This window comes from Somniosus microcephalus, chromosome 30 (genome assembly GCF_052327205.1).
Source record: "Somniosus microcephalus isolate GS21.2 chromosome 30, FLI_Smic_1.0, whole genome shotgun sequence".
Lineage (NCBI taxonomy): Eukaryota > Metazoa > Chordata > Chondrichthyes > Squaliformes > Somniosidae > Somniosus > Somniosus microcephalus.
Window position 1 is genome coordinate 26,805,208 of NC_141016.1, and position 62,122 is coordinate 26,867,329.

The 62,122-nt window shown below is 50.0% G+C and overlaps 1 protein-coding gene across 6 annotated transcripts; it reads right to left on the minus strand.

The window, feature by feature from the left end:
- Nucleotides 1-2,237: 2,237 nt before the first annotated feature.
- On the minus strand, nucleotides 2,238-39,964 carry LOC147098039 (LIM domain-binding protein 1-like). 6 transcript variants are annotated; one of them, XM_085971253.1, is made up of 11 exons: nucleotides 39,861-39,964; nucleotides 33,379-33,478; nucleotides 30,401-30,445; nucleotides 29,762-29,837; nucleotides 25,264-25,366; nucleotides 24,353-24,525; nucleotides 22,881-23,003; nucleotides 21,364-21,447; nucleotides 18,694-18,817; nucleotides 14,730-14,875; nucleotides 2,238-7,614 (listed from the first exon to the last, which is right to left on the minus strand). In XM_085971253.1, the coding sequence occupies exons 2-11, from the start codon at nucleotides 33,396-33,398 to the stop codon at nucleotides 7,393-7,395; spliced, it is 1,116 nt and encodes a 371-aa protein (XP_085827379.1). In that variant the 5' UTR covers nucleotides 33,399-33,478; nucleotides 39,861-39,964; the 3' UTR covers nucleotides 2,238-7,392. The 6 variants fall into 6 exon arrangements, with proteins under 6 accessions (XP_085827379.1, XP_085827378.1, XP_085827380.1 ...); XM_085971252.1 differs by having other exon boundaries at nucleotides 14,724-14,875; XM_085971258.1 differs by lacking the exon at nucleotides 2,238-7,614 and adding an exon at nucleotides 9,986-10,999.
- Between the last annotated feature and the right edge of the window lie 22,158 nt (nucleotides 39,965-62,122).

Consider the following 62,122-nt stretch of genomic DNA (forward strand, 5'->3'; position numbering starts at 1 on the left):
GAATACAAAGTTGGTTGATCGAAAGGAAAAAGGATTGCAGTCAATGGCATTGTTCAGATAAACATACATATGATATGCATGCACACACACGCCCAAACATAAACAGCAGCTCCCAAACCCACAACCTCTACCACCTGAGACAAGGGCAGCAGGCGAATGGGAACACCACAACCTCCAAGTTCCCCTCCAAGTCACACACCATCCTGACTTGGAAGTATATCGCCGTTCCTTCATTGTCGCTGGGTCAAAATCCTGGAGCTCCATCCCAAACAGCGCTGCGGGAGTACCTTCACCACACGGACTGCAGCGGTTCAAGAAGACGGCTCACCACCACCTTCTCAAGGGCAATTCGGGATGGGCAATAAATGCTGGCATTGCCAGCGACGCCCACATCCCGTGAATGAATAAAAACACACGCACAAACGTGCACACACATGCAAACACACGTGCGTCTCTCGTGGCCTTCCTCAGTCAGAGACAGAGACCCCTGCATCTTTTAAAAAGAAAAGTGGATAAACATCTGAAGAGGAGGAAGATACAGACCCGTGGGCACCAAAACAGTTTAGTCGGACTAGTCTTTGAGCTAGTTCTGTTTCAACAGGCAGAAAGAGGTTGCAGTGCCACCTGTGGAGCAAGCATGACTAACATTTTGTTTTATTAGATTTGTGAGGTTACAGTGACATTCTGTGGTGAAGACAAGAATAGCCAACAGTACGATTACTGTTAGTGTGTCCAATTCAAGGATTTTATATATACACCAACATACATACAGATGCGCAGACTGGTCGCTCTTCCATAGCACTGTACACAGGAAACAAAGCCCAATGAGTCTTCATGTTTAGCAGGGTTAGAGGGCAGGGTATAAATGGACCAGGGCAAAAGGAAGCCTGTAATGCTGGACACCAATAGAAAACAGAGGGGGAAGGTAGAGAGGGGTTAAAGGAAGGAAGGGTGGAGGTAGACAAGGTTAGAGGCTGGGAAGGAAAGATAGAAAGTGGAGCGCTGTGCCTGGTTAGGGCAAAAGGAAGAGCAGGGTTGGAAGCCAGGAGAAGGGGTGCAAAAGTTAGAGGTCATGAGGGAGAGGGCAGGGCAAGGGGTGCAAGAGTTAGAGGTCATGAGGGGGGGGGGAGAAGGCAGGACAAGGGGTGCAAGAGTTAGAGGTCATGAGGGAGAGGGCAGGACAAGGGGTGCAAGAGTGAGAGGTCATGAGGGGGAGGGCAGGACAAGGGGTGCAAGAGTTAGAGGTCATGAGGGGGGGAGAAGGCAGGACAAGGGATGCAAGGGTTAGAGGTCATGAGGGAGGGAGAAGGCAGGGCAAGGGGTGCAAAGGTTAGAGGTCATGAGGGAGGGAGAGGGCAGGGCAAGGGGTGCAAGAGTTAGAGGTCATGAGGGGGGGAGAAGGCAGGACAAGGGGTGCAAGAGTTAGAAGTCATGAGGGGGGAGAAGGCAGGACAAGGGGTGCAAGGGTTAGAGGTCATGATGGAGGGAGAAGGCAGGGCAAGGGGTGCAAGAGTTAGAGGTCATGAGGGTGAGGGCAGGACAAGGGGTGCAAGGGTTAGAGGTCATGATGGAGGGAGAAGGCAGGACAAGGGTTGCAAGAGTTAGAGGTCATGAGGGGGGGGGGGGGACAAGGCAGGATAAGCCACAATGAGAAAAGTGTAGCGGACAAAGGTGCAACGATGAACAGGGTGGCTGGGAGGGGCTGCTGGGAGAGGTTGTGAAGACTAACTGTGCAGCCAGTCGAGGCTGAGGATCAGGCAAAGGCTGACGGAGGCCAGCATGAAGGAGGACTGGGCAGCAATCATGGATGAGCTACGAGAGAGTGGAGCACTGCAACCGAAACACTGAGCCGGGAAGAGGGGAGGAAACGGGAACCAGGGAGTTTAAAAGAAATGGTGGATAAACATCTGAAGCAGACGTAGATACAGAACTAGGGGCACAGAACAGTTTAGTAGCACTAGCCTTGCATTGCTCCAGTAAAGAGCTGGTACAGACATGATGGGCTGAATGGCCTCCTTCTGTGCTGTAAACATCTGTGGGGCTATGTCCCTTTCACCAGTCTCCTGTTTAAAGACAGCAACATGGCAATAGAGGTCCACACTAGAATACCACCACAGCTGTCCTTCTGCCACAGGTCTGAACGTACATGTAGTACACGCTGAAGGAGGCAGTAGCAAAGACCCGAAGGGGTTAAATAGAGGAAAACGGAGATAAACAAAAAATTGTCAAGACACATATAGCTGAGAAAAGTTTTTATTCAAATAGCTTAACAATTTGTAATGGGTCAAACCAACAAGAACCCGAGGTTTTAGTCTGTAGTGATCTGGTACAAAAGGATGTAACATTTCTTTACAAGTTCAGAAAAGTGTAAGTAGGCCAATATCATCACCGTCATCTCTTGCCCAGCAGAAAAACAACTTTACAAACTCCTGCCACTTATGCAAGTGCTTACAGGTAAAAAGTCACCCAGGATTTCACAGCTTATTAAAAAATGATGAAAAATGTACACATTACCAATCACAATTGAAACAAACAAGAGACAGTAAAGCTAGAACCAAGGGGCTTTCTTTAATCCTGGACTTCATTTTCATGACAGCTATTACCTCATCAGCACTCTATCTAACGTGTGATCAGAATTATGACTGAGGGCAGCCCTGTCCATGGTACAGCACTCTGGGTTCAAAATGCAAGACCTGGTAAAGTATCGACACTTTGACTGTGTGATAGGAGAACATGCCTTCCACCCCTTCTAACCCCCGTCGCTAAGGGAAATGTTAAACCCAAGGGCAAGGCTGAAAAATAACCTAAACCTGCGCACCTATCACCCTCAATGAGGCCTGAAACACTGCCACACCTGGGCACCCGCCTCTCTGCAGGATATTTGCAAATATAGCTACACCCAGACACTCACCACCTTTCAGTGAGGGCAACATCAAGGGTCAAAGGGTTAAAAATGACCCTTTAATCAGCGAACAGTTTAGTAGACAGCACTGTACTACCGTGGCAGTAATCATGTGCAGAGTTAGCAGAAAGCACTGTACTCGTGTAAACCATAATGTAGCTTGCTGGTTTAGAGGCATAATTCTTGCTGAGCAATATTAAGTAGGGGCTTACCAGACAATACACTGTGCTGACAGTAACGATGGTTGCAGGTGTAGGGGGTAGTCATGTTAAGTGTGAATGTGAGATGGTTACAGGCTTCCTGCCAATACGTAAACACGCGTGCTCCTATCACTAACGCAGATGCAACTGAACTGAAATTTTAGACTGAAGTCCCTAGCACTGGACACAATGCACATGAATTGCTGCGAGTGTACTATATTTTAACCTGCTATGCTGCCAGCCAATCTTATTGAAGCTCACTAAACTGACGGTATCAATCCTGGTAGATATTTGGCAATACGATTACACCCAGCATAAATAAAATGATCAACTCTGACAAGTGCAAAAATGCAGTGCGACTTCAGAGGGAAAAGGTAGCTCGGCAGTTTAAGTTATTCAGCTGTCTTGCAATGGTAGGGCCAACTGTTAATATTGCTCCAAGTTCTCTCACTCCTTGCTCTGGACGTTGTATAAGCTAGACTCATCTAATTCAATACTCTGCTTCCTACAGGTAATAAAAGGGGAAATGTGGGTCCTGCAGCACTAGAACGCTTTCACCTGTATGTTTCACTAACAAAAGGCTGTGAAATAAGGAATAAATCTCAGACTGCAAGACACAGAAGCAGACAAACAACACAACATACTTAATCTGCTTTCTAATGGTTCTCTTCCAACACCTAAAAGCTATACACCTTAAGTTGTTTAAAAAGAGAAAGATGCAGCACTATTATTCTTCACACTGAGACTCACTCTCAAAGTTTCCTAACACGACACAAAGATGTCATCCCAGGGGTAGCAAGTCAAACCAACACATCATGACAACTTGCTGAAGAGACTGTGGGTACAGCGACTAGCGTGCTGAAGATAATTCGGTACGCTGAGTGTCCTGAACAGACACGAGGTGCTACTGCCCACTATGGCCCTAGATAAATCAGTCTGACTGGCAACGTGCTGGACAGAGGCTGGGGGTACCCGTCCAGCTGCTGCAGAAAATGGGACGTGTCTTGTCAAACATCTGGGTACATTTATTGGACAACAGCAATTACACTCGTGACAGTGCCCACATCAAACGATACAATGATCTTGAGAGTTCATTCGAAGCTGCACAATAACGTGTTTACACGTGGGCGTCACATCTGATCCCAAACTATAAAGACTAGCGTAAATTAAGCTACTGACAATTAGTCAAAAAAAAAAGCCACAAGAAACGGTGTAGAGAGAATTTCATCGCTGCTGCCACGTGCAGAGAGAAGCTGCTCCAGACCTTTTCCCATTTCCCGCTACACGTGAAAAGCTCCAGTAATAACACAGCTCAGGTGTGGGATGTGCAGAAGGTTTGAAAATTCCAACCTGGTTTCACGCTGGCCGACTGATTGATGTGGCACTGCCGCTGTCGGGACGTTTGAAATCCTCGTACAGGTATTTTCTCTTCGGTTTTTTTTTTCCGCGGGGGGAAAACTTGCCTTCCTTCAAGCAAACTCAGAGGAAACAGCGCAACAGAGCTTCAGCATAGAAAAAGAATTCTGAAGGATGTTAATTTGTCTGTTCTCGCCACAGCTGCCGGTTGACTCTGTGTTTCCAGCATTCTCTGGTTTTGTTTTACAGAAAGAACGGTGTCCAATTTCAGCAAAATTAACAGAAGCAGGCGCACCATTGGCTCCAAGCTTTGTCCCTCAGCATGGCAGCAGGAACCTTCTGCACAGCTCAACAACACAACACTCTACAGTCAGCACTGTATAACCCTACACACCATGCCAGTATCCATTCCGTCACTTAGTGTACCTGGTTCAGTTAGTGACATATTAATAACTGGACTGACACTCCCTCTGTTCATTTCCCTTCTCCACTTGCAATCATTTACTTTTCCGATTTCTCTCTTGTAATCAGATATAACTGTATTTCAATTATTCTTTTAATGAATTCATTTTTTTTTGGCCATGATCTCCAATCACAACCTGCATGACAGGAAACAGGACAATGGTTGTTAGAATTGTGCAGTGTGCTAAGCACTCCAAGACACCATGCTGCGGACTGACCGGATACAGTTCAGCATCCACAATCCTCCATGTAGCGAGTTCCGGATCTCAGCCTAGCAGTGCCAGGGAGACAGTGAGCGGCAGCCATTTGGATTACCCTGAACCGTTCTCACACACCCTGGAGCTGCTGGTCAACAGCGACATTGACGGAGGCCTGGGATCAGGGATCTGTCCTCTCAGCCTAAGAATGGTGCATGGCATGGAGGATCTAAACAGACAGGAGAAATAAAAATTACAAAAGAAAAACTGACCATGAACTAATCACGCCTTTCAATTCATATCTCAGCATTTCAGTAAGTTCTGGGATTCCTGAAAATCCCATCAAATCCCAGAACTTCCATACCTGCCGGGGTGCTGGGTGGGAAAGGAGAAGCACGGGTCCCACTAGAAGGATGTGAGCCTTCTACTGCAACAAATCTATAGTCCAAATTTGTTTTTCCGAGCAGGACAAAGTGACTGCTGGAAATATCTGCTCGGCAGATAATGTTCCGCTGCACAGTTTATTTCCAGCTATTTAAAAACTTGGCGGAATTTGAGAAGCAATTATTCATTCCAGGTTTTTCAATGTTTGACAATGGGGAAAAAAACAATTTCAATTCAAATAAACTGCACAACGCAAAAAAAATCAACCTGTGCAATGCAATAAAATCAATTCATCACCACTTCACATTTACAGTGTCGCACATCACAGACCACCACAGAACAGAAATATCAGTTGATAGCAGGGCAAAAATAAGTGCATTAAATCAGAACTGCAGGCAGACTAAAGCCATACCCCACTACAACTGTTAGAAACTTGGCCAGGTCCTACTGGAAGCCCAGCGCTTTCAATAGAGCATTCCCTAATATCAGACCTACTCGAACTGGGTTGAATGTAGTAAGGGAAGCACAGAGCGCCTTTTAACGTTAAACTCTCTGGGGGAGAAAAATCTTTGTATTTCAGATCTTCATGAGGGAAGGAGCGCTGGATCTGAATGGCCTGATAGCCCCTTTGGATGATGCATTTTAAACATAGGCTCCTTATTAGCTGTTACAAAGAGGTGGGGATGTAAGCTTGCTGCTTTCACATCTTGAAAAAAAATTAGAAATTTCATCCATCGTTAATATAGCAATATTTTGTTTTCTCGTGATCATTGATGATCATCCGATAAAAACTGGAGTCTTGTACATACAAAAAATATTAATTCTGCCAGTTTTTATAACTTCGCACAACCAAAAGAAAAAAAAAAAGGTTTTGCATTTGTGGAAGTGCCAAGTGCACAGTCAGTACCGCTGCCAGCCTGTACAAGCTGTATGTGGCAGGGAGGAAAGCGGAAGGATTGATGAAAGCCAAAACCAAAGCAAAATACTGTGGATGCTGGAAATCTGAAATATAAACAGAAAATGCTGGGAATACTCGGCAGGTCAGGCAGCACCTGTGGAGAGAGAAACAAGAGTTAACGTTTCAGGTCGGTGACCCTTCGTCAGAGCGCTTCTCTCTCCACAGATGCTGCCTGACCTGCCGAGTATTCCCAGCATTTTCGATTGATAAAAGACCATTTATTCAGTCCACTGAGCTCAGCCCAATTCGGGACTGGACTTCAACAGTTAAGATAAGCTTCCCTTTTAAACAGCTCGCAGAAATCCCTGAATGAGCTCTAGTGAAACCATCAATTTGAATGCGAAGCGCCTGCTAAAGAGGCCAACCATGCTAGCGTCAGAGCTACTGGGCTGACCATTTCCCTTCTAACTTTCTCCCCTTCCTCTCATCTTTCAATAGCGCTGACTTTTGCAGAGGTATAGTTCCATGGACATTGGGCCACTGTCTGATTCTTCACCCAAGTGGGATTCTTCATGTGCGAGCCTGGATAGTGACTTCCAGCTCACTGTTCAACCAGGAGCCTAGCCTGATCCTGTCCTCATGCAATGTTCACGCACATGCACTTTCAGCAGGAGTCACTAGATAGCAATCAGGAGCAGGAACCCTGCCTGCTTTCCGCGTCCTTAGCCCACAGAAGCAGAGGCGAACTCAGAATAGATTGGGGACTGAACCTCGTCCTGGTGATCCTGGTCCGTATCGTTCAGTGCCACATTTACCCTCTAATATGCTGCAGTTTCATCTAAAAAAAGTTAATACACTTACTCTTTGCCCTGGATCACTGTTCAAGAAGCATTTTGTTCACGACTGAATACCTGTTTGTGCCACGAGAGGATTAAACCTCCGAGTGCGTCAGTCCCTGCAATTCTTAAATTGTTATTAAAGCTCCCAGTACCGTTACTGAGACGTGGGGTTATCAGACTTGCTCTCCTGGCTCGATGGCGGTTTACTGCTCCAAGGACTGCTATTCCCCAAGGCTGGCAAGTTACGGAAGTCGTCCTCCTCATCGATACCATTGGCTGCATCATACTGGCCGTTCTCTAACCGCGTGATTAGGCGCTCATCCTCGTCACCGAACTCCCCACCCATTAGTGCTGGCTCACCCACAACCATAACGTCCTACAATAAGTAGGTCGCATCGATTAAACCACAGCAAAGACAGTAGAAAAGAATTTTTTTCCGTTTCCTCACACTTCAACTCAGCACCGGTTAATGCATTTTCCTTGAATATAACCCAGTGATTCTGTACATCTGGCTGGAATGGGAGCAGCAGGGCCAGAATTTCTGCCCCAGTTCAGTTCTATCGCTACAGGGACCAATTGAAGTCCCCCGAAATATTTGTGTAGCTGGACTGGTTTTAGTTCAGCTGAATGCCTAAATTAGTAGCATGCAGTATTTAAATATACCAATCAGCTATTCCATAGTGTTTTCAGTGCCTGAGTTAACTAACCCTAAAAAGGGCTTAATTTGTACCAGTTTCAATTCAGATTTACCTCTACGCTCGTGTGATTCAGAGGGAAAGTACTGCGAGGAGTTATCATACGGTAGGCCGAGCAGATGATCATCAGTCCCCTGGCAGAGGGCCATGGTTCGCATCACAGGTGTGAGCGGTGATCACACTCGCCTCTCCAGAGTCAGGCTTACAACTGGGCTGCTAATGGAGCACTTCACGCTGGCAACAGCTCTGATAGGGAGGAAAGACATCCCAATCACATCCCCAGTGTGCGGTGCAGATGTTGCCCTTGCTTTGCTGATGGAGGCAGCATGGCACTAAGCTTGAGCAATGGGGAAACCCTACAGAGAAGAAATTCAAAGAATATGTGGTCAAATGTAAAAAGAATCTGTCAATGGCAAAATAAACTGCTAACATTTCCATTTCCTTGTCAATGTCCCTAACTTTGTACTCATATTGGTGACGTGACAATGTTATACCATAGGAGACACCCGGACATTTAGGAACTGGTGTACGGAGATGAGAACCTGATGTTTTGAAATTAAAACCCAGTTTACAAAAATGAATGAATATTCACAACAGGTAAGAGTGGGAGGCAGACACAGTTGCCGTCCACACTGCCTTCAATATGCAAAAGCATACGGTGGGCAAGATTACAGTCCATGCCATCTACGGGCAGCAAGACCGTGAATTGGACACAGTCCTTCTCTACGCTGTCCACAGCTGTAAAAGTGGCCATGATTCTTGTCCACGCAGCCTACTGTAGGCAAGAGTATGCAGTGGGTATCATTCCTGTCTATCCCGTCTATGGCAAGAGGGGGTAGTGGGGCAAGGTCCCTCTTTCTACTGCCTATAGCAGACCAGAGCTCAGAGTGGGCACAACTGCTGTCCGCATCACCTACAGCAGACAAGAGCATGCAATGGGCATGATTCTGGTCCATTCCCTCTACACCAGCTGCATTGCCCCTCATCGTTCCAGTGGCAGGTCTGCAATGCTCACAAATGGTGATTTTCACCCTTAGAGACCAAGAAGTGGCCCCACCGTCCTCTTTTGTTCCTTTGGTAACTGAATCTTAGTGCATATAATGGGCGTTACCACCATAAGGTGGAATGGAAAACAATGCTCTACACCCATTTTTCATTTCCAATCCACTTGTGACTTCCAAGCTATGGCAGACACTGAGCAGAATAGTATTTTGCCAAGGTATAAAGTGGCTCAGGCACATCACTCCCCAAACTTAAAAACTATTTGCAGACAGTGGCAATATATTGGCTTTAACAGCTGGGATCCCAAGTTTCTCACAGCTTGTAGTCCTTGGTTAAACCAAAATATCCTCCTCCCCCATTCAATTGTACATTTAAAAAAGGATATGGCCCAAAAGATGATGCTGTCATTGTCATTTGCTCGGCAGAGTTAGTATTCTCAATCTTCTGTTTGCAAATTCTCCCCATTCAATTACACAGGTTAATTTCAGGCAGTCAGACCCAGATTACTCTTGTTTATAAGGACCTGTAGCTCTTCAACATAGAGGATTGATGTTATTGAAATGCCTTTTCTAATAATGACCCGCTCAGATCCGTAAATGGGTCCGAACTGCAGCCAAGCTTTCTTTCCTATTATTAGTGCCCCACATTTACTGCAGTCGCTGATCTGTATCACTTTGTGTTGATATAACCGTTTTGGTCCATTAATGTTTCGGATTGTCCCTCCCTTGGAGGACAGAACAAGTTTCAAATCTCTCAGCAAACCACCCATCAGGTATTACGACTCAACTTGGGATGTTCGTGTACACAAAGTGGCCCAGATCAACAGGCAAAACTTGAATAAACTTGCCAAATGATGGACAACCCCTCTCCCCGACTCTGCAGCAACTTTTCTGGATGTCTGTTTAGGGTGTGCTGGGAGGGGGGGGGGACAGACTTGTGAGGTTAGCAGCTTACACCCATCACAGCAACATGCTGGTAATTCCTCTCCTCAACTTGGCCATCTTCTTTACACTCATACTGTTCAAAGTACATTTGTTACATTCATTTGTGTGTGTGTGGGGGGGGGGGGGGGGGGGGAGCGCTGTGATCTGACCATTATCCCTATCTGACAGGGCCCTTCTATAAACCTCAAACTCTGTTTCCTTTGGGTAAGGTTGTGCGAGGGGCTGGTTTGTACTCCTGTACCTGGTTTTTCTCTGGGGGGGTGTTGTGCGGCTACTTATGCTCACAGGGGTGGGGGAAGTTTCTCCTGATTATACTATTTAAAGTCGACAGGTATAAATCTCAACAGTTGTAAAAAGCCACATTGTACATAATGTCTGATGATTGTCCATTGTGAAGTAAAAAGTTTTTTTAAAAAAAACAAAGCTTTACTGTTTAAAGACTGCGCTAATTACTAGTCCAAATATGACTTGAAAACTATATAGCCTCAATCTTGTACAAAATTTATAGAGTACAGATATTTGGTTTCTTTCCTTGCCCTAATTACTAACATCTTTTGAAACACTACATAACCTGAGCTAGTACAGTTTATTGTTGAAATCCGACAAGACAAAATCTGATGTTAGAATAACCCAGGCCTCAAAATTACTACTGAACAACCAATTATAACATTTCGCAATTTTAAAGGGGTTTATTACAAAAGAAAAGAACATTAAGCATTAAAAGTCTGATCTTCAAAGTGCAGAGTTAAAAGTTGGTGGGTTTTTTTTCAGGCCGTTTACATTGTTCTTCACAATCTTTCTGTTCCCATTACCAAACCAGGCAGGGATAGAATCAAAGGCTGGTTTGATTCAAGGAATTGGACTCATCAGATTAGATTCTGGGAAATCCTAATAGTATTAATATGTTGTTTCTTTTAACCACGTTTAAGCCTCTCGATATCTAAGACACGGAGGATTAGACGAAAACCAATCTTCTGAGTTTTCAAAGCAGTCCGCCTCCTCCCCAGCTGCCGAGACCCACTTATTGTCTAATAACGTTCTACTTTGGCCTAGACAGGGTGTGGGGGCAGGGTTACAATCCCAAACCCTTTTAGCCCAGCAAGTTACTCTCAGGTTGAACCTGCAAGAGAAGAGGGCACTCTTAATCAAAAGTTCGTCTTGCCAAACTCATTCTCCACTTACTCGCCACATGCAAATCTTCAGCAGAGATTTTTTTTTTGGAATTTAAAAAAAATCAGATCTAACAAAAAAAAAATGCAGAAACCTGCTGTGTTCTTTAGCAGAGCCTCGGTGTAATCAGCTACCTTTCCGCACGCTCGGCAGTAAAAACCTAAACATGACCACACCTCGATCAATCCAAAAGCATTGCGGCCAACATTCCATAGGATGCAGAACCAATATAGAGAGGCCTTATTCAATACAACTTGGGACTCCAACGCACGGTACACTGAACAGTTATTCATTACTACCATATCAACCTCAGCACCAAAGAGTAAGTATTAATTATTCAAGACTAAGCTGCAGTGTACTACTGATCCCGTGGAGGCAGTGACATTATCATTACTTGAAGAACTAATTCTTTCTCAGTAAAGGCCAACACTGATTAAATCTGTGGTAAATTTATTGGCAGTCAAATTTATTGAAGCCTTCAGTAAAAAGAAAAAAGACTTGCATTTATATAGTGCCTTTCATGACCACCGGACGTCTCAAATCGCTTCACAGCCAATGAAGTACTTTTTGAAGTGCAGTCACTGTTATAATGTAGGAAACGTGGCAGCCAATTTGCACACAGCAAGCTCCCACAAACAGCAATGTGATAATGACCAGATAATCTGTGTTTTGGTGATGTTGATTGAGGGATAAATATTGGCCAGGACACCGGGGAGAACGCCCCCTGCTCTTCTTCAAAATAGTGCCATGGGATCTTTTACGTCCAGCTGAGGGGGCAGACGGGGCCTCGGTTTAACGTCTCATCACATTCCCTCCCTCAGCACTGCACTGGAGTGTCAGCCTGGATTTTTGTGCCAAATGTGTGCTTTTCTCATGAGGTTTTGGAAGAGGGCGAGGGTGGAAATTCTTCTCCCATGTTACATGGAAAGTTGCCATCTTAATCCATACCAGTAACTAGTCAACAATGCATTAACCTCAATGCAAGCTGAGTGTTTGAGCAGCACGGCCATCCAGATCAGAATCTGGGACTCACTAACTTGCCTCCAAGCTGAGCTTCCACCAGTAAGACCACAGCCAGAGTGTTCAGCTCATCACCCCTCACACTGGCTCACACCATCAAATTCATTCAACTGGTCTTCACAAAATGGGGGCCACAAACTATAAACAATTTCAAACTTTAGTTAACACCTCCAATATCACCTCATACACCCAGAGATAAAAATAAATCCCCAACATGGGGCTGGGCTTCAAGACAGGAAAAAAAATCATTGGGATAATCCAGATTTAACAGGGAACTTGCGACTGAGGTTCAATATGGCAATATGAAGTGGCGGTTCAGCACTGCTTTAAGGGAAATCTCAGTGAGTCCTTGAGATTTTCAGTAAGGGTGAAAATCTCAAGACTGTGCGCATCGTAATTCACGAATCTCAAGGTGTAAAGAACACAGCAGGTCAGTACTGCATTGAAAACAGACACCTCCACAAACCCTACTCCCCACACCCTAAAACAGTCAGGGTTAGAACCAGTCAAATCAACTGCATCACAGAGAGGAAAGCGTTAGAGTGAAAGGTAAAGAGTTTTATAAGTGCTCACTGACAGCCTCAGAAGGAAAGCTGCCCTCTACAGTCACAAACAGCTTGACATACTCAAAGATGACAACTACATCCAGAGCACAATAAGCTGCTTGCTGAATATAATGGCCATCAGAAAGCATCTAAAGGTGTCAAAAAAGTATTTTCTCGGTAGTCTATTGGCCAGTTAGCCTCCCCATTCTTCCATCTAAAAATGGGAATTTAAGCAAAGAGCTCAAACGCAGCCCCACACATGAACCCAGCAGACCCGTTTACACAGCACTTGCACTACATTTACACCACTCGTTTCCTGCTTTTGAACCCAACTCCAATAATGCTCAGGTCCATTAGTTATTTTCCAAAGGGGATCGGTTATGGAGTCAGGGCCGGATTTTTAAGGAAAAGATTCACGGTTACAGCACCGTGCGTTTTAAATGGAGACTCTCTGTTCATCTGGATGTTTTATCACTGTGGTTAGTCTCAATGCTTTCTCCAGGATATTCTTTGCTGCCCTTGCTGTCTCTACCCTCTACGAGCTCGTGTAAAACACCAGGGTGTGGCTCACACACCCATCCTTGCTGAGCTCCATGGCCCCAGGAAATGAATCAAGATCCTCGACCTCACTTCAAAAAAAATCACTCCATGGCCGAGCCCCATCCCTACTTCAAAGATCTCCCCTAACTGCACATCTCGCTCACCCCATCCCCTCCTGAGACACCAACTTATTCCTCATTCTCTCTGCTTTACAATCGGTGGCTCATCCTTCGGCCACGATGCCTCGCCACCCTCGGGATCTCCCTTGCCCACCACCTTCACCTTGCTTTCTGCCTTCAAAAAAAGTTTACGTCCCTTCTTTTGACTGTACCTTCACACCCCAAGACCTCTTTTCCCTTTCTTTGCTGCACTTTAAGTGCTCTGTGACGTCTATACTTGAGGAGTGCGATAGAAATAGAAGTTGGTTATGCTGCTCAGACATTTATTTACAACCTTGTCGAAGGCCCTCAAAATGGTAATAGTATCAATGTTTTTTGATCAAGGTGGGCCTGAGAGGAGGCTGCCGATTGCTGGGGTAATATTTATGCATGGAGCAGCGTTACTGGCATAATAACATCTCTTAAGCCCCACCAGTCACTGACAGTCCAAAGCCACTGCTCCCGCCCATTAAGCACATCTGGGCCATCAGCCCAATCAGCTTTTACTACTGTGTAGCAGCATCATCAGTGAGATGTTGGCAGCAGCCAGTGTTAAGACAATGGATCGCTCTGTTTTCTAGTCCCGGCTGTCATGGGCAGTCGACGGCCACTATTCCTGCTCCCACACTGCTGTGGATGTTGCCATCTATCAGGACTGCATCTGGTATCTCAGTTCTCCCTCTAATGTGGAAGAAGTGTCAACTGGAGCTCGTGTTGTAGCAGGACCACTTTTATTTATCTGGACCACAATAACTGGGGATAAAACTTGTCCACTGGACATGCACTTCCTTATCACTATCAACATTGAAACTTATGAAATTCTAACAGGACTAGACAGACTAGATGCAGGAAGGATGTTCCTGATGGCGGGAGTGTCCAGAACCAGGGGTCACAGTCTAAGGATAAGGGGTAAGTCATTTAGGACTGAGATGAGGAGGAATTTCTTCACCCAGAGAGTGGTGAACCTGTGGAATTCTCTACCACAGAAGGCAGTTGAGGCCAATTCATTAAATATATTCAAGAAGGAGTTAGATATATTTCTTAAGGCTAAAGGGATCAAGGGATATGGGGAGAAGGCAGGGACAGGGTACTGAATTTGGATGATCAGCCATGATCTCATTAAATGGTGGAACAGGCTCGAGGGACCGAATGGCCTACTCCTGCTCCTATCTTCTATGCTAACAGAAGATGAGAGAAAACTTGCTCAGTCTAGTAAAAGGCATAAAGCATTAGATGACCTCCAGTGCGAATTGAATACCATCCCTATGATCCAATAGATATGTTACTTGGCGACTGCCCCGATCAGGAACTCCAGGCTCTCCCAAAGTCTGTGTAAAGAGGCCAGCTGGTTTCGCAATGTTAGTGACAGTCAAAGACAAGTGATTAAATCAATATAGAGAAGGATGCTTACAGGTACCTGAGTGGACAGACTGAAGCCTGTGGCAGGGCTACTCTTTTTCTTACTGCCCCCACTGCTGTTACTGGCTGGCCCTGCACTGGACGTGGTGCCTCCAGACTGTTTCCTCTTTCGCCGCTTGGCTGTTGGCGGTCTGACGGGTTCGGCTGTGTGAAAATAAGAAAAAAAGTAAAGCTGACCAACAGTTTTGGAGACTGTAAATTGCAACATACGTCGGTCCCACTGTGTTTTCACAAAGTGTTTAAATGTGGAAGCACATCGCCCAAGTACGTTCCAGCTTTACGTCTCGGCAGCTGGTCTTCCTGTGTGAGCTTGAAAAATCAGAGAGACCGACTCTGCCCTCACCTGGGGGCAAAATTCTCAACAACAATGGAGAATGCTCACTTTCCTCCATCATTCATAACTCACTAATGAAATTACGGGAACACAGTTTTGAAGCACGATTTCTAAAAATGCTATTTGGTCAGTAGGTCATGAAATAGCGATGAACAGACATTCTCCCTTCTTTTTGTTAATAGGAATTTCGGACCCTGGTGTTCATACACGTCCACTTTCAGCAAATGGGTCGGGGGATTATCAGAAGTAAAAACCCTCCCCAGTCCTAACAGGTGCCACTTTGCCTGGCTACTGTCCCATGTAAGGCCTGTGTTGTACTGAGTCATGCCGAGCTGGCTCTGGCCTGTGTTGTAACGTGCAACATAGCACTGGCTCCGGGCCGTGTAGCACTGGCTCTGGCCCGCGTTGTAACGTGTAATGTAGCACTGGCTCTGGCCCGCGTTGTAACGTGCAACATAGCACTGGCTCTGGCCCGTGTTGTAACGTGCAACATAGCATTGGCTCTGGGCCATGTGGTAACGTGTATTGTAGCACTGGCTCTGGCCCGCGTTGTAACGTGTAATGTAGCACTGGCTCCGGGCCGCGTTGTAACGTGTAATGTAGCACTGGCTCTGGCCCGTGTTGTAACGTGTAATGTAGCACTGGCTCTGGCCCGTGTTGTAACGTGTAATGTAGCACTGGCTCTGGCCCGTGTTGTAACGTGTATTGTAGCACTGGCTCTGGCCCGTGTTGTAACGTGTAATGTAGCACTGGCTCTGGCCCGTGTTGTAACGTGTAATGTAGCACTGGCTCTGGCCCGTGTTGTAACGTGTAATGCAGCACTGGCTCTGGCCCGTGTTGTAACGTGTAATGTAGCACTGGCTCTGGCCCGTGTTGTAACGTGTAATGTAGCACTGGCTCTGGCCCGTGTTGTAACGTGTAATGCAGCACTGGCTCTGGCCCGTGTTGTAACGTGTAATGTAGCACTGGCTCTGGCCCGTGTTGTAACGTGTAATGTAGCACTGGCTCCGGGCCGCGTTGTAACGTGTAATGTAGCACTGGCCCGTGTTGTAACGTGTAATGTAGCACTGGCTCTGGCCCGTGTTGTAACGTGCAACATAGCATTGGCTCTGGGCCATGTGGTAACGTGTATTGTAGCACTGGCTCTGGCCCGCGTTGTAACGTGTAATGTAGCACTGGCTCTGGCCCGTGTTGTAACGTGTAATGCAGTACTGGCTCTGGCCCGTGTTGTAACGTGTAATGTAGCACTGGCTCTGGCCCGTGTTGTAACGTGTAATGTAGCACTGGCTCCGGGCCGCGTTGTAACGTGTAATGTAGCACTGGCTCTGGCCCGCGTTGTAACGTGTAATGTAGCACTGGCTCTGGCCCGTGTTGTAACGTGTAATGTAGCACTGGCTCTGGCCCGTGTTGTAACGTGTAATGTAGCACTGGCTCTGGCCCGCGTTGTAACGTGTAATGTAGCACTGGCTCTGGCCCGTGTTGTAACGTGTAATGCAGCACTGGCTCTGGCCCGTGTTGTAACGTGTAATGTAGCACTGGCTCTGGCCCGTGTTGTAACGTGTAATGTAGCACTGGCTCCGGGCCGCGTTGTAACGTGTAATGTAGCACTGGCCCGTGTTGTAACGTGTAACGTAGCACTGGCTCTGGCCCGTGTTGTAACGTGTAATGTAGCACTGGCTCCGGGCCGTGTTGTAACGTGTAATGTAGCACTGGCTCTGGCCCGTGTTGTAACGTGTAATGTAGCACTGGCTCTGGCCCGTGTTGTAACGTGTAATGTAGCACTGGCTCTGGCCCGTGTTGTAACGTGTAATGTAGCACTGGCTCTGGCCCGTGTTGTAACGTGTAATGTAGCACTGGCTCCGGGCCGTGTTGTAACGTGTAATGTAGCACTGGCTCCGGGCCGTGTTGTAACGTGTAATGTAGCACTGGCTCCGGGCCGTGTTGTAACGTGTAATGTAGCACTGGCTCCGGGCCGTGTTGTAACGTGTAATGTAGCACTGGCTCTGGCCCGTGTTGTAACGTGTAATGTAGCACTGGCTCTGGCCCGTGTTGTAACGTGTATTGTAGCACTGGCTCTGGCCCGTGTTGTAACGTGTAATGTAGCACTGGCTCTGGCCCGTGTTGTAACGTGTAATGTAGCACTGGCTCTGGCCCGTGTTGTAACGTGTAATGTAGCACTGGCTCTGGCCCGTGTTGTAACGTGTAATGTAGCACTGGCTCTGGCCCGCGTTGTAACGTGTAATGTAGCACTGGCTCTGGCCCGTGTTGTAACGTGTATTGTAGCACTGGCTCTGGCCCTTGTTGTAACGTGTAATGTAGCACTGGCTCTGGCCCGTGTTGTAACGTGTAATGTAGCACTGGCTCTGGCCCGAGTTGTAACGTGTAATGTAGCACTGGCTCTGGCCCGTGTTGTAACGTGTAATGTAGCACTGGCTCTGGCCCGTGTTGTAACGTGTAATGTAGCACTGGCTCTGGCCCGTGTTGTAACGTGTAATGTAGCACTGGCTCTGGCCCGTGTTGTAACGTGTAATGTAGCACTGGCTCTGGCCCGTGTTGTAACGTGTAATGTAGCACTGGCTCTGGCCCGTGTTGTAACGTGCAACGTAGCACTGGCTCTGGCCCGTGTTGTAACGTGTAATGTAGCAATGGCTCTGGCCCGTGTTGTAACGTGTAATGTAGCACTGGCTCTGGCCCGTGTTGTAACGTGCAACATAGCACTGGCTCTGGCCCGTGTTGTAACGTGTAATGTAGCACTGGCTCTGGCCCGTGTTGTAACGTGTAATGTAGCAATGGCTCTGGCCCGTGTTGTAACGTGTAATGTAGCACTGGCTCTGGCCCGTGTTGTAACGTGCAACATAGCACTGGCTCTGGCCCGTGTTGTAACGTGTAATGTAGCACTGGCTCTGGCCCGTGTTGTAACGTGCAACGTAGCACTGGCTCTGGCCCGTGTTGTAACGTGTAATGTAGCAATGGCTCTGGCCCGTGTTGTAACGTGTAATGTAGCACTGGCTCTGGCCCGTGTTGTAACGTGTAATGTAGCAATGGCTCTGGCCCGTGTTGTAACGTGTAATGTAGCACTGGCTCTGGCCCGTGTTGTAACGTGCAACATAGCACTGGCTCTGGCCCGTGTTGTAACGTGTAATGTAGCACTGGCTCTGGCCTGCGTTGTAACGTGTAATGTAGCACTGGCGCTGGCCCGTGTTGTAACGTGTAATGTAGCACTGGCGCTGGCCCGTGTTGTAACGTGTAATGTAGCACTGGCTCTGGCCCGTGTTGTAACGTGTAATGTAGCACTGGCTCTGGCCCGTGTTGTAACGTGTAATGCAGCACTGGCTCCGGGCCGTGTTGTAACGTGTAATGTAGCACTGGCGCTGGCCCGTGTTGTAACGTGTAATGTAGCACTGGCGCTGGCCCGTGTTGTAACGTGTAATGTAGCACTGGCGCTGGCCCGTGTTGCAGGAGGACACCGTATGGTTTTCAGGGTTGGACTCTACTGTGCTTTCAGCTGTAATACGGTTGGAAATATTATTTATCTCTGGCACTTCAGAAAAATAACAGCTCCTCTTTGCAGATGTTCCCGCCCGCCAGCAGCATGTGACAGGCCGCCTCTGAACCTTCAGCCTCTTACCAGGAGGAGCCACCATCCGCTGCCACTTCTGAAACAGGCAGGTCTTCAGACAGTCTCGAGGGCTCAGGTTATAGGTTTTGTGTCTTGACATCAGTTCCTGCATTGGCTCCAAAATGACACAAAGCTAGTTTGAGGGAAAGGAAAAAAAGAAACACACAAATCAGCCCAAGATTCTGATTTCTAGGTCCAAGTGTTTTAATGGTTAACCTGTCTGACCCTTGAACTCAAGAAATGTGCCCTAAATAATCCCTTGCTGAAGCTTTCACTATTTCCCTGCACTTTCATTACATGCCGCACTCATGTTAGGCAAATACTCAGGGAAATATTTTTTCCACATATGATAGGTCTGGAAAGATTATTGTAATCCATCTAGGTGACCCCCAAGGTTTGAAAGATCCCATAAAATACTCTAGTGTGGCAGAGCCACTGAGAGACTCTGAACAAGTGTACATAATTCCTTTTAGCGATGTGTTAGCTACAGACTAAATCTGTACCATTGTATATACTGTTTGCATGTACAGGGCGCGGGCCCTTTAAGAGCGCGGGCAAACGCGATGACGTCATGCCGCCGATCACGTGATCACCCTAAACGCGGGAAGAACGTCATGACGCCATCCACGGGACCGCCCAGAATTCCTCGTGGAGCCTCCAGCCAGTTAAGACCTGTATTCATAGTTCTCTTGCATCAATCTGTTTAAACTCGTTAGTTTGACATTAAAAACCTTTTTGATTGATTGCCTGCGTCGAACTCAATCTCTGGATAGGAATTTGACCATTCCTACACTAGTCTTATATCCCTCACTCAACTCCACTGCCAAAAAATTATCTAACTCCCTCTTGAATATGTTGACACTTTTTATTCGAAGTACTCCCCCTTTTTATAGAAGGAAACTATTCTCTTCCAGGTACTTTATTGCCACAAATGGAGCCCCTCAAGCAGTGATACTGAAGCAAGTTACTGCAGATGCTGGACATCTGAAATAAAAACAGAAAATGCTGGAAACACTCAGCAGGTCAGGCAGCCTCTGTGGAGAGAGAAATCAAGAGTTAACGTTTCAGGTCGGTGACCTTTCATCAGAACTGGAAAAAGTTAAGAGATTTAACAGGTTTTGAGCAAGTACACAGGCAGGGAAAGGGGGGAGGAGAGGAAAGAACCAAAGGGAAGGTCTGTGATAGGGTGGAAGGCAGGAGAGATTAAATGGCAAAAGGGATGATGGTGCAAGGTGAAAGGAGATGGTAATGGGACAAGCAAAGAAACAAAAGTTGGGTCTAGAGGAGGTGTAGATGGGAATAGCAGAATCATCAATAGCTGCCGTCCGATAATATGGGGGCAGAGGTTATGATCCGAAATTGTTGAACTCAATGTTGAGTTCGGAAGGTTGTAAAATGCCTAGTAGAAAGATGAGGTGCTGTAACAAACTGCACCACCCAACCCCATTGCTCTCTTCTCTAACTTCCCATTTACAGGAAACTTTGTGCTATCCGGCACCGACGGGACCGAGCTGTTGCCGTCCCATCAAAACTGCCGGACAAACCAGCGCTAATGTTGAAACATACGGAGATTTTGAGCTCCGTATCTGGCAACAAACCCTGTTGCTTAGCAACAGCTTCTAAACAGTCGGCCGTACCTTGCAAGCGCCTCTGTAGCTTAGCAACAGCTTCAGCGAGACCTTGCAGAGCCTGACTGGTGGAAAAAAAGCAACGAAAAGAAAAAAAACCTAATGAAACGGCTCCTGATTTTTGCCAGTGGCTCGAGCATTCCGGACAGTTAACCTCCGGATAAACCAAAGTTTCCCGTACTTTCTTTATTTCACTCCCCAACTATGGCTTATTCTGTAATCAGACAACAGACAGGAAACGGAACGGTTTCCTGGTGCTGACCGTCGAAGCTGAACTAGGCAACAGCTGGCGTCCCATTAGCGCACTGAAGAATGAATTTGTGCCAGTTGAACAGCCAAGTCAGTTTCAAGCACTGTCGGGTTAGGTACAGCACAGTTAGACAGAGGATGAAGCCCCTTCAAACACCATCAGGTTAGATACAGTAAAAAGAAAAAAGACTTGCATTTCTACAGCGCCTTTCACGACCACCGGACGTCCCAAAGCGCTTTACAGCCAACGAAGTACTGTTTGAAGTGTAGTCGCTGTTGTAATGTAGGAAACGCGCAGCCAATTTGCGCACAGCAAGCTCCCACAAACAACAATGTGATAATGACCAGATAATGTTTTTAGTGATGTTGATTGAACTAGGACACCGGGGATAATTCCCTGCTTTTCTTCGAAATAGTGCCATGGGATCTTTTATGTCCACTCGAGAGGCCCCCCGATTTAACATCTCGTCCGAATGACGGCACCTCCGACAGTGCAACGCTTCCTCAGTAGTGCACTGGAGTGTCAGCCTGTGCTCATGTCTCTGGAGTGGGACTTGAACCCCCAACGTTCTGACTCAGAGGCAAGAGTTCTACCTACTGAGCCACAGCTGACACTATAAGTACTGTTAGATGCAGGGAATAACTGCATTCTCACTGACCCTCAAAGCCACACAATATTACCAATTTGGTGCCAGTTTCTTACCAACTCAATACATTCTAAAAAAAAAAGAGAAAATTGCTCAACAAAGTGGATTCACCTTTATTTACAGACTTGGGTTTCCTGCTTAGGCATCATACTTACTCTGAGGTAGTTAAGGGTGAAGTTTGTGAGGCCAGAGCGGGTGATACTGTTGGATAACTGCTCCAACATTGGAGGATCTTGGGCCTAAAATAAAATATAATGTGACATGGGAGTAAAAAGGACAAAGAAACAGGCTTGTGTAGAGACATAGAATCATTAACTGCGCAACTCAGAACTACTGCAAATAAATACTGGTTACATCGAAAATACATTCCGACTTTCATTCCTCAATATTTACCTTTTCAGTACCCTCAATCACATCACATCCTTCACAAAACAGGCCAACTTTTGTCATTACAAGCAATGTCCCAGTCTGACATGTTTTTATTAAATGTACTTGTTATGCTCTGTTCAAGCACACAAAGATAAATTAATTCACCTTTCGCAGACAATATTGTATACAGGGAGATCAGAATAATCTATTATGTGGATCGTAACAATAGCAATATCAATCATTGTTATACTTTCCCTCCACACACACCAGAAGTTGGGTTTGTATGGGACTGTGGGAGCCTGTGTACATCAATGACTGCTCAACCTCAGCCCGCAGTCTCGTACCTCAGTACAGACTCCAACAAGCACCCAGCTCACACTCCGATATCTAGAAGTGTTGAACCACCTCTCTCTCACTCTCGCAGCGCTACCAAAGAGTCAGCACAGGCACGATGGGCCAAATGGCCTCCTTCTGAGCTGTATCGTTCTATGATCTTTGGGCAGTCATTTTGTGAGTAGAACAAGCCCTTACAGGAGACTTTGGTTTATCCGGAGGTTGTATGTCCGGAAACCTCGATCTACCAGCAGAAATCAGGAGCCGTTTTGTTAGTTTTTTTTTCTTCTCGTGGCTTTTTTTTTCCAACAGTCAGGCTCTGGAAAGTCTCTCTGAAGCTGTTGCTAAGCTACAGAGACGCTTCCAAGGTACGGGCCGACTGTTTGAAGCTGTCGCTAAGCAACAGTGTTTGTTGTCAGATACGGAGATGAAAACCTCCGTATGCTTCAACATTAACGCTGGTTTGTCCGGCACTTTTGATGGGGCGGCAACAGCTCGGTCCCGTCGGTGCCGGATATCACAAAGTTTCCTGTATTTTGTCTGCTGGCTCCCAACTAGCTAATTGGCAACAGATACCATTACCAATTTGCTGGATGAAGTATTTCACTCGACAAGACAGCAAAATCTCACCAAAGAAAAACGTAAAGGATAAGATGCATAAACTTTTGAAACTTACAAAGAACACAAATTAAATAGAACTTATATATTTAGGGAGTTTTTTTTTTTTTCCTGGTGCCCAGAAATTCAATTGCTGCCAATGACAAAAGAACGAACCGTGTTACGATACCAGAATCAGGCCTTTTATGCAGCGAGGGCGATAGGGAGGAAAAGCCATATCCTTGCTGGCTAGTCAGCAAACCCTTCAAGGGCAGCATTTTGGGCATCAGTTGATGCATCTATATGTGGAGGCCAAACAGCTGAGGAAGATTAATCAGTCAAAACCACTTTAAGAGAAAAATCAGATACTCACATGTGTTGCAAGGATACTGCGCGAGAGCAGCTCGCGATTTTGTCGGATATTAAAATGCCAATTCTTTATACGCATCAAATCATCGAAGGTGAATTCCAGGTAGAGGCGGCCTTCTGTACATACCTGAGACAACAAACAAGTACAAGCGGAATAATCTCGCTCACTTCGCCTGATGCCATGGTGTTTCTCTCAATTTCCTCTTTTCTGCCTCCTAAATTGCAAAGATGTCATTCACACACTGAGCTGCCACCCTACATCCTTGCTGTGTTGATATCAGGGCTCTCTGTCTTTCCATCGTCCTACAATCCATTGCACTGTGAGGCTTGGCCCTTCCACTGGATTTCTCAGTCCAAAAACAAAGTCTAAATCAAACCACTAAACTAAACAGTTGGCCAAACGCAATGGGCTGGATTTTTTGAATGGAGACATGTTGGAGGCGGGACTGCTGCTTGCCCGGTTTCAGTCCCGCCTCCATCTGTTTCTGGCCAACTAGCGGGATTTTCCCCTGATTGACCTTGTTAAGCCCGCCCAGCGGACTCAGCAGGCCAATTAGGGGGAAGTCAGTGACAGAGCACGTCAACCTATGACGTGTCATCTGTCAAGAACTTTTGAAAGAAGAGCCGTCATCGTTTGACAGCTCTGTGAAGCTGTCAAACACTGGCATTCTGTGTAGTTTGATGAGTCCTTGTGTTCAGGACTCATCAAACCTTTCTACTTTGCAGAAAGCAGCTGGCTGTTGGATCGGAGGATCCAACAGCCAGTCTGTGATCTCTACAATGGAGATGTTGGGGACTGTGACTCCACAGCAGCTGAAGGCTGTAAGGAGAAACAAAGGTAAATTAACATTTTCTAACACTTTACACTCACCTCACATACTTACCACTCCATGCATGCACCCATCACTCACCTCTACATCGCACTTTCAGACCCCTCTGACCCCCCGCAGACCTCCTACACCCCGGCGGGGTTCCCCCAGGTCAGGAAAACTGCACTTCAGCATGAAAAATGGGGATAATCCTATTTTCAGTTAATAGGCTTTAATCCCTTCCCGCCTCCAAGGAGACGGGGCCCGGGGCAGGACGGCTTCCCGCCTCCTGGCAAGAGGGCACGGCGGCGTGTTGAGGGCGGGTTTGCAACTTTCTGCAACTTTCCCGGCAGTCCCGCCTCCATACCCGCCTCCTTGGGGCTGGTCAAATCCAGCCCAAAGTCTCTGCCAATGACTCTTAAACAAATTCTCTGAGGATACACCAAGTGATTCAGGTCAAATTCCTCAATTCTCCATCCTTGATGCTGGAGCCTCCTTAGGTCAACTCTGCGTTTCAGACTGAGGGCCGGGGTGAAAATTCATGAGAGAAAAAGCAAGAGAAATGCCTGCCCTACTGGTTCACGGTCTAGCTGCTAGTTGGCAGAAATAGCAGGCAATCAAAGCGCCCGCAACCTATTTACAATTGGCTACGCAGGACATGTCCTACCTTGGTGAAGATGGGTTTGCTGTGCAGTGTGACCATGCTGCACAGGTCACAGTCCAGTATCACCAGATTGCCGTGGAACGATTCCTTTGAGTGTTTCAGGTTGAAATAAAGATCCGTGGCTCCGCCATCAAAGATACTACGGAAATACCGAGGGATTAGGGTCCGGCCAATTGCTTTGTGGGAATAAGAGGGAAAAAACTTTAAATTTCAAAACTTTGACAAGGGTTTTAGAATACAATTGAACTTTAAACATCTAAACAGTTTGTAAAGTGTAGATCAATTCCCCATCTGCCAAAGGAATAAAATTACTGCTCTGACTTAGGAATAATTCAGAAGAGGGAGCTTTACTGCGTTACAGGAAACTCTTTATTATCCGGCACCAACGGGACCGGCGTGGTGCCGGTTTATCAAAAAGTCCGGATTACAGAGAGGTATAGTTAAAAGGTACGAGAGCTCCGTACACAGCAACAAATCCAGGCTTCCCTGTTGCTTAGCAACATGTGCAGGAACTCCAGCCACAGACCAAGCGTCCCTGTTGCTTAGCAACAAGTGCACGAACCCCAGTTACACAGCCACAGATCCAGGAACGGCCACTAATATGAAGTAAAACTTACCTGAACCTACTCCTGAATTTTGCCGGTTAACAGAGATTTCCTGTACTATGTATAGTTTATTGATGTACCAAATGGGGTTCACAGGATACTTGTGTAAAATACTGAGCACGAGGCTATCTCTCCACATTACCCGACACAGTTTATTGGAGTCCCCCTCAAAGTTATTTTTTGTAGCTTCAAATAATGGTAGAACCTTCCTTGGCATATTACTTCAGCACATGTTTTTAAACTGATGTACAAGTGCTGCAGTTGGCCTGAAATGTGTGTAGACTGTAATGAGAAACAGGACCAACTCACTGTATCTCTTTGGTCCATCTTCCAGGCAGCAAGCCACAGTTAACACTGCATCGTCTTCAAAAAACTCAGTGGTGAAAGCATCCCACCAAAGATTGTCACACTCCTGAGAGAAAAATCACATTGACAAAGTCGTAGATAGTGTACTCGCCAGAGAATGAAACCCTCAACAGCGGCTGAACTAAGGAGCCCAATAATAAAAGAAGTTAATCTTCATCTGATGAAGTAAAACACAATAAAGAAGCAGGGAGACAGTGAGGCATTCGGAGAGTTTTCACCTCATCTACAATGACAGCGACGTTCCCTGTAAAAAAAATTTTGGTGTGCAGGCCCTTTAACTGGCTGCGCTGCCCATTCAATTTCTCGCGCATGTGCAGTTATTTTAATTGTAGAGCCATTGATCGGCCTGCATGGGACAGCTTAATGGGAACATTGAATAACAGTCAGAATCAGTGCGCAATTGAATTCTGAAGGCATCTCCATTGCAGTGTTTGTCTTGGTTCTAAATATAATCTTGCACTCTCGTGATGCATTTTGTACAGCAGACATTATACTGTGCATAACACAAAATGTTCAACTATTCTATCCTGCCCTTACATTGGTACTCAAGTTATGGAATCTAACTCCCAAACTATCCCTCACCCTACAAGCTGCCAGAGTAGCAGTAGCAATGTTACAATTGGCTTCAGTGTTTGGGGGAGTGGGAGTGGGCAACCTGTGTGCGTGTGATTGTGGATGTCAGATGAGGGTACGATCAGGCACTGTCGTGATGCCTCCGCTTATTGTCTAGGCTGGCAAACGAATAAGGTCACTAGGGTGAGGTAGCAGAAGGTGACTGGCGTTAAGGAACCACACCTTCAGGGAAAGAGATGGGGAGAATATTGAAAAAAATAATAATTTGTAGCTGAACCAATAATTGCCACCACGTCCACAAACTGTATGCAGCTAGCTTTCCCAGTAGCTCAGCAGGTTTCTAACGAGTAGCTGAGATGCACTGCCAAAGGTCTGTGCGGAGTTAGCTCGTCTGATAACACATGGGCTTCAGCTCCTGGGTTTGAAGCAGGGGGAGAAGCCTGGAATTTGCGGTAGTAATAACGGCAAGGCTGTCAGCGCAGATGGAATCATTAGAAATCACTGATTTGTCATGAACTTCAACTATTTACACACTATTCTCACTGTAAAAACCAATGAAAATGTTATGCCTTGTTCAATCAAGACTGAGTTTTTAGCAGTGTACTAAGTCATAATGGCCCAGAAATTCCAGAACGGGGCTTGCAGCGCGTGCAAGCCCCGTATTTACACTTACCCCGCGCTACTGCCGATCAGCTCCAGGGACGCCTGGAATTGGTGTTTCCAGAAGAAGAATCCCGGGCAGCGTATGACGTCACGCCGCCCAGGAGTGCAGCCAGCGCGAAGCCTGTAGCGTGCAGTGCAAGTGAGACACGCCCCTTGAGGTCTCAGTTTCACTGGACACGCCCCCAATGTTTCTGTCAAGCTGCTAACCATTTTTACATGCAAAGCAGCAGTTTAAATAGGTTTTTGGAAGTTTTTTGAAGATTTTGGTAACTTTTATAAACTTTTTAAAATGTTTACATTATTTTGAGTAATCTGAAGTAGTTTTAAACAGAATTAAAGCAATTTAAAGACTTTTAAAAGCCCTAAAAGAATTTTTTTAATTCCATTTATTTATTTAGCAATGTCGTCGTCATACGTGTCTTCACACTGTTCCCTTTGGGGAACTGTATGAAGTGGTGGAAGGATTTATGGCCATGATTAACGCTCATTCCGTGACCGTAACCATCTTTGAACCAGCCATTAGGGCGGTTAGTCCTATGGCGGGAGGGTTTTACGGGCTCCCACAAGCTATACAAGGAGGGGGGGCCACCCACACCCACGGACGCAAATATCCCACTGGATGTCAACCCAGAATTTAGAGCCGGAGCTCCGACTCCACTTGCCGGGACTGTCTGGAGCGGGGTTCGAAACCCTACCCTGATCTGGCCCAGCGGCGGGGATCCTACCGCTATGACAAAGGCCCAATCCTATTAGCAACGTGAAATGGCAGCATAGGGCTCCAGTCACGGGGAGGGAAAAGGCGCAGGAAACGTATGGGTGTCACCTTTTGCGCGGAGTGGGCCTTTTGCGTAGCAGTAAGCATCCCCGCCGCTGGGCCAGAAGGAGTAGGGTTTTGAACCCCACTCCAGACAGTCCCGGCAAGTGGAGTCGGAGTTCCAACTTTAAATTCTGGGTGGACATCCAGCGGGATACTTGCGTCCGTGGGTGTTGGTGGCCGCCCCCCCCCCCCCCCTCCCTCAGATGGGTTGTGGGAGCCCGTAAAACCCTCCCGCCATAGGACTAACCACCCTAATGGCTGGTTCAAAGATGGTTACGGTCACGGAATGAGCGTTAATCACGGCCATAAATCCTTCCACCACTTCATACAGTTCCCCAAAGGGAAGTGTGAGGATATGTACGATGATGACCTCTTGCGCAATGCACCTCCTTGGACCCTCAGTCGCAGATGCGAGGGGGCAAGTCGTGCAATTGTTAAATTTTTCATTTTATTGACATGTAAAATGTTGGCCCAGTAATTCCCTTCCAAATGCGCGAGTACGGTCGGGGTACTTACGCATCTGGCCAGATGAAATGCCGGTTTTCAGCATGCACAGTGCATGTGGGGAAAACCGGCATTTCCTGTCCTCTGAACGAAGGGGTTCAGAGGCAGAACGCGTGCGACTGCACCGGCAGCGCGTGCGCAGTATAATTCGCCGCTTTCATTAATGCTTTCAGTGAGGTCAAGTCATTACAACTTACACATGAAAAAAGCATGGGTACAGTTGCTCCAGAGGCTGCGGAGGAAGATATTTCTTATCGTGGAGCTTCTGAAAGTATGTATGTCTGTATATATTCCTTTGCGTGTTATGTATATATTCCTTTACTTATGTGTATGAATGTATTATTTAATTATGACTTTCAGAGAAAGTAACTTATTGGAAAATCATAATTAAAAACATACATTCATACACATTAGTAAAGGAATATAAAACATATACATATACGTAAAGGAATATATGTGGACATACATACATAACTCATTCTCACATTCCATTCACACAGCCACAATTGCTCCTTCTACCTACCGTTCTGAAAACCCTTTAAAAAAAAAAAAAAAAAATTTTAACTTTAAAACTTACTTAAAATTTCTTAAAATAACTTCCCTCCCTTTCCCAAACAAAAATATTGCATTTCAGAAGCTCCACGATAAAATGTTTCTTCCTCCGCAGCCAATGAACCACTTTACACTTGCTTTTTTTACGTGTAACTTCTGAGGACTTACCCTCACGGATTTCATGAATGAAATCTACGAAGTTCACTGCGCAAGCGCTGCCTGTGCAGTCGCACGCGCTCGAGGTCTGGAAATGCCGGCGTTCCCCGCATGCGCTGTTCATGCTGAACGCCGGCATTTCCAACGGCCGGATGCGTGAGTACCCCGAGCGCACTCACGCCTTTGGCCGCGAATTTCTGGCCCAATTACTGCTGAACAACCTCTCTGGCCCTGAAAACTAATTTTCAGTTGTGGAGTCTCATTCCCTCAGAAGAACATTTAAAAATTGCAGATTTTTAATAAAAATATATTTTCTTATAGTTTTTCTTCTGATATTTGCATTTCTCCCTTAACTCCGTGTGTATGTCCCAATCTTAATTTTGCTTTCTGTACAATGATTTAAATGTGATTTATATTCCCTGCTTTTTACTTCCTGCTTTGCTGTCTGTAACAATTCTTCAATTTGATCGGCTGATCAACCTGCCTGCTGCCTGCCCTGTTGCTGGATGCCACAGATCCCCTGTAGATGGTGCCAAATTGAAACTGACATCAAAAATTAGGAAACCTACACTCTGGAGCCCGCTAAATCTCCGTGGGCAGCTTTTGTGAAGGTCAGCGGCGAGCGCTGTCCCTTCGCCGGACCATTCAGTCAGGGTTTCCAATCTTGAGCGCTGCTCAATGATCCCTGTTCCAAGTGTGCACTTGTGGACGTTGCATGGGTTTGGGGACCTCACCGCCTGGAGACACTAACTGACAAAGCTCGCCTCTGAATAAAGGCCACTTGGGTAAGGGTACCGGAGGAAGGAAACATGCCCATTGTGGAACTATGCCCCAGAAAGAAGTTAATGCCTCCAGGAGAGGTCACAGGAAATTGGCAAAGGGGAAAAACTCCTGCAGCCAGCTGCACCCCCCCACCTTTTGTGCAGGAAGGGTGGCTGCGAGGTAGGTTTTCCTCTGCTCCCATGGTGCTGGCTGCCAGGCAGAGGATGCTAGTCAAATGATGCAATCTCAATAATTTCAGTATCCCACCTCTCCAGATGTTCACTTTGATATTTACGCCATTGCATTCCGCAGAAAACAATGTTCCTGCTCTAAGCTAGCGATTACTATAGGAGTGAAGTTCTGAAAATGCGCATACTTTAAACTCCGCTGACTAATTGGCCTGAAATTACTCACCTCGGTCCAGTTCTGGAGACGTTTGTTGAGCTCATAGATCCTGTACTCAGGCTGTGACATATAAGGCGTGTGTCTTCTGAAATTGCAGGAACGCATTAGTAATCAAAATTAAATGGGGCACTCAGATCTGTGGCACATCCCCAGAATACTTGACATCCACTACAGAAACATATCTGCTATGGAAAAGGATCACTTACAATTATAGAACTACAGCAACAGCCTGATAATGGTCTCAACATTATAATCTACTGTAAAATCAACCGTGCATCTGGCATTATTGTATGACCTGGAAACCAATGATACGATTTTTACATTAGTATCACCGAAACGCCATGATGCACCATATTTACAGTAAATACACAGCTGACGCTAGACAGACACTGCAGAGATGGCCAATGACCACTTAGTTCACCAGCAAAGGGATCAGCTTCCTCTGGAAATCATCTACCGTTCTCCCAGAATTGTATTTGAAACATTTTACTGGTAGAAGCAAAAGCATCGATGGTTAAATTTTTATAAAATTTCAGAAAAAGGTTATTGCTGAGGCCTGCAATAGGGACAGCATGTAACTAATTGAAAGGTCCCTTCTACAGGAGATACAATAAAGACACCAAAACAACAGAACCAAAAAGTCCTTACCCAATAGTGGGCTCCGGATACGTGGGAGGATAAGACGGGGTCGGACTACAAATGAAGATGAAAGCGGTGAAGTTAATTTCTGCTACGCTCAATATCAATCTTTTGTACAATATTTTTCATTCAACGCTAACATTCCCTGCCCTCCCTGGGCCATGCAAGTCTACAACACTGAGAACAGGTGGGCAATTGCCTCTGAAGAGCTGTGACTGTGCTGCTCTGAACTGGTCATTAGGAGGTGCCTGGAACACCTCAGGGGTGACTAAGGGAAAGGACATGGCTTCCTCATGGACGCTTCCCCACAGTCATCTACAACTCCATAATTTGGTCGATTAAACCTATGGCCAAATGTTACCGCACACTGGCACTCCAGTGCTCTAAGCCACTCTTGCAATGCTTTTTATTCCAATTTTCAATGTAAAGAAACAGTAACCAAGGGGACAGGAAGGATGCACTATAAAATGTGTGTAATAAGGGAGAAAAATCATAGTAACAGAAACTGCCCATCGAAAATTCAACATTAATTAGCCACCATTTCATCTTTGTTTATGAATTAAAAACCTTCTATATTCATGCACGCTATCTCCAAATTCTACACTGCCCGCCAGTGGTGGCCCACAGTTGCAATCTATACACTGATGATCCAACTCAATTGATAGAAGGAGGGTGTCTCGATTTTCCTCACAGATGCAGCACTAAGCCGAGAACCAAATGTTAGGAGTGGGCCAGAATTCAAACATCATTCACGGCATGTACTCCAGACCCTCCAAACATATTGCTGTCACTGTTACAGTTGCTAAGTAACTCTGGGCTTGGATTGTTTCCAACGTACCGGAATAACCACCACTTCATCAAATTCAGTTCCAAACCGCACACAAACCATAACTGAGTTTTAACTATTAATCTGTAATAAACACCAGTAAATGTCATACCTGATGTGAATACATAAGAACATAAGAAATAGGAGCAGGAGTAGGCCAATCGGCCCCTCGAGCCTGCTCCACCATTCAATAAGATCATGGCTGATCTGATCCTAACCTCAAATCTACTATCACTCTCCATCCCACCCAAACCCATGTGATCTCCCGGGAGAGGCGAAAAACCAGATTTAAAAACCCAATGGCCAATTTGGGAGAAAAAACCTGGGAAATTCCTCTCCGACCCATCTAGGCGATCGAAACTCGTCCAGGAGATCACTCTGTCCCTGTATTTTCTACAGTACTTACCTTCTGTAAAGGCGATCTCCACCCCAGCCAGGAACAGGAATAAAACCATCTCCTGAAATCTAACACAGAATTAGAACACAAGAAGTAGGAGCAGAACCAGGCTACATGGCCCCTGGGCCCGCTCCACTACCCACAGGGCCATGACCATTCCGAACCTAGACTCATGTCCAATTTCCTGCCCGCTCCCCGTAACCCTTAATTCCCTTTACTTCTAGGAAACTATATATAATAAATAACTATATATATATATATATAAAAACTATAAATACAGCGACTACCAAGCATAGAAAAGCTCTCTGTCCCAAGTCACACAAGTTTTAGATACTGTAAGTTTCCAGTACCAAATCCTGCTGCTCAACGTCTCATCTTTAGCTGAATTCGACACTCGTTGCAATCACATCGTTCAAGCACAAGAGCACAAATCAATTAGAGTCCCACATACAGCATTAGCTGATTACAACACATTCAGTCCATCCCACACGCAACCAGCGCACAGCACAATCTGCTCAACAAACCTGCTAAGTGCAGCACTCACTCCATCCTGACATGACAGACTTGTCCTGCTCAACAGACCCGATTCAAACGAACATGCAACAAAAACACAGCTGCACCCATTTGAAAAGAAGCCTTCCCTACACCACCACACCCCATCGCAGCCTTGCATCGAACTCAGCGACTCAAATCAGGGAGAGCACAAAACATTTATTCAAACTTTTCCGCAACATATAGTTTCCAAAAAAGATGTACTACCCTCCCTGTGCTAAACATAGGAACATAAGGAGTCGTCGGCCATTCAGCCCCTCGAAGAAACAACAAAGTAAATGTCCGTTGCATTCAGACCCTTGATATTTCACCTATGACTTGCAATCTCACTTCTAAAAGAGGATGTGTTTGTACAACTACTGAACATTGTTCGGCAAGCATCTCTGGGTAACACGGTATAACAATATATTACATAGAATTACATCAAATTTACAGGACAGAAACAGGCCATTCTGCCCAACAGGTCCATTGCTGGTGTTTTATGTTCCACATGAGCCTCCTCCCACCCCTCTTCATCTCACCCCATCAGCATATCCTTCTATTCCTTTCTCCCTCATGTGCTTATCTAGCTTCCTCTTAAATACATCTATGCTATTCACCTAAACTACTCCCTGTGGTAACGAGTTCCACATTCTAACCACTCTCTGGGTAAAGAAGTTTCTCCTGAATTCCTGATTGGATTTATTAGTGACTATCTCATATTTATGGACCTTCGTTTTGATCTCCCCCACAAGTGGAAACATCTTCTCTACGTCTACCCTATCAAACCCCTTGAGCATTTAAAGACCTCTACTGAGTCACCTCTCAGCCTTCTCTTTTCTAAAGAAAAAAGAGTCCCAGCCTGTTCAGACTTTTCCCGATAAGTATAACCTCTCAGTTCTGGTATCATCCTTGTAAATCTTTATTACACCTTCACCCAGTGCACTCATTGCTTTTATGTCTGGGCAACAGAATCCATTCAGAGGACTGAGCAACTCCAACCAAAACTGCTGATTATCCAAAGATCCTGGCTTTCAATTCCAACCTTGACTGACATTCACACAACTCAGTTTCTAGCTTAGTTTCACTGGCTCTCGTTAGAAGCTATGTAGTGTTCTTCTGGAAGACACTTCATCTAAGGGAGCTTAGCTGCCAGTAACTAGGGAAAAAGCAGAAGGAAACTAGATTACAAAACAGCAATGGAATGCACAACTTCACGAGCAGTATACCCACCCGAGGTCTCGGTCCAGCATGGCTCCCTCAGTCTCAGGAATGCACTTCAGGTTGGAATAATACTGAAATGGATTCAGTCTGCGTTCCTTGACTAGATGATCTGTAACAAGACAGAGACTTAAACCATTAGGCAAACTGCAACAATTTACTCACTGATTCAACCATCAGACATATTCTCTAACCTCTATCTGACAAGGCAACAGGATTTCAAAAGTTTCATTAACAGAAATGCTACACTCAACATCTGACCTGTACATTGCCACGACAACGGCATTCCCAATCTATCCCTTGCTCTCCCATGATATCATTCCCAATTTCCAACCTGTGTACGATCATTAAGAAACAATGATCCCACCCTCTGTACATCCCACAGCAACCAGTATTCCCAATCTTAGCCTTCAGGTAACCATCATTCTCTATCTCTTAGCTACATCCCATGGTGTCTATCTCACCCTCACTTCCAGAGGACGAGAACAACTGGTACATTAAGCCTATCCCATTAAGACATAGTGCACTCTACACCATCAACCTCCACCCGTCACGCAGTCTACTGGGAGGCAAAAAGACCAGCTAAGTTCGAGATCCAGGGTTATTCATGTGTAACATGCTTGCCTCAAACGCCTACGTTTTTCCATTCTTGGTCAGGCCACTGAATGCAGCGGTCTTTCTACTGACGATGCTCTCCCAATGGTGTTAAGTAAGAGAATTTGGGGATTTTGACCCAGTGACAATGAAGGAACAGAGGTTTATGTGCAAGTCAGGATGATGTGCAACTTGGAAGTGATGACTTTTCCATGATCTTGCTGCTCTTGTCCTCCTTAGTGGTAGATGTCAGGGAGCTGGGAGGCACTCACTTCAAGGTACCTGGCTCTTCTTGTCATGGTGTGATATAGATACATAGTATTTATACAGCACAGAAACAGGCCATTCGGCCCAACTGGTCCATGCCAGTGTTTGTGCTCCACATGAGCCTCCTTCCACCCTACTTCATCTCACCCCATCAGCATATCCTTCTATTCCTTTCTCCCTCGTGTTTATCTAGCTTCCCTTTAAATGTATCTATGCTATTCACCTCAACCACTCCCTGTGGTAGCGAGTTCCACGTTCTAACCACTCTCTGGGTAAAGAAGTTTCTGCTGAATTCCCTATTGGATTTATTAGTGACTGTCTTATATTTATGGCTCTTAGTTCTGGTCTTGCCTGCAAGGGGAAACATCTTCTCTACATCTACCCTATCGAACCATTTCATAATCTTAAAGAATAACCTGGCAGCTCACCCTCAGTCTTCTCATTCTAGAGAAAAGAGCCCCAGCCCATTCAATCTTTCCTGATAGGTATAACCACTCAGTCCTGGTATCATTCTAGTAAATCCTTTTTGCACCCTCTCCAGTGCCTCTGTATATGGAGGCCAGAACTGTTCACTGTACTCCAAGTGTGGTCTAACCAAGCTCTGTACAAGTTTAAGATAACTTTTCTGCTTTTCAATTCTATCCCTCTGGAAATGAACCCCAGGGCTTTGTTTACTTTTTTTATGGCCTTATTAACTTGGTTGCTACTTTTAGTGATTTGTGTATCTGTACCCCCAGATCCCTCTGTTCCTCTACCCCATTTAGACACTTATTTTCCACGACTGGTCTAGTTAAGCTTCCGCTTAATGGTGACCCCCCCCAGCATGCTGAAGGGGTCTCCGTAATGCTGGTACCACTGAAGGTCAGGTGAGGTGGCGGGGGGTTTCTTGTTGAAGATGGTCATTGCCGGGCACCGATATGGCAGGAATATTACCTGCCACTTGTTAGCCTAAGCCTGGACGTTATCCAAATCCTGTTGCCGGCTGGCTTGGGCTGCTTCGCTATCAGAGGAGTTGCGAATGGTGCTGAATGCGGTCAAATCAGCGGCAAATCAGTCCCACTGCTGACAGATGAAGATGAGGCAGTTGAAGATTGCTGGGCTGAGGACACTCCCCTGAGGAACTCCTGCAGCGATGTCCTGGGGCGGCGATGATTGGCCTTTGACTAACCACAACTTTCTTCCTTGCGTCAGGCCTGACTCCACACACTGGAGGGTTTCCCCCTTGATCACCGCTGACCTCAGTTTTGCTAGAGCAACTCAATGTCATACTTAGCCAAATGTGGCTTTGATGTTGAGGGCAGTTACTCTCTCATCTCTCCTGGCATTCTAATCCTGTGTCCATGTCCTGATCCAGGCTGTCACATGGTCTGGAGCCAAGTGGTTCAGGCGGAATCCGAAGTGAACATTACCGAGGTTATAGAAACATAGAAAATTAGGAGCAGGAGTCGGCCATTCGGCCCTTCGAGCCTGCTCCGCCATTCAATATGATCATGGCTGATCCTCTATCTCAATACCATATTCCCGCTCTCTCCCCATACCCCTTGATGCCCTTTGTGTCCAGAAATCTATCTATCTCCTTCTTAAATATATTCAGTGACTTGGCCTCCACAGCCTTCTGTGGTAGAGAATTCCACAGGTTCACCACCCTCTGAGTGAAGAGATTTCTCATCTCTGTCCTAAATGTCCTACCCCGTATCCTGAGACTGTGACCCCTCGTTCTAGACCCCCCCTCCCCCCCAAGAGAAAACATCCTCCCTGCATCCAGTCTGTCTAGCCCTGTCAGAATTTTATACATTTCAATGAGATCCCCTCTCATTCTTCTAAACTCTAGTGAATACAGGCCTAGTCGACCCAATCTCTCCTCATACGACAGTCCTGCCATCCCAGGAATCAGTCTGGTGAACCTTCACTGCACTCCCTCTATGGCAAGTATATCCTTCCTTAGGTAAGGAGACCAAAACTGCACACAGTACTTCAGGTGTGGTCTCACCACGGCCCTGTATAACTGTAGTAAGACATCCTTGCTCCTGTACTCAAATCCTCTTGCAATGAAGGCCAACATACAATTTGCCTTCCTAACTGCTTGCTGCACCTGCATGCTTGCTTTCAGTGACTGGTGTACAAGCACACCCAGGTCCCTTTGTACATCAACATTTCCCAATCTATCACTATTTAAGTAATACTCTGATTTTCCTACCGAAGTGAGTAACTTCACATTTATCCACGTTATACTGCATCTGCCATGTATTTGTCCACTCACTCAACTTGTCTAAATCACCTTGACACCTCTTTGCATCCTCCTCACAACTCACAATCCCACCTAGTTTCGTGTCGTCAGCAAACTTGGAAATATTACATTTGGTTCCCTCATCCAAATCATTGATATATATTGTGAATAGCTGGGGCCCAAGGACTGATCCCTGCGGTACCCCACTAGTCACCGCCTGCCACCCCGAAAAAGACCCATTTATTCCTACTCTCTGTTTCCTGTCTGTTAGCCAATTTTCAATCCATGCCAGTATATTACCCCCAATCCCATGTGATTTAATTTTGCACACTAACCTCTTATGTGGGACTTTATCAAAGGCCTTCTGAAAATCCAAATACACCACATCCACTGGTTCTCCCTTATCTATTCTACCAGTTACATCTTCAAAAAACTCCAGTTGGTCTGTCAAACACGATTTCTCTTTCATAAATACATGTTGACTTTGTCTAATCCCGTTGATATTTTCTAAGTGTCCTGTTATCACATCCTTTATAATAGACTCTAGCATTTTCCCTACTACTGGTGTTGGGCTAACCGGTCTGTAGTTCCCTGTTTTCTCTCTCCCTCCTTTTTTAAATAGTGGGGTTACATTTGCCACCCTCCAATCTGCAGGAACTGTTCCATAACCTATAGAATTTTGGAAGATGACAACCAATGCATCCACTATTTCCATGGCTACCTTTTAGTACGCTGGGATGCAGGTTATCAGGCCCTGGGGATTTATCGACTTTCAGTCCCATTAATTTCTCCAGCACTATTTTTTTTACTAATACTAATTTCCTTTAATTCCTCCTTCTCACGAGACCCTTGGTTCCCTAGTATTTCTGGGAAGTTATTTGTGTCCTCTTCCGTGAAGACAGAACCAAAGTGAGTTGAAGGTAATCACAAGTTATCAATCCTCAGGATAACAAGAATCCCATTTTTCCACAGAATGATATTCACTCCCTCCCTTCGGTAGGTACCTATGTTTCACTGTTATTCCTTGACCAGCCAGGGATTTGATCCCAGTACTTTGCCAATGGCATTGCTTACTTCACCAAACTGAGCATCATCACAGCAGAGCAGCTACACTCAAGAGTCCCAAGTACAAAGCCCACGGGAGGGGGGCGGGGGGGGGAAAGACCTCTCTGGAGTGTAGCAACACTGACCCTCCGGCCCCGGAGTGAGGTGGGAGAGGCACGCCAGTCTCTTGTCTTGGCTCGGTTGTGTTGGCACATGCAGTCTAGCTGTACTCCACCAACTTGTGATAATGAGCAGATCATCAGTTTTAGTGATGTTGATTGAGGGATAAATATTGGCCAGGACAACAGGGAGAACTCCCCTGCTCTTCTTCGAAATAGTGCCATGGGATCTTTTACATCCACCTGAGAGAGCAGACGGGGCCTCGGTTTAATGTCTCATCCGAAAGACAGCACCTCCGACAGAGCAGCACTCCCTCAGTACTGCTCTGGCATGTCAGCCTAAATTTTTGTGCTCAAGTCTCTGGATTGGGACTTGAACCCACAACCTTCTGACTCAGAGGCGAGGGTGCTACCCACTGAACCACAATCTCCTCTCGACCAGCTTCCCCCTTTCACACACTGAACTTAATGTTCTTCCAGTCAATCCTAACTCTTCCCACAGGTTTCCTCCTCCCCTTGATTCCCATTTTCTCCAGTAGCTATCACCCTCACCTCTCCCCATTCCCTCAGGTCATTCTCCCCCCTGCTCTCTCTCTCTCTTCCCTATTTCCTGGGGTTATTCCTGGAATCATTTCCACTGTTCCCTCAGATCATTCTTCTCCCTGACCGGTCATCTCCCCACCAACACCTCACTTTCCCTCAGGTGAGTCCCAGTCTCTCCCCCAGTCCCATTCCTCAGGTGATTCCCAGTCACTCCCAGGTCCCTTTCCTCGGGTGATTCCCAGTCTCTCCCAGGTCCCTTTCCTCAGGTGATTCCCAATCTCTCCCAGGTCCCTTTCCTGAGGTGATTCCCAGTCTCTCCCAGGTCCCTTTCCTCAGGTGATTCCCAGTCTCTCCCAGGTCCCTTTCCTCAGGTGATTCCTAGTCTCTCCCCCAGTCCCATTCCTCAGGTGATTCCCAGTCTCTCCCAGGGCCCTTTTCTCAGTTGATTCCCAGTCTCTCCCAGGTCCCATTCCTTCAGGTGGTTCCCAGTCCCTTCCCTCAGATGATTCCCAGTTTCTCCCCCAATCTCATTCACTCAGTTAATTCCCAGTCTCTCCCATGTCCCATTCCCTCAGTTGATTCCCAGTCTCCTCCCAGGTCCCTTCCATCAGGTGATTCCCAGTCTCTCCCAGGTCCCTTCCATCAGCTTATTCTGTCTCTCCCAGGTCCCTTCCCTCAGCTTATTCTGTCTCTCCCAGGTCCCTTCCATCAGGTTATTCCCAGTCTCTCCCAGGTCCCATTCCCTCAGGTGCTTCCCAGTCTCTCCCAGGTCCCCCATCAGGTTATTCCCAGTCTCTTCCCTCAGGTGATTCCCAGTCTCTCCCAGGTCCCATTCCCTCAGGTGATTCCCAGTCTCTCCCAGGTCTCTTCCCTCAGGTGATTCCCAGTCTCTCCCAGGTCTCTTCCCTCAGGTGATTCCCAGTCTCTTCCCTCAGGTGATTCCCAGTCTCTTCCCTCAGGTGATTCCCAGTCTCTCCCAGGTCTCTTCCCTCAGGTGATTCCCAGTCCCTTTCCTCAGGTGATTCCCAGTCTCTCCCAGTCCTCCCATTCCCTCAGTTGATTCCCAGTTTCTCCCAGGTCCCTTTCCTCAGTTGATTCCCAGTTTCTCCCAGGTCCCTTTCCTCAGTTGATTCCCAGTCTCTCCCAGGTCTCTTTCCTCAGTTGATTCCCAGTCTCTCCCAGGTCTCTTCCCTCAGGTGATTCCCAGTCTCTCCCAGGTCTCTTCCCTCAGGTGATTCCCAGTCTCTCCCAGGTCTCTTCCCTCAGGTGATTCCCAGTCTCTCCCAGGTCCCTTCCCTCAGGTGATTCCCAGTCTCTCCCAGGTTCCTTCCCTCAGGTGATTCCCAGTCTCATTCCCTCAAGTTATTCCCAGTCTCATTCCCTCAGGTTATTCCCAGTCTCTCCCAGGTCCCTTCCCTCAGGTGATTCCCAGTCTCTCCCAGTCTCATCCCTCAGGTTATTCCCAGTCTCTCCCAGGTCCCTTCCCTCAGGTGATTCCCAGTCTCATTCCCTCAGGTTATTCCCAGTCTCTCCCAGGTCCCTACCCTCAGGTGATTCCCAGTCTCTCCCAGGTCCCTTCCCTCAGGTGATTCCCAGTCTCTCTCGCCACATTCACGGCGCCGATCCCTCCGCTCGACTCGCGTTATTCCCGCTCTGGCATTGCCCATGCCCGCCGGTTATTCCCGGTTTTCCTCACTCACCGCTCGGTCCTCCCGTACTCGACGCCAGGCCAGCTTCCGCCGGAAGTCAGGAGCCAGTGCACGCGCATCCGGGCCGGCTGTGGCGCGCGCCTCAGTCAGCAGCTTTCCAGTGATCAGGAGCCCGAGTGCAACCGGGCTGAGTGTTCAGGAGTTCCAATGCAGGCTGGCTGAGTGAGCAACACTCCCAATGCAACTGGCTGAGTGATCAGCAGCCCCAATGCAGCCAGGCTGAGTGATCAGCAGCCCCAATGCAGCCAGGCTGAGTGATCAGGAGCCCCAATGCAGCCAGGCTGAGTGATCAGGAGACACAATGCAGCCGGGCTGAGTGAGCAGGAGCCCCAGTGCAGCCAGGCTGAGTGAGCAGGAGCCCCAGTGCAGCCAGACTGAGTGAGCAGGAGCCCCAGTGCAACCGGGCTGAGTGATCAGGAGCCCCAATGCAACCGGGCTGAGTGAGCAGGAGCCCCAATGCAGCCAGGCTGAGTGTTCAGGAGTTCCAATGCAGCCTGGCTGAGTGAGCAACACTCCCAATGCAACTGGCTGTGTGATCAGCAGCCCCAATGCAGCCAGGCTGAGTGATCAGCCCCAATGCAGCCAGGTTGAGTGATCAGGAGCCCCAATGCAGCCAGGCTGAGTGATCAGGAGACACAATGCAGCCGGGCTGAGTGAGCAGGAGCCCCAGTGCAGCCGGGCTGAGTGAGCAGGAGCCCCAGTGCAGCCAGGCTGAGTGAGCAGGAGCCCCAGTGCAGCCAGGCTAAGTGAGCAGGAGCCCCAATGCGGCCGGGCTGGGTGATCAGGAGCCCCAATGCAGCCGGGCTGACTGATCAGGAGTTCCAATGCAGCCTGGCTGAGTGAGCAACACTCCCAATGCAACTGGCTGAGTGATCAGCAGCCCCAATGCAGCCAGGCTGAGTGATCAGCAGCCCCAATGCAGCCAGGCTGAGTGATCAGGAGCCCCAATGCAGCCAGGCTGAGTGATCAGGAGACACAATGCAGCCCAGCTGAGTGAGCAGGAGCCCCAATGCAGCTGGGCTGGGTGATCAGGAGCCCCATGCAGCCAGGCTGAGTGATCAGGAGACCCAATGCAGCCGGGCTGAGTGACCAGGAGCCCCAGTGCAGCCAGGCTGAGTGAGCAGGAGACCCAATGCAGCCGGGCTGAGTGATCAGGAGCCCCAGTGCAGCTAGGCTGAGTGAGCAGGAGACCCAATGCAGCTGAGCTGAGTGTTCAGGAGACCCAATGCAGCCAGGCTGAGTGATCAGGAGCCCCAATGCAGCCAGGCTGAGTGATCAGGAGACCCAATGCAGCCAGGCTGAGTGATCAGGAGACCCAATGCAGCCAGGCTGAGTGTTCAGGAGACCCAATGCAGCCAGGCTGAGTGATCAGGAGACCCAATGCAGCCGGGCTGAGTGAGCAGGAGCCCCAGTGCAGCCAGGCTGAGTGAGCAGGAGACCCAATGCAGCCGGGCTGAGTGATCAGGAGCCCCAATGCAGCCAGGCTGGGTGATCAGGAGCCCCATGCAGCCAGGCTGAGTGATCAGGAGCCCCAATGCAGCCAGGCTGAATGAGCAGCAGCCCCAGTGCAGCCGGGCTGAGTGATCAGGAGACCCAATGCAGCCAGGCTGAGTGTTCAGGAGACCCAATGCAGCCAGGCTGAGTGATCAGGAGACCCAATGCAGCCAGGCTGAGTGAGCAGGAGCCCCAGTGCAGCCAGGCTGAGTGAGCAGGAGCCCCAATGCAGCCAGGCTGAGTGAGCAGGAGCCCCAGTGCAGTCAGGCTGAGTGCGCAGGAGCCCCCATGCAGTCAGGCTGAGTGAGAAGGAGCCCCAATGCAGCCAGGCTGAGTGAGCAGGAGCCCCAGTGCAGCCAGGCTGAGTGAGCAGGAGCCCCAATGCAGCCAGGCTGAGTGAGCAGGAGCCCCGGTGCAGTCAGGCTGAGTGAGCAGCAGCCCCAGTGCAGCCGGGCTGAGTGAGCAGGAGCCCCAATGCAGCCGGGCTGAGTGAGCAGGAGCCCCAGTGCAGCCAGGCGGAGTGAGCAGGGGCCCCAGTGCAGCCAGGCGGAGTGAGCAGGGGCCCCAATGCAGCCGGGCTGAGTGAGCAGGGGCCCCAGTGCAGCCAGGCTGAGTGAGCAGGAGACCCAATGCAGCCGGGCTGAGTGATCAGGAGCCCCAATGCAGCCAGGCTGGGTGATCAGGAGCCCCATGCAGCCAGGCTGAGTGATCAGGAGACCCAATGCAGCCAGGCTGGGTGATCAGGAGCCCCACTGCAGCCAGGCTGAGTGATCAGGAGACCCAATGCAGCCAGGCTGGGTGATCAGCAGCCCCAGTGCAGCTGGGCTGAGTGATCGGGAGCCCCAATGCAGCCAGGCTGAATGAGCAGCAGCCCCAGTGCAGCCGTGCTGAGTGATCAGGCGACCCAATGCAGCCAGGCTGAGTGTTCAGGAGACCCAATGCAGCCAGGCTGAGTGATCAGGAGACCCAATGCAGCCGGGCTGAGTGAGCAGGAGCCCCAATGCAGCCGGGCTGAGTGAGCAGGAGCCCCGGTGCAGCCAGGCTGAGTGAGCAGGAGCCCCAGTGCAGCCAGGCTGAGTGAGCAGGAGCCCCAGTGCAGCCAGGCTGAGTGAACAGCAGACCCAGTGCAGCCGGGCTGAGTGAGCATGAGCCCCAATGCAGCCAGGCTGAGTGAGCAGGAGCCCCAGTGCAGTCAGGCTGAGTGCGCAGGAGCCCCCGTGCAGTCAGGCTGAGTGAGCAGGAGCCCCAATGCAGCCAGGCTGAGTGAGCAGGAGCCCCAGTGCAGCCAGGCTGAGTGAGCAGGAGCCCCAATGCAGCCAGGCTGAGTGAGCAGGAGCCCCAGTGCAGTCAGGCTGAGTGAGCAGCAGCCCCAGTGCAGCCGGGCTGAGTGAGCAGGAGCCCCAATGCAGCCGGGCTGAGTGAGCAGGTGCCCCAATGCAGCCAGGCTGAGTGAGCAGCTCTCCCAATGCAGCCTGGCTGAGAGAGCAGGAGCCCCAATGCAGCCAGGCTCAGTGAGCAGGAGCCCCAGTGCAGTCAGGCTGAGTGAGCAGGAGCCCCAGTGCAGTCAGGCTGAGTGAGCAGGAGCCCCAGTGCAGCCAGGCGGAGTGAGCAGGGGCCCCACTGCAGCCGGGCTGAGTGAGCAGCTCTTCCAGTGCAGCTTGGCTGAGTGATCAGGTCCTGCAATTCAGCCGGGCTGAGTGAGCCACAGCCCCAATACAGTCGGGCAGAGTGAGCCGTAGCCCCAATGCAGTCAGGCTGAGTGATCAGGAGCTCCAATGCAGTCAGGTTGAGTGAGAAGCACTTCTAATGCAGCTGGGCTGAGTGAGCATGAACTCCAATGCAGCCTGGCTGAGAGAGGAGGAGTGCCAGTGCAACCAGGCTGAGTGAGCATGAACTCCAATGCAGCCTGGCTGAGTGAGCAGCTCTTCCAATGCAGTTTGGCTGAGTGATCAGGCCCTGCAATGCAGCCAGGCTGAGTGAGAGCAGGAGCCCTAATGCAGCCGGACTGAGTGAACAGGTGTTCCAATACAGCCAGACTGAGTGAGCAGGAGCTCCAATTGAGCCTGGCTGAGTGAGCAGCACTATCAATACATCCTGGCTGAGTTATCAGCAGCCCCAATGCAGCCAGGCTGAGTGATCAGTAGCTCCAATGCAGCCAGGTTGAGTGAGCAGCACCCTCAGTGCAGCCAGGCTGAGTGATCTGCAGCCGGGCTGAGAAAGCAAGAGCCCCAATGCATCCAGGCTCAGTGAGCAGGAGCTCCAATGTAGCTGGGCTGAGTGAACAGCACTCCCAATGCAGCCTGGCTGAGAGAAGAGGAGCACCAGTGCAGCCAGGCTGAGTGACCAGGAACCCCAATGCTGCCTGGCTGAGTGAGTAGCTCTTCCAATGTAGCTTGGCTGAGTGATCAGGTCCTGCAATGCAGCCGGGTTGAGTGAGCCACCACCCCAATACAGCTGGGCAGAATGAGCAGGAGCCCGAATGCAGTCAGACTGTGTAAGCAGCACTCCAAATGCAGCTTGGCTGAGTGAGCTGCAGCCCCAATGCAGCTGGGCTGATTGAGAGCAGGAGCCCCAGTGCAGCCAGGCTGAGTGAGCAGCACTCCCAATGCAGCCTGGCTTAGTGAGCTGCAGCCCCAATGCAGCTGGGCTGAGTGAGAGCAGGATCCCTAATGCAGCCGGGCTGAGCGAGCAGGAGTCCCAATGCAGCCAGATTGACTGAACAGGCGTTCCAATGCAATCAGGCTGAGTGATCAGGAGCTCCAATGCAGCCAGATTGAGTGAGCAGTGACGTAAGAAAACTACTAGGCACTTGGTCTGAGTATTAAACAAGGCTTTAATCAACTGTTTTTCAACATGGAGGTCTAGTTGTGTCCTTCACTAGTTCCTGTTAAAGAATGTCCTGAGCAAGCTGGGCCCATGCCCGAGTATTTATACTCTCCCTGGACAGCGCCACCAGCAAGCCGCCCAGTATTATTTCATAAGTCTTTCCACATGAATGACAAGATTCATGTCAAGCAGCACTTCTAATGCAACCAGGCTCAGTGAGCAGGTGCTCCAATGTAGCTGGGCTGAGTGAGCAGCACTCCCAATGCAGCCTGGCTGAGAGAGGAGCAGCGCCAGTGCAGCCAGGCTGAGTGAGCAGGAGTCCCAATGCAGCTGGGCTGCATGAGCAGGAGTTCCAATGCAGCCGGGCTGAGTGAGCAGCACTCCCAATACAGCCGGGCTGAGTTCCCAATGCAACCAGGTTGATTGAGCAGCACTCCCAATGCAATCTGGCTGAGTAATCAGCAGCCCCAATGCAGCCAGACTGAGTGATCAGCAGCCCCAATGCAGCCAGGCTGAGTGATCAGCAGCCCCAATGCAGCCCGCGGAGTGAGCAGGACTCCCAATGCAGCCCGGCTGTGTGAGCAGGAGCTCCAATGCAGCCGGGCTGCGTGAGCAGGAGCACCAATGCAACCTGGCTGAGTGAGCAGCACTCTAAATGCAGCCAGGCTGAGTTCCCAATGCAGCCAGGCTGAGTTCCCAATGCAACCAGGCTGAGTAAGCAGCACTCCCAATGCAACCTGGCTGAGTGATCAGCAGCCCCAATGCAGCCAGGCTGAGTGATCAGCAGCCACAATGCAGCCCGGCTGAGTGAGCAGGAGCCCCAATTCAGCCGGACTGAGGGAGCAACACTCCCAATGCAACTGGCTGAGTGATCATCAGCCCCAATGCAGCCAGGCTGAGTGATCAGCAGCCCCAATGCAGCCCAGCTGAGTGATCAGCAGCCCCAATGCAGCCAGGCTGAGTGATCAGCAGCCCCAATGCAGCCAAACTGAGTGATCAGCAGCTCCAATTCAGCCAGGCTGAGTGAGCAGCACTCCTAATGCAACCTGGCTGAGTGATCAGCAGCCCCAATGCAACTGGGCTGAATGAGAGCAGGAGCCCCAGTGCAGCCAGGCTGAGTGAGCAGCACTCCCAATGCAATCTGGCTGAGTGAGCCGCAGCCCCAATGCAGCCAGGCTGAGTGAGAGCAGGAGCCCCAATTCAGCCACGATGAGTGAGAAGCACTTCCAATGCAGCCAGGCTGAGTGAACAGGTGCTCCAATGCAGCCAGACTGACCACCGGACGTCTCAAAGCGATTTACAGCCAATGAAGTACTTTTGAAGTGGAGTCACTGTTGTGATGTAGGGAAACGTGGCAGCCAATTTGTGCACAGTTAGGTCCCACAAACAGCATTGCACTAATGACCAGATTGTGGCGGAGCCACTAAAGGACTCAGACCGTTTGTATATAATTCCCTTTAACAACATGTTAGCTACAGCCTGAGTCTGTATCTTTATTTATACTGTTTACTTGTATAGAGCATGATTACTTTAATAGCGCGGGTAAACGCGATGACATCGCGCCGTACATCACGTGATCCCCCACTGGTGGGAAGAACGTGATGACGTCATGACGTCAACCACGGGACCAGCCAGCAGTCCTCGTGGAGCCTCTGAACTGAATAGACCTACACTCGATGTTCTCCTGCAGTTACTTGTTTAAACCTGTTAGTTTCCATTAAACATCACTTTGTTTAAGCGCCTGAGTGGACCTCAGTCTTTGGATAGGAACTAGACATTCCTACAAGATAATCTGTTTTTGTTATGTTGGTTGAGGGATAAATATTGACCAGGGCACCAGGGATAACTCTGCTCTGCTTCGAAATAGTGCCATGGGATCTTTTACGTCTACCTGAGAGAGCAGACGGGGCCTCGGTTTAACGTCCCATCCAAAAGACGGCACCTCTGACAGTGCAGCACTCCCTCAGCACTGCACTGGAGTGTCAGCCTAGCTTTATGTGCACAAGTCCTTGGAGTGGGACTTGAACCCACAACCTTCTGACTCAGAGGCAAGTGTGCTGCCAACTGAGCCACAGCTGACACTGGGAGCATCACTCCCAATGCAGCCAGGCTGAGCGAGCAGGAGCTCCAATGCAGCCTGGCTGAGTGATCAGCAGCCCCAATGCAGCCAGGCTGAGCGATCAGCAGCCCCAATGCAGCCAGGCCGGGTGAGCAGGACCTCCAATGCAGCCTGGGTGAGCGAACAGGCGCTCCAATGCATCTGGACAGAGGGAGCAGCACTCCCAATGCAGCCGGACTTATTGAGCAGCACCTCCAATGCAGCCAAGCTGAGTGAACAGTTCTCCAAATGCAGCGGGGCTGAATGATCAGCAGCCCCAGTGCAGCCAGGCTGAGTGAGCAGGAGCTCCAATGCAGCTGGGCTGAGGGAGCATCACTCACATTGCAGCCTGGCTGAGGAAGCAGGAGCCCCGATGCAGCCGGGCTGATTAAGCAGGAGCCCCAATGCAGCCTGGCTGAGTGAGCAGCACTCCCAATGCAGCTGGGCTGAGTGATCAGCAGCCTCAAAGCAGCCAGGCTGAGTGATCAGCAGCCCCAATGCAGCCAGGCTGAGTGATCAGCAGCTCCAATGCAGCCAGGCTGAGTGATCAGCAGTCCCAATGCAGCCAGGCTGAGTGATCAGCAGTCCCAATGCAGCCAGGCTGAGTGATCAGCAGTCCCAATGAAGCCAGGCTGAGTGATCAGCAGCCCCAATGCAGCCAGGCTGGGTGAGCAGGAGCTCCATTGCAGCCTGGCTGAGTGAACAGGCGGGTTTATTGAGCAGCACTCACAATGCAGCCGGGCTGAGTGAGCAGTTCTTCAAATACAGCGGGGCTGAATGATCAGCAGCCCCAATGCAGACAGGCTGAGTGAGCAGGAGCTCCAATGCAGCTGGTCTGAGGGAGCATCACTCACAGTGCAGCCTGGCTGAGGATGCAGGAGCCCCAATGCAGCCAGGCTGATTAAGCAGGAGCCCCAATGCAGCCCAGCTGAGTGAACAGTTCTCCCAAATGAAGCCAGGCTGAATGAGAGCAGGAGCCCCAAAGCAGCCAGGCTGAGTGACCAGAAGCTCCAGTGCAGCCTGGCTGAGTAAGCCGGAGCCACACTGCAGCCTGGCTGAGTGAGCAGGAGCCCCAATGCAGCCAGACTGAGTGAGCAGGAGCCCCAATGCAGCAGGGCTGAGTGAGCAGGAGCCCCAATGCAGCCGGGCTGAGTGATCAGCAGCCCCAATGCAGCCAGGCTGGGTGAGCAGGAACCCCAATACAGCCGGGCTTATTGAGCAGCATTGCAGTGCAGCTGGGCTAAGTGAGCAGCACTCTAAATGCTGCCTGGTTGAGGGAGCAGGAGCCCCGCTACAGCCGGGCTGAGTGAACAGGAGTTCAACTGCAGCCAGACTGAGTGAGCAGGAGCCCCAATGCAGCAGGGCTGAGTGAGCGAGAGTCCCAATGCAGCCGGACTGAGTGAGAAGCACTCCCAATGCAGCCTGGCTTAGGGAGCAGAAGCCCCGATGCAGCCTGGCTGAGTAAGCACAAGCCCCAATGCAGCCTGGCTGAGGGAGCAGCACTCCCAATGCAGCCGGGCTGAGTGAGCAGCACTCCCAATGCAGCCTGGTTGAGAAAGCAGGAGCTCGAAACAGCCTGGCTGCATGAGCAGGAGCCCTAATGCAGCTAGGCAGAATGAGAGCAAGAACCCCAAAGCAGCCAGGCTGAGTGATCAGGAGTTCCACTGCAGCTAGGCTGAGCATAAGAAGCTCCAGTGCAGCCTGGCTGAGTAAGCAGGAGCCCCACTGCAGCTGGGCTGAGTGAGCAGCACCTCAGTGCAGCCTGGTTGCATGAGCAGGAGCCCTAATGCAGCCTGGCAGAGTGAGCAGGAGCCCCAATGCAGCCAGACAGAGTGAGAGCAGGAGCCCTAATGCAGCCTGGCAAAGTGAGCAGGAGCCCCAATGCTGCCAGACAGAGTGAGAGCAGGAGCACTAATGCAGCCTGGCAAAGTGAGCAGGAGCCCTAATGCTGCCAGGCAGAGAGAGAGCAGGAGCCCTACTGCAGCCAGGCTGAGTGATCAGGAGCCCTAATGCAGCCAGGCTGAGTGAACAGGAGCCCCAATGCAGCCAGGCTGTGTAATCAGGAGTCGCACTGCAGCCAGGCTGAGTGACCAGAAGCTCCAGTGCAGCCTGGCTGAGTAAGCAGGAGCCCCACTGCAGCTGCGCTGAGTGAGCAGCAGCCTCAATGCAGCCGGGCTGAGAAAGCAGGTGCCCCAAACAGCCTGGCTGCATGAGCAGGAGCCCATATGCAGCCAGGCTGAGGGATCAGGAGCCCCAATGCAGCCAGGCTGAGTGAACAGGAGCCCCAATGCATCTGGGCACAGTGAGCAGCACTCCCAATGCAGCCGGACTGAGTGAACAGGAGCCCCGGTGCAGCTGGGCTGAGTGAGCAGCATTCCTAATGCAGCTGGGCTGATTTAGCGCCAGGCGCTAATGAAACTCGCTGCACGCAAAATTCAGTGTCATCGCTCAAAGAAAAGATGGGAGCGCTAAATCAAGCGCTAATGGCCTCACTCAGTGGCGTTACATTCCAAGCGCTAACCAATATCAGGTGCAGTCTAATCGCAAGTCATCATTGCCACAGGCTCTTTCCAGTTCTTAAAGTGAAGGTTCATTCATGCTGCCTGTGAACCGGTGTCAGCAAACAGGAGCAGGAGCCAAGTCCAAGGAGCCGGAAGACTCAACGGCAGCTCATGGCAGGTCCACGCCCCAGGGAGAGAGCCCGTAGATTTTCGGACCAAGCATTGGAGGAGTTGGTGTCCGCTGTGGAGAGACGGAGGGCGGTGCTCTACCCGGCAAGTGGCAGGATTTTGCCTCAAGTCTTCCGTGCCATGTGGAGGGAGGTAGCCCATCAGGTCTCGGACAGCACTGTGGCCCCAAGACCCATACACAGTGCAGGAAGAATTTTAACGACCTCACTCGGGTGATCAGTGTGAGTTAATGCCTCAACAAATGCTACATACCACCATCTAAACCACAGTCTGCACACACTGTCCAAAGCACCACACCCCCAGCACTCACCCACCAACAATCTCTACCTACCAACACTCACACCCACATCTCACACCTTGCACACAATGATAGCTATTCAACTATGACAGGCACATCACCCAAATCCATTGCACCACACTCACTCACACACTTTCCTTTCTCTTGCAGGCCAAGGTGGCTCACAACAGGAGGGAGCAGGAGCACACAGGCGGGGGACAAGCTGACAGCCAACCACTGTCTGCGCTGGAAAATAGAGTGCTGGAGATTATTGGGCGGCAGGTGGTGGGCGCTGTGGCCACTGGCGACGTTGATCCACTTGGGGACAACAACCCTACTCCTCACAACCCACTTCCCCCTCACCCCATAAGCCTTTCGCACTTTCCAGCTTATCATGCTGTATGCATGCATTTCTCCGATCCTGCCCCCGCCCCTCCCCTCCCCTTCCCTCCCATTAACCTGTCTCTTGTGCCTTTATGCTTTCAGATAATGAGCAAGCACCGGAGTGACCTATCCCTGAGGGCACCGTTGAGCGCGATGTGGGAGAAGAGGAGGAGGAGGAACACACCGCGTCACTGCATGTCTCACCCGCAGGCACTAGCTCAGATACTGGCACTACACGTTATTTAGAGGCTAGTGTAGTAGTGGGATCTGCACCGGGAACGAGTAGGCCGCAGCAAGGCCAGGACGAAAGGGTAGCTCAGGGGCCAGCTCCCTGGAGGGCGAGTTTGCGTGCGAGATCTGCTGCACAGGACTCAGATGAGGACCTCGATGGGGAGGCCTTTAAAAGAAAGGTGATGAGCATGCACACGGAGATGATAGGTGCAATGGCAAGGGTGCCCGAGAGCCTGTCAGCATTGGTAAGGAGCGTGGAGGAGTCCGCCTCCAACATTGTACAAAGCTCTGCGCGCACCATGGAGCCCATCATTTTCCAGTTTGGAAAGGATGGTAGACTCCCAGAGAGACTGTGGCGACCCAGACCTGATGCCGTGTGTAATGGGCGATGTTGCAGCTTCCATTGCAGCACAGGCGGAAGCGACGCAACGTCTTAGTGCTGTAATGCAGTCAATGGTTGGTGCCATTCAATCTCAGATTGCTCTCATGCAGTCTCAGCTTGATACCACACAAGCTCTAACTGCTGCCATCGTGGCTTGGTCTACCACCGTCGACCGGGGCTTTCATGGTGTCACAGCAGGCCAGCATTCTGTGCACCAACAGATTGCTAGGGATGCTGAGGTGCTGCCCCGGGGGAGTGGCACTGGGTCAGTGGAGCAGGAAGCTGCTGTCCTCTCTCAGGGTGACAACATTCCTGCCCCCACCACTGCCACTCCGCCATTGCCCTTGTTGCTGCCTGTTATCCAGCCAGCCCAGACTGCTGCCGCCCATGCTGAGGTGGTGCAGTCTACAGCTGGGCCTTCCAGGCCTAGAGCGGGTCGAGGGCGTCCTGCAAGGCCATCTGAAGGCATCCCGCACGGACACTCAGCAGCCTTCCACCAGCCGTGCTGCAGCCATTGGGTCAACACTTTGTAGGGGCACTAGAGTAGGCAAAGGCACAGTAATGTGAGGCACTAAGGGGGAAAAATTCAGTTGGTTAGTGCCTCCCATTAGCACCACTGGGGGGGCGCTAGGAAGTTAGCGCCCGAGCGCGCCGATTTTTGCGACGGCGCTAAACACTACCGCCACGATCTCCTGCACCCGCAGATCGTGGCGTCAGTCAAGCGTGCAACGCCCCAGATATTGAGTCGCACCCCCTGCCTTAGCGCCTGCCGCTAGGAATGACAGGTAGAGGGGAATGTTTTCAAGTCGGGAAGGGGCTGGCGGAGCGCTATTTAAAGGCGGGCGCTTCCTGCCTTTTTTTTCGGCAACATTTTTGGTTTTAACGCTGCCCTAAGGAGTTTTGGCCCTCAGCACCACTTTTGAGGTTCCTAAGCGCCGAGCTCTTTCCCTGGGCCTATCCATTAGTGCACCCAACACAATTGCTTTCGAGGTCTCTCCAGGCCGAAATTCAAGGCTGCAATGAACAGGGTGCGGCTGGCCAGCAAGATGGCCCCTCCCCTTTAAGAGCTGGACGACGCCAGTCTGTCTGGCTTCCATGGTAACGGACATCGCCTGAGCTTCGGTAGCGTTCTGAGGTAGCGCCTCGCTCCCTGACGTTTGTGCCTTAAGAGAGGTGTGTAGCGCCTGATTTAGCGCTCAAATCTCCTCCAGGGGCGATAGAAGCGAATTTTGCAGTCGGAGGCGATAATTAGCGCCGGGCGCTAAACTTTGCGCCCGGCCAATATTAGTGCCCCAAAATGGGTGATACCGAATTTTTCCCCTAAGGGATTGCAAAAGGGTGAATAATAAATATTGTTGTTGTAAAGATGTGTTCACTGGTTATTAATAAATGTATTAATTCTCTTCGGATAATTTTGTACTGTCTCTCATTTCAGCTATGCGCTGTGATATGGACTGCGACAGGGATGGAATGATGGGGATGTGGTGAGCAACGGGGATCTGGGGTTGAATTTACTGGCACCACAGTCTGATGAGGCAGTCATGGACTGTGCCCTTCCGGAAGGCAGATTGAGTGACTGTCTCCTCCCTCGCTCCTATTCCTCCTCCTCCTCTCCCTCTTCCTCCTCCTGAGGTGGTGATGCGATGCGCTATCAATCACTCAAAAGACTGAGGTTAAGCGAGTAACTAACAGGCTTTTATTAACAAGAGAATGAAGGTGTGCCTCGAGTGGTCGACCAGTCCAGAATACAGAGGGACTGTGGAGCAGTCACCTTTATACCTGGACTCGTGGGAGGAGTCAGCCGAGGCATGTACAGACATGTACACAGTGGAATACAAACAGTGGTTTACCACATTCACCCCTTGTTTAAAAATGAGTCCGGCGGGGTGAAGTGTATTAAAAGTTTGTGTATTGGAGTCTCTCCGGAGGTCTTGTCTGCCGCTGTGATCGACGTGGCGACGGCAGGGGTAGTGAAGCTTCCGGCGTCGAGTCCCGCGTAGGCTGGGGCACTGGTGTGTAGTCCTCGTGGGTGTCGAGCGGGTCGCGGGGCCCAGGCGTGCCGTCTGCTGGGGTTGGATATTGGATCGTGGGGGGGCGTGGTAGTGGGTAGTGGATTACTGGGGCCCCCGAGGGTGTGAGGTCTCGTATGGAGACTGTGTCCTCCCGCCCGTCCGGGTACGCAATGTAAGCGTACTGGGGGTTGGCGTGGAGGAGGTCGACCCTCTCGACCAGGGGGTCCGTTTTATGGGTCCTCACGTGTCTTCTCAGTAGGACCGGCCCTGGGGACGTCAGCCATGGCGGTAGCGATGTCCCCGATGTGGACTTCCTTGGGAAGACAAACATTTTCTCATGAGGGGTGGCGTTAGTGGCAGTGCAGAGCAGTGACCGAATAGAGTGGAGCGCATCGGGGAGCACATCCTGCCAGCGGGAGGTCGGAAGGCCCCTAGACTTTAAGGCTAGCAGGGCGGCCTTCCAAACTGTTGCATTCTCTCTTTCCACCTGTCCGTTCCCCCGGGGGTTGTAACTGGTGGTCCTGCTTGTGGCAATACCCCTAGCGAGCAGGTACTGGCGGAGTTCGTCGCTCATAAACGATGAGCCCCGGTCACTATGGATATAGCTGGGGAAACCGAACAGGGTGAAGAGGTCGTTTAGACATTTAATGGCCGTGGCACTGGTCATGTCCGGGCAGGGGATGGCGAACGGGAAACGGGAGTACTCATCAATAATGTTGAGGAAGTACACATTATGGTCGGAGGAGGGGAGAGGCCCTTTAAAATCAACGCTCAGGCGCTCGAAGGGGCGAGTGGCTTTTATCAGGTGAGCCCTGCCTGGTCTATAAAAGTGCGGTTTGCACTCAGCGCAGACTTGGCAGTTCCTGGTCATGGTCCTGACCTCCTCAATGGAGTAAGGCAGGTTGCGGGCCTTGATGAAGTGGAAGAACCTGGTGACCCCCGGGTGGCAGAGGTCATTGTGGAGGGCCCGCAGTCTATCGATCTGTGCGCTGGCGCAGGTGCCACGCGATAGAGCATCCGAGGGTTCATTGAGCTTCCCGGGCCGGTACAAGATCTCGTAATTGTAGGTGGAAAGTTCGATTCTCCACCTCAAGATCTTGTCGTTTTTGATTTTGCCCCTCTGCTTGTTGTTAAACATAAAAGCAACTGAACGCTGGTCAGTGAGCAGGGTAAATCGTTTTCCGGCCAGGTAGTGCCTCCAATGACGCACAGCCTCCACAATAGCCTGGGCCTCCTTCTCAACAGCGGAGTGTCTGGTCTCCGGGCCCTGGAGGGTTCGTGAAAAGAAAGCCACGGGTCTCCCCGCCTGATTAAGGGTAGCGGCCAGGGCAAAGTCGGACGCGTCGCTTTCCACCTGGAAGGGGATGGATTCGTCCACTGCGTGCATGGTGGCTTTGGCAATGTCTTCCTTGATACGGTGGAAGGCTAAGCGGGCCTCTGCCGTCAAGGGAAAAGAGGTGGACTTGATCAGCGGACAGGCCTTGTCCGCATAGTAGGGGACCCACTGGGCGTAATAGGAGAAAAACCCTAGGCACCTCTTCAGGGCCTTGAGGCAGTGGGGCAGTGGGAGTTCCATAAGGGGACGCATCCGGTCGGGGTCGGGACCGATGACTCCGTGTTCCACAACACAGCCAAGGATGGCGAGGCGGGTTGTGCAGAATATGCACTTCTCCTTGTTATACGTCAGGTTCAGGAGTTGGGCGGTGCAGAGGAATTTTTCGAGGTTTGCGTCATGGTCCTGCAAGTCATGGCCGCAGATGGTCACATTGTCCAGATATGGGAAAGTGGCCTGCAACGCATTTTGATCGACCATCCGGTCCATCTCCCTTTGGAAGACGGAGACCCCGTTGGTGACGCCAAAGGGAACCCTAAGGAAGTGATAGAGGCGGCCGTTTGCCTCAAAGGCAGTATACTGGCGGTCCTCAGGGTGGATAGGGAACTGGTGGTATGCTGATTTCAGGTCAATGGTCGAGACGACGCGGTACTGCGCGATCTGGTTGACCATATCCGCTATGCGGGGGAGTGGGTAAGCGTCCAGCAGGGTGTAGCGATTTATTGTCTGGCTGTAGTCGATGACCAGGCGCTGCTTCTCGCCGGTCTTAACGACCACAACCTGGGCTCGCCAGGGGCTGGTGCTGCCCTCAATAATCCCCTCCTTCAGGAGCCGCTCCACTTCGGTTTTAATGAAAACCCTGTCCCCGGCACTGTATCGCCTGCTCTTTGTGGCGATGGGCTTACAGTCGGGGGTGAGGTTAGCAAACAGTTGGGGGGGGGTGACTCTGAGTGTGGAAAGTTTGCACCTGGTGCGCGGCGGGCAATTTGGAAGCTGCTGGCTGCGGACTGTGAGAGGGGGGAGGGGTCCACCGTACGCCATCGTAACACTTTTAAGGTGGCACTGAAAATCTAACCCCAGTAGGACGGCAGCGCAGAGGTGGGGCAGGACCAGAAGTTTAAAATTATCGTACACAGTCCCATCTACTAAGAGTGTCACCACGCAGTAGCCGCCAATGTCCGCCGACTGGGACTCGGAGGCCATAGAAATCCGCTGGTGCGCAGGCAGGACTGGGAGAGAGCAACGCCGCACCGTGTCGGGGTGGATGAAGCTCTCCGTGCTCCCAGAGTCAAAAAGGCAGATTGTTTCGTGACCATTTACCTTAATGTCCATTGTGGACCGGGCCAGTTGGTGCGGTCTCGCTTGGTCCAGCGTAACGGAGGCCAGCGTAGGGGTCGGTGTGTCGTTGCGGGTATCAGATGAGGCGGTGTTGGGGGCCAAGATGGCGGCTGGCGTCCAAGATGGCGGCGTCCATGATCCCCATGTGGCTGGAAGCGTCCAAAATGGCTGCTGTTCTGGTGGTTCGCACATGGCTGGGGAGGCCCAAGATGGCGGCCCGCACGGCCCACACGCGGCGCTGCTGGGGTTCGGGGTGGCTTTGGCCCTGCAGACGCTGGCGTAGTGTCCCTTCTTCCCGCAGCCCGAGCAGATCGCATTTTTCGCCGGGCAGCACGCTCTGGGGTGTTTGGCCTGGCCACAGAAGTAGCATTTCTGGCCTTGCGACACTGCTGCGGTAGTTGGGCCGTTGCTGGGATGTGGCTGGGGTGGCACGGCGCTATGAAACGGTCCTACCGTGTCCCAGGCTGTCGTTCCCCGCGGCGTCCACGGTGCAGAGGAGTAGGCATCCATGCCCCGGTAGGCTGCGCCCAATGATAGTGCGAGTTCAGAGGCCTTGTTGAGGTCGAGGTCACTCTGCTCCAACAGTCGCTGTCGGGTGTAATTGGACCTGTGGCCCGCCACAAAAGCGTCCCAGATAAGTTCCTCTGTGTACACGGCGGCCTTTACATCCTTACAACCACAGGCCCGGCCAAGCACAGACAGTGCCTGAAGGTATTCCTCGGTCGATTCCCCAGGTTGTTGTTTACGACTCCCCAGGAGGTGCCTGGCGTACACATCGTCCACTGGGCGCGTGTACTGGTCCTTGAGGAGCTTGAGAGCAGCCGTGTACGAGGTCGCGTCCTGGATGACCGAGTACGCTCGGTGGTTCACTTTGGAGATCAGGACATCCAGTTTGTCCTCATCCGATTTGACCGTTGCAGCGGAGGCGATCAGGAATTTTTCAAAGCACTTAAGCCAGTGAGCAAACTTGGTGGATGCGTCCGTCTCCCGATGGTCTATGTCCAGGCATGCTGGTGTGAGGATCTTCTCCATTATAAAAAATCTTGTTAATAAAATTGATGCGCTATCAATCACTCAAAAGACTGAGGTTAAGCGAGTAACTAACAGGCTTTTATTAACAAGAGAATGAAGGTGTGCCTCGAGTGGTCGACCAGTCCAGAATACAGAGGGACTGTGGAGCAGTCACCTTTATACCTGGACTCGTGGGAGGAGTCAGCCGAGGCATGTACAGACATGTACACAGTGGAATACAAACAGTGGTTTACCACAGGCGGTCCCACAATCGCTGCTGGCAAGGGCTGGGCCCCCATGATGGCCAGATTGTGGAGCATGCAGCACACCATGACCAAATGGGACACCCGCTCCAGCGAGTACTGGAGGGCTCCTCCCGAGTGGTCACGGTAGCGGAACCGTCGCTTGAGCATCCTGATGGTCTGCTCGATGATGTTCCTGATGGCAGCATGGCTCTCATTATATGAGGGCTGTGCAGGAGTGTTGCGGCTGTGGAGGCGGAGTCATGAGCCAAGTGGAGAGCGGATAACCCTTGTCTCCGACCAGCCAGCTTGATGCAGTGGCTGGAAGAGTGCTGGAATGCCGGTCTGGCGCAGGATGAAGGCATCATGGCTGCTGCCAGGATAGCGGACATTCACATTGAAGATTCGTTGTCTGTGGTCGCACACCAAGTGATTGATAGCCTTTGCGGTTACGGAAGATCTCCGGTTTGTTATGCGGTGCCCGCTATCCTGGCAAAGCCACATGCACGCTCGTCCTGCTTCTCTCTGGTGATGGGGAAGGCAATGTCCCTTCTCCTACTGTAGCGATGGACAGCGAACTGCGAGATGTTGGCCATGTCTCCTGTTGCAGACTGGAAAGATCCGCTGGCAAAAAAAATTGACTGCCACTGAGAGAGCCGTCCTCATCCTGATCTGAGGCTCGAGGTCTGGTTGCAGGAAGTGGCAGAGTTCTGTGACCACCTCCTTGCTGAAGCGGCACCTCCTAATACATTGCTACTCGCTTAATTGGCGGTAGGAGAAGTGCTGTCGGAATACCCTCGGAGGGTAAGGCCTCCTGTTGAGAGCCGTGATGGCCCTCCTCCTCCCTCTGGCCACACGTTCCAGTCTTTCTCGCTGCCTCCGCCGTAGATCCTGGAGAGCGAGGTCGACTGCCAGCACAGCCCCCATTAATGTAGCCAAGTGTAGCACTTTGATGTGTTTTGAGAATAAATGTAACTAATTTTTAGTAGCCACAACACTCCGGAGACCTTTAAATGACTGAATTAAACTGTTGCACAATGTCAAGGAAGCAGTGATCCAGCACTAACCTGAGAGCTGCGACTCATTACTCATGATCCCTTTAAGTAGCGCCCCTGGAGCCGGCTACCGACTGCTTCACGCCTCCTCTCCCTGTCGCTGTCGGGGCGAGGCACTAAGGCAGGGGGCGATAATCAATTTTGCAGAATGTGTGCCCACGCTCACTGACGTCATGATCTGCCTGGCGCTGAAGTCCCCGGAGCTAACTCGTAGCGGCGGCGCTACGGGAGGGGCCGGATTTGATGTACGGCGCTGGATTGGTCTTGCCACAGCGTTACTGCCTCAGCATCCCGTTAGCACCCCCGCCAAGCGCTAACCGGAGATGCTAAGATGCCGAATTGCTCCCCCAATTACTCTTGTTGAGCTATAGTTCCTTGAAGATGGGATGAGACACAATAAAAGTGCAAATTCTTGCTTTACTCTTGAAGTGCCTTGGGACATTTTACGACGCAAAAGGTGTTGTAGCAATGCAAGTTGTTGATGTACTCTGTAACATTCTGGTTGCTTTGGGGCAAAAGCGGGTATGTGGAGTTAGGCCGCAGATCAGCCATGACCTCATTGAATGGTGGAACAGGCGCGAGGGGTTAAATGGCCTCTTCCTGTTCCTAGGTTCCTATGCTGAAACATAAAGGGAGCCATCCAGCCCCTAGAGGCAGTACAAGCAAAGAGGACTATTTGATAAGCTAACGCCCCCCGGCACTCAAAAAGGGACCTGCTAGAAAGCATCTAATAGACGACTGTTAGGTACTTAACAGGATAACGAAGGTAAACGTTGAACAAAAACAGGCTCGGCAGGCCAGTCAGCATCTGTGGCGAGAACAGGCAAGTTAACGTTTCAGGTGTGGAGCCTTCGTCATGGCACAACTGACCGGTGGGCACCGCAGGATACAGAGTTATTGACACTGACAACAACATTCTGATTGACAGCAAAATACTGCGGATGCTGGAAATCCGAAATAACAACCGAAAACCCTGGAAAAACTCGGCCGGCCAGGGCAACATCCGTGGAGAGAGAAATGGAGTTAACGTTTCAGGTTGAAGACCCTTCGTCAGAACTGGGAATAAAAAGCAGGAAGAGGGATAGATTTTAAAGCAAGTGGGGGCTGGGAAAAGAGGGAGGGGATGAAAGAACAAAAGGGAAGGTCAGAGATAGGATAGAAAGCAGGAGAGATTAAGAGACATTAAGAGATACTCAAGGCGAGAGGAGGTGGTAATGGGACAGGTTAAGGAACAAAGGATGGCTCTAGATGAAGTGTGAATGGCCCTGGCAGAATGAAGGACATTGAGTTGATTAACAAACTTAACAAACTCAGATTGAGTTGCGAAGGTGCTTATACAGGAAACTCTTTATTATCCGGCACCAACGGGACCGGCGTGGTGCCGGTTTATCAAAAAGTCCGGATTACAGAGAGGTATAGTTTAAAAGGTACGAGAGCTCCGTACACAGCAACAAATCCAGGCTTCCCTGTTGCTTAGCAACAGGTGCAGGAACTCCGGCCACAGACCAAGCATCCCTGTTGCTTAGCAACAAGTGCAGGAACCCCGGTTACACAGCCACAGATCCAGGAACTGCCACTAATATGAAGGAAAACTTACCTGAACCTACTCCTGAATTTTGCCGGTTAACAGAGAGTTCCTGAATTCTTTGAATTTAATTGGACCTGGGGTTGAATGTATTCCTGGAGGCTTCATCACATGACCGCCAGCGTCCAACTGCCCCGCCCCCAGCCCCGCGCCATTGGTCTCCCATCACGTCCCACCTCGCGGCGCCGCGCTTTCCCCCGCCAATTGGAAAGTCTCTTCATTACCCAATTGGATGATGCTCTACGGTCCGTCAATTTTTCCCCATCTCCGATATCTTTGTAACTAATAAACAACAATGTTCAAAGAAAATGAAACAGAAAAACACTTTTTTAACGCCCCTATGATTTTTCTCCAGGGTTGCTGCAACACTGTCCCGGAGATTAATCTTCAGTTCCTGGAGATCACAGGCCAATCCTGGAGGGTTGGCGGCCCGAATTGGACCATAGCAGCCCGTGGCTCAGTGGGTAGCGCTCTCTCACCTCTGAGTCAGAACGGTTGTGGGTTTAAGTCCCACTCCAAGGATTTGAGCACAAAAATCTAGGTTGACATTCCAGTGCAGTACTGAGGGAGTGCTGCACTGTCGGAGGTGCCGTCTTTCGGATGAGATGTTAAACCGAGGCCCCATCTGCTCCCTCAGGTGGACATAAAAGATCCCATGGCACTATTTCGAAGAAGAGCAGGGGAGTTATCCCTGATGTCCTGGCCAATATTTATTCCTCAATCAAATAGATGATCTGGTCATTATCACATTGCTGTTTGTGGGAGCTTGCTGTGCACAAATTGGCTGCCACATTTCCTACATTACAACAGTGACTACACTTCAAAAAAGTACTTCATTGGGTGTACTCTTTTTGGGTACAAACAATAAACAAATAAACTGTAACTTAACAAAAATACATTAAATGAAACTTAACAAATTAAATTAAAATTTGGTTGCCGGTGGTGATGTTGCACTCCAGTCCCTCTGGTGCCCACCGGTCGCGGAAGGCCTCGAGCATGCCGGCGGACACCGCGTGCTCCACCTCCAGGGCCACCCAGGCGCAAATGTGGCCACAGAAGAGAGGCAGGCAGTCGGGCCAAATGACCCCCTCAACCGCCCGCTGTCTGGACCAGTTGATGGCCACTTTGGCCAGGCCCAGGAGCAGTCCCACGAGGAGGTCCCCCAACCTGCCCGCTCCCCTCCGCACCGGGTGACCAAAGATCAGGAGCGTGGGACTGAAGTGCAGCCAAAAATTGAGGAGCAGCCCCTTCAAATAATGGAAGAGGGGCTGCAACCTCTCACACTCCATATAGACATGGAACACCGACTCCTCCAGGCTGCAGAAAAGGCAGGCGGCCTGGGAGTCCGTGAACCTACTTAAAACTTTATTGCACGGGACTGCTCCATGCAACACCCTCCAGGCCAAGTCCCCAATAGATAAAGGGAGGACTCCTGCATAGCGTGCCCTCCATTGGGGACCCCCGCCTCCTCCGGACAGCAAGATGGTGCGCCAAGGTGTGTCCGGATGGCAGATGAGGATGGCAAAATGGAGGGTGTGCAAGAACAGCCCGTACAGGAAACCCCTCCGCGCAGAATGAAAAGGCACGGAGGGGATTTCCCAGAGACGGCTCATGAGAGGGGTTTCGGGGCCAGGCGCCGATGAGGAATTCCGTCCAAACGGGGGTCAGTTCGAACGGGATCGCCCTACATGCCTGAGCCTCCTCGATACACCTAGTGGCGTCGGGGCCCAGTGCCACTTTCGGCGACTCAATGGCTTTGGCCGCGAACTGGACGCTAGCCTAGGACCAGCTCCTCCGGTGCCATCCAACCCGCTCCTCCGCCATCGAATAGGTCCCTGACTCTGGTCACCTTGCCGGGCACAGCTCTGCCCTCCGCCAGCCACATGCTTCATGGGCTGTAAAGCGCATTGGGACGTCCTGAGGCTGCAAAAGGCACGATAGTCTTTCTTTGTATCTTATTTTGTTTGATAACGCTCCTGTGAAGCACCTCGGAGCGTTTCGGTAGGTTAAAGGCGCAACAGAAATGCAAGGTGCTGTTCTATGTTTCTTTGCTCTGTTAGAGGTGGCCTAAAAGGGGCGCTTTAAAAAAAAAAAGAAAATAAAACAGTTCCCTCTACTCAAGGAGCATAAAACACAAGGCCCCAGTCCGGGTGCCCCGTGGGAATGCGACTTTTTTATTTTTATTTAAAATTTGAACATTTTACAGTAAATAACATTTACAGAGCTCAAGTCTCAGCTTTGTACAAAGTCACAAGCCCCTCATGCCTACAAGGCAGGGGTCCCAGTCTCTACAAGCTTCTTGGTCGTCTTCACTTGTTCATCCAGATAGCGGGTCTCCAGGAATTCACACAGATGAGGGTCGGCGCTCCCAGAGGAGGGTTTGTGCAGATCCAGCAGACTCTGGTTGACATTCTTCTCCATCTGCAGGGCTCTCTGCATCGCTGAGCGGAGCCTCTCGCTCTCCCGACCGAACAAGTGGACTGTAAAAAAGCTTAAAAAACCCTATATTAATATTTAAAACTTATCAAATTAAATTAAAATCACCCCGGCCGGGGTGACGATGCACTCCAATCCCCGTGGCGCCCACCTTTCTCGGAAGGCCTCGAGCGTGCCGGCGGACACCGCGTGCTCCATCTCCAGGGCCACCCAGGCACAAACATAGCTGCAGAAGAGAGGCAGGCAATCGAGTCGAACGACCCTCTCGACCGCCCGCAGCCTGGACCTATTAATGGTCACTTTGGCCAGGCCCCGGAGCAATCCTACAAGGAGGTCTTCCGACCCGCCCTCTCCCCTCCGCACCGGGTGGCCGTAGATCAGGAACGAGGGACTGAGGTGCAGCCAAAAAACGAGGAGCAGCCCCTTCAAAAAATGGAACAGGGGCTGCAACCTCTCACACTCCAAGTAAATATGAAACACGGACTCCTCTAGGCCGCAAAAATAGCAAGCGGCCTGGGAGTTCGTGAACTTGTTCAAAATCTTATTGCATGGGACTGCTCCGTGCAACACTCTCCAGGCCAAGTCCCCAATAGATAAAGGGAAGAGTCCCACGTTGGGGACCTCCGCCTCCGCCGGACGGCAAGATGTGTCCGGTCAGCAGGTGAAGATGACAAAGTGGAGAGTGTGCAGGAGCAGCCCGTTGTTATGTATTGTGTGTTCTCCTCCCACCTGTGGTGGCGCTGTCACAGGAGATAAATGGTTGGGTGTTCTCTGTTAAGTTTAGCTCTCTTTGTTCGGAACTTTCCAGAACTTCCTTTCCTTCCAATAAAGCACTTCATGTTTGAATCTCTGAGTTCTG

Excerpts from the sequence above, each read along its gene's own strand:
- LOC147098039 (XM_085971252.1), bottom strand. The coding sequence starts at position 33,398 with ATGCTGGACCGAGACCTCGG. Across the intron at positions 30,446-33,378 it reads ATGCTGGACCGAGACCTCGG|TCCGACCCCGTCTTATCCTC; the intron begins GTGGGTATACTG and ends CTTCATTTGTAG. Across the intron at positions 7,615-14,723 it reads GTCTGTCCACTCAGGTACCT|GACGTTATGGTTGTGGGTGA; the intron begins GTAAGCATCCTT and ends TACTTATTGTAG.